This window comes from Papaver somniferum, chromosome 8, assembly GCF_003573695.1.
Source record: "Papaver somniferum cultivar HN1 chromosome 8, ASM357369v1, whole genome shotgun sequence".
NCBI lineage: Eukaryota > Viridiplantae > Streptophyta > Magnoliopsida > Ranunculales > Papaveraceae > Papaver > Papaver somniferum.
Window position 1 is genome coordinate 41,045,781 of NC_039365.1, and position 72,089 is coordinate 41,117,869.

The 72,089-nt window shown below is 36.2% G+C and overlaps 3 protein-coding genes across 3 annotated transcripts; 2 read left to right on the forward strand and 1 right to left on the reverse strand.

Annotated features, from left to right (window-relative positions):
- The first annotated feature begins 21,108 nt into the window (after positions 1–21,108).
- On the forward strand, positions 21,109–21,797 carry LOC113305460. The gene is made up of 2 exons (XM_026554496.1): positions 21,109–21,463; positions 21,520–21,797. Exons 1-2 carry the CDS (start codon positions 21,109–21,111, stop codon positions 21,795–21,797), a joined length of 633 nt encoding a protein of 210 aa, XP_026410281.1.
- A 1,394-nt stretch (positions 21,798–23,191) lies between these two features.
- LOC113305461 (probable LRR receptor-like serine/threonine-protein kinase At1g34110) lies at positions 23,192–26,334 on the reverse strand. Its single transcript, XM_026554497.1, has 6 exons — positions 26,255–26,334; positions 24,899–25,017; positions 24,316–24,786; positions 23,970–24,129; positions 23,566–23,863; positions 23,192–23,440 (listed from the first exon to the last, which is right to left on the reverse strand). The coding sequence occupies exons 1-6, from the start codon at positions 26,332–26,334 to the stop codon at positions 23,192–23,194; spliced, it is 1,377 nt and encodes a 458-aa protein (XP_026410282.1).
- Positions 26,335–33,495: 7,161 nt separating this feature from the next.
- LOC113306725 (receptor-like protein kinase 2) lies at positions 33,496–36,764 on the forward strand. The gene is made up of 2 exons (XM_026555640.1): positions 33,496–36,005; positions 36,142–36,764. The coding sequence occupies exons 1-2, from the start codon at positions 33,578–33,580 to the stop codon at positions 36,438–36,440; spliced, it is 2,727 nt and encodes a 908-aa protein (XP_026411425.1). The 5' UTR covers positions 33,496–33,577; the 3' UTR covers positions 36,441–36,764.
- The last annotated feature ends 35,325 nt before the right edge of the window (positions 36,765–72,089 follow it).

The following is a 72,089-nucleotide window of genomic DNA, read 5'->3' on the forward strand; positions in this document are numbered from 1 at the left end:
ATACCATGCCGGCCTTCCCTATGCGGCTACCAAAACGAAGGCGTGCGATGATCAACGGCCACCCTTCCATCTTGGATGCAAATCCTAGCCGTCCAAGGTCGCCAAACAACGCATGGTAACCTTTGGCCCAAAACCCTAGTTTTGGCCACGCCAAACCGCTTCAAGGCATGCCCTTCCACATGTGCCAATGGCATGCCAATCACCTTGCCGCGCGATACCATGCCGACCTTCCCTATGCGTCTAACAAAACGAAGGCCTGCAACAATCGACGACCACTTTTTCATCTAAGATGCAGATCTTAGCCGTCCAAGTTTACCAGCTAACGTATGGCAACCTTTGGCCCTAGTTTGGTCGCGCCTAAAAAAAGCCAAAACCTAACTTTTGGCCGCGCCTAAACTGGGCACATTAAAGCCATACTTATCATAATTTCATGCAACTTGCTACCAAACGAAAGGTTGCAATAATCAACGGCTACCTTCCTCTTAAGATGCAAAATCTCGACCGTTGAAGGTCACCACCGAGCCGGCAAGTATCCCAAGCTCAACTTGCTAGACAACAACAACATGCTACATGTTTTCCACGAAAATTATCGATACATCAACACATGTCACAAACTGGGGGATGTTCATTGGGTATTGGTTTGGCGGTTTACAACGTGAGGCGTACACTACGCTCTTTATAAGAAAGTGTCATAAGGATGAGGCGGTTAGTAAATACAGGGAGTAATGGTGAAACAATTTCTTTTATGGAACATCAATTCCAAGCGTTACCGGTTACCACCTCCTCCCATTTACTCACCCGTTTTCCATTTCTTAATGAGACCAGAGTACGTTTCACTTCGACTTGTATAAATAGGCATTACCTATTTCCACCGAAAACCAAGTTCAGGTCAAGAGCATACAACACTCAGAAAATATTTGCTAGCTTTCCATATGTTAGCTTCCCACTTTCTGATACAAGTCGTAAAACAACTACTCTTCCTGAATCAACTATTCTGGTCTCAACACTCTCTTCGCTTCCCTCCCCAAAACCAATCCTTCTCCTTCACTTTGTGACCGAAGCAAGTCTGGAATGACCATTTCTTGGTTTAGGCCGGATTTGTACATATTGATATCTTGAATCTAAAATACTCCCTTGCAGTACATTGTTTAGGGTTTAAACTCATTTCTCACCCACACACCCGAAATTACCAAAATCAGCAGAAACCGTTTTCACGCTCAAACAAAAGGAGACATCTAGTATTGTGCAAAACTAATCCCCACACCTTACGTATGATACTAGTTTGCGTGCTAGAGTCGTTTCTCCTTTAACCTTTGGTTTTCTTCTTCTAAAACCAGGTTAACGACTTAAAGACTTCATTGGGATTGTGAAGCCAGACCGATACTACTTTTATCGTAGTTGTGTGATCTGATCTTGCATCTTCTATCGTACGAGTACAATCAGAATGATTGGATTGAGATTGATATCTCCGATAGGCAAGATATAAAAAGTAATTACAAACATCTTCGTCTCATTGTTTGTGATTCCAAAACATCTTATTTCGTTACCTTACGATTAAGATTGTTGTGAGGTGATTGATTTATCTAGGCTGTTCTTGGGAATATAAGATCGTATTATCAATTGGTTCATGTTCACCTTGATTATTATCAAAAGACGGAACAAAAACTTTAGGGTTTATCTGTGGGAGACAAATTGATCCTTTGATAGACTTGTCTGTGTGAGACAGATTTGTTTATTGTTAAAGCCTGCGATTTTGGGTCGTAGCAATTCTTAGTTGTGGGTGAGATCAACTAAGGAATAAAGTGCACAATGTCCTGCTGGGATCAGAGGCGTAGGGAATACAACTGTACCTTGGATCAGTGGGAGACTGATTGGGGGTTCAACTACAGTCCAGTCCGAAGTTATCTTGGAGTAGGCTAGTGTTTGTAGCGGCTTAATACAGTGTGTGTTCAATCTGGACTAAGTCCCGGGGTTTTTCTGCATTTGCGGTTTCTGATTTAAAGATTTAATGGGGGTTGTAGTAGTAGTGGTAAGGATGGTTCGAACTCTAAGACTTGTGAAGGTGAAGGTTTTTCAGATTTATAAAAATTATATACAAAAATATTGACAAATTGGTAGAGAGTTACTGGGACTAAGGACTTGGCAAATTCTCATGCATGTGGTACATTTTATTTATCCTTAACAATTATCACTCAAAACATAAAATGTAAGGACTCTTATTTTGCCAATATAGATTCTCAGAATATTAGTTATAAATCATAAGCATGGGACATCAAACATTTAAGCAAGCATGCCGCATCAAATAAAATGATAACTAATTAATCAAAATCATTTTTTCAATTTTAAATCAATGCAAAAGTCATAAAAAGAATAAATTAAATTTACCAGAATGATGAAAATCGCCTCCTCCGTTGTCCCAATGTTGGGTTTAGCTCATCATGGTGAAATACCTCTCAAAATATTTTATTAAGCTCAATTGGTGTTTACAATAAAGCGAAGAAGAGAAAATGGTGTGAAACTGTAATCTGCGACGCACAAAAAGCGTCCAAAATAAACGATAAAATCTAACTGCTGTTGTCGCTAAGGTTCTAAGACCCACACCTAGGACCAACGAGCCACTGTCGTTGTCACTGTTGAAGAACGACTGTTTCTGAGAGTCTGTTCTTCGTGTTCTTCATCTTCATCAGCAGCATAAAACAACAGCAGGAAGCTTGCTTTTCATAGTGATTTCTTGCTCCTCAGTTCTCCTCAAGCCCCCAAACTCTCGACAACCTCTCTGTAGCACATTAGGAACATATTTATACGTAATTGAACCATTGAATCTCCTCCATTAACTCAAAATAATCTTCATTTACTCGGCCATTGAAGAAAAATATTTCGGAATATTTTCTTCCCTGAATTATCTCTATATGCGTCTGGAGCTGTAAATGGTGAGTAGATTTTCTTTGTTTATCTCAAACACACTTCAGAATATAGCCAAGCCCCATCCAAACACGAGCAGCACACTTCCAACTCATCAAAACCCCGTGAAATATTTTCCATGCACGCGTCTGCTCTGATTTCATCTGATGGATTTTCCAGCCAAATTTGATCGCATCCAACACCCATATCCTTCCTGTCTAGCCTAGCAGAAGATACCCAATGAGTTTCAGCCATTGAATCGTCCTGAAACTCCTTCAAAAATCGATTGGCAAATATGCCAGTAAATAACCAAATTTTCCCGCCAATTTTGGAATTTGAATTTGGGAAGAAAACTGGCCTCCCCCTAATCCAGTTCTGGTGTCCCTTTAGCAATTGGGGCTGAAATAGTAATTTTTGGGTGGAAATAGTAATTTTTCTTGGTTCCTCCGGGACATTTCTGTGACGTTTCCAGTGCATTTCTGGGGTTCCTTTAATACTTTATCTTGGGGGTGTAAAACACCACTTTTTGAGCCCATTTCGCCGCAAGGGCTTATTTCTCTAAAATTTCCTACAAGAACACAAAATAACACAATAAGTACTTAATCGAGTCTAACAATACAGAATGTTGAGAACAAAATAGACACATAAATGCGTCTATCAGTTTCCTCGTTAACAAAATTTCTGGTGTCTGTGTTATTTCAATTTTCGTATTATATTGTTTTATCTTTATAATTGAAATAATACAGGTTGTGCGTTATATCATCAATTAGAGTAATCCAACCTATGGTTGTTGATTATGATTGATTGATCCTTGGATATTGGTCTTTGGTACCATCCAAGTTATTCCTTGTATTTGATTAGAATTCGCAGTTCTTGCTTGAGTAAATCAAATCAAGAAGAGAGATATAAACTCGTTGATATATTTTTAATTGATTGAGTCTTGTTGATTCTCTTAAAAGTATATTCGAGTTTGTCCATACAGATTGCTAAGCGAAATATTGGGTGGTGTTGTTAGACCCCCGCTTTTTCAATTGGTATCAGAGCAGGCAAACACGTTAAAGACCTTATAAGTCTGTGTTTGTAGTGATCTGATTATGGACGAGTCTATCTCTAATAACGTACCAGTTCAGAAATTACCAGATGATTCTAAAAGCTTGGATTCACCTGAGAGAACTATCACATCTAAGTCAATATCTAAAAATTCGCTTGATGTAAAAACTGTTGATTGAGAAACTCTCCTAGAAGAACAGTTGGATGGACTTTCTGATGAAGGTGATTCAGATATTGATAGAGATGTTGATGAGGAAGTCTCAGAGTATGTTAAGTTTTTGGATTCGTGGAAGATGAAGAAGATTACAACTTCTCATGTCTCACTTCTTCTGACTCCTCTCTGTCTAGAAAACAAAAAATTGAGAAGATGTTACGTAGGTGTTTATTTTTCGAATCGTTCTAACGAATCGATCCTCAAGGATTCTGAGGAAAACCTACGTATGAATTCACTTGAATGTGATAATCTTTATCAAAAGTACTTTTTTTTGGAAGAGAAACTTGCAGAATCTGAAGCAAGGTTTAACTCTCAACAAATTAGTTTTGATGATAGAGAAAGTGCTTGTCTCGCTCGAGAAAAACGCCTTGAGGCTGATTTAGCTGCTGCTCTTGATAAAATCAAGATGTTGGAAGATGACTTGAAAAAGTTCAATACTAGTTCAAGTAAATTAACCACTATGCTAGGAGAAAGTAAAAATCATCGTGATACACGAGGATTAGGCTATAAGGGAATAGATGCTCCAAGTATTAGCAAAGAGGTAAAATTTGTCAAGGCTAGTGATTCTTCTCAACAAAAGGTTTCCACTGATGGAAAAAGTGAAATACCTTTACCAGCAATTAAGGTTCGAAAGAGAAAATAATATCAACCTCCAAGTCAGCACATACGGATCGAGGTAAGAACATTCCTTATGTTTGCCACTATTGCGGAAATAAATGTCACCTAGAAAGGAGATGTCATTTTCGTATAAAGAATAAGAAACTTCATGATGTTCTTGTTTGGGCATCACAAGAAGTTGTGAAACCAATATCATATGCTAAGGCTAATCCCCTTAACATTAAAGGTTGTAACTTTCCAACCTTTAGGCAAAGGAATCGTTGTTGTGATAAACCTAGATTTGCCTATAAACGTTATACGAAGTCTTTTAACAATCGTAATGGTTATCAAAAGGATAACTTCATAAAGACGAAGAAAATATTCGATGCTCCCAATTGGAGAAAGACTAACTTGCAAAAGAATAGTCACTCTAATTCTCTTCCGTGAAATCTTGAAGAGAGTAATGGGAAGAAGGTTCCGGTTATTCCTAAACGCACTCAGAAGTGGGTACCAAAGAAATCTAATGATGCTTTGAGTGTGAAAAGGAATGATCTTCCAGAAAATTCCATGACTATGGAGAAGGCAGTATCCATGATGTTGGAGCTTAACAAGTTTTTTGGAAAAATGGAATTGAATGTGAAAGGCTCTAAAAGTGATCCCTTTCATGATAATCCAAAGGTCAATTGTGGTGAACAATACATTGTTCACCCCAACACAACTTGATTGTGTTGTAAGTGCATCCTCACCAAGGAATGCCCTGATATGTATACGGTAAGGGAAGCACGAAAATTGGGGGGCACAGATTATATTCGGTAAGGCTGTAGAATTAAATTGGATTCATCTAAAAAGGTATGTCTATAAACTTGAGCAAGATTTGTGCTTTTATTTGTTTAGAGAACTTATAATGATTCACGTACCTTTCTTATCGTTCCTTTCTACCTAACTTGATCTGTGTTTAAGGTTCTTAAACGTTAGGTTTGAAAATATTAGTTAGGGATGTTTGGACTTCATGGTACACCTAACAGGTATGCATAACATATTTTAAAATCAAAATCCAGGGGTTTAAGTTCGCGGACTTGAAAATTCGTTTGCAACCCCGTATGCATACTTAACGTTGATATTCGGTAAACTTTTTATGGCCGTAACTTCTTCGTCCGAACTCGGAATGACCTCATTATTTTTGCATTCTCTTCGTCTTTGAATTATCTTCAAAATGGATATGAGAATTATTGTACTTGGATGTAAGATTGTTATTTGTCCTGCCTCTTGTTTTTGAGTGTTTTGCTCAGTTTCACTTGTTCCACTTCTCTTGGACTTGGCACTTGTATTCTTGGAGTACTACTCTTCTAAGCTTATTGTAGCTTTTACAAGAATATTGTTGGTGAATCACAAAGAAGGAAGTTCAAGAACAGGCAGTAGTATGCATTACTATGGGACTCTTGAATGTTCACAACATCTTATGTGAACTGTAGTGCATGGTCGTTAATGACTTTGTATGTTCTTCTTTGTTAAGAAAATCTGTTTATACGCCTTTGATAGCTATTCTTGGTGTAAATCCGGGCAAAAAATATTGATTCTACCCTCAAAGGACAAATCATCTTATATGTGCATTACGAGTTTGTCCTGATGCCTAGGAAACTTCTTATGAGAATTTATTCTTCTTTTGAGAAGGATTACTAGAGTTTGGAATGGCCATTATTGTGATCAGACATAGCTATGTCCAACGTTTTCATCTTCATGTTTTTAGATTTATTGGTTTAAATTCTAAATTTATTTTGAAGATGATCTTTGCAGTATTAATCCTTATGGTTTCATATATTGCAATTCTTATGGGATATGTGTGTTTGCGTCCGTGAACTATGATTGTCCCATACCTTGTCAAAAGTAAAGTCATTCGTGGTCGGTATTCACGTACTGGTAAAAGAATGAATGGACTTTTGACAAATACAAAAGTTAAGCCTATATTGTCAATTTATTTGATGGAAGATAGGTTAAAATCTTTTGTTTTCAAGGATTATGTCTATTAAATATCGTTATGCAAATAATGATGGGAAGATAGAATGAATCCTTGAGTATTCCGTAGTATTGATCATCCCTGATCCATATTTTATGTATTATTGTGAGGCTCCGTAATGTATCTTATGTTGAGCACTACACAACCAAGTTGATTTATTATCTTAGTTGGTGTTCCGTGAGATATGTTATGTCGAGCATATTGAACTAAATTAATCATCTTATTTGGTTATTTAGTTATTGCTCCGTAAGTGTTCTTATGTTGAGCAAAACAAATGAAAATTAAATTGATTACTTTTGTAATTAGTTTGGTTGTGTATTCCAATTAGATTAATTATAGGATCTCTTGTAATTAATCTAGATGAGTATTTTCGTGTCTCCATAAGTTCTCTTGTGTTGAGCACAATCAATTAAATTGATCACTTTTTGTGTTTAATTTGATTGCGTATTCCGATTAAATTAATCATGGGTTTACTTGTGATTAATTTGATTGAGTTTTTGGATATAGGAAATCATTCTCATGGTTTTTGGTGTCCAATAAAAATCCTTCTTTTGTTTCGAAATTAAGGTCGCTCTTGTTGTTCTTTCGAGAATGACATCAAATGGGGGAGATTTCTTTTGAACTTGTGCTTAATGGTCATATCTTGAGGGGTGTGCGGCAGTGGAATTTTAGAGGAGTTATCTTGTATCTTTAAACTCCTTGATGAATGTATTTAGCTTCGGCTTTATGATTGCATCTAAATTAATTGGTATGTATTTTTTATTTTAGTCATGAAATGTCTCTTTCGGAAATTTCATTATGATCCCGTTCTTGTACCTTTGCCAATTTTATTCACAAAAAGGGGGGGCATTAATATGTATTTCACACTACAAATACATATGGTTTTCGGATCATTGTGTAAGGGGTAGCGGTTTCCATGTGAGATGGAGTATTGACTAAGGGGGAGTGATACATATCATAGTATTATTATTGAAGTTGTGATACAATTGAACTTTAACGTTGTGTAATAATACTATGACACTGTATAACAATGATCGAGACCGATGCTTTCTCATTGTTATAGCTACGGATCTTCAACAACGTTGATGCTAAACTTACAACCTTTGGGATCACTAAAAGTGGAATAAGAGCTACTAAAAGTTTCTTTATCTTTTTTGTATTCCATATACATTGATAGTTTTATCACTAAAATTGACAAAGGGGGAGATTGTTAGAGCATTGCTCGGTCGAACTCGCATGCATTGCTATCTCAAGCATGTTTTTCAATGTTAGTGATCAAAACTATTTTCTAAGTCTTGATTTCTATTCTATTATATCTAAGTCTCGGACTATGATAGAAAGTGTAGTTGAGATCAAGGACTTCATGGAAATTCATCATATAAGTAGAAGAACTACTCAAGGAAGCGATGGAACTTCTCGACAAAAAGGTATGTGAAGACTTGAACTTATCTGTCACTCAAAAGTCTATCTACTCTATCTCCTACTCTTTGAGACAAGAAGTCGTATGCTATATATATAGACTTGGATTATACATATTTGGTATTTCGATCCGAGTATACCTCGCCTATTATATCTCGAAATATGTGTTGGTAAGCTTTTCGCTTCGATCAAGTTTATCTTTACCTAGTATGTTTCAATCATCTTGAAAATTGCTTTGACGAGAAATGGTGTAACAACTATATAAAGTCCTCTAAGAATGTTTCAATGATTGGAATGTGAGTTCAGATTACATAACCAATGATGGACATAAGTATTGTTATGGAAACACATATGTGCATAAGGCCTATTCCTTGAACTAAAGTTTGCGAACTTTGTTGATCAAGAGAATCCGGAAGAATGGCTTGTTGCCAAGTCGGCGAACTCAGTCCGCGAACTGCCGAACTTTTCATCCCGAGAAATTCTGCTGGAGTTGACAAACTAGTTGAGTGAATACCAGTCCGTGAACCCAGTCCGCGAACTGGCGGAAGGTCTTTTACCGATATTTTCTGCTGGAGTTTGTAAACTCTGCCCGGTTGCTTAAGTCCGCGAACCTAGTGTGCGAACTTAAGAAGGTTATATATCTAAAGATGATTTCTAAACTTAAACTTAAAAAGACTAAGGAATGCAGTTTGCAAACCGTGGCTATAAAAGTTCATGAACCGATTCAAGTGAATCAAATCATCTTTGCTTTAATTGTGTCTTGTGTAGTACATGAGATTTCCTTGCAATTGAATAACTCTCTAACTAGTTCATTTGAAGTCACTTGAACTAGTTATGGTGAAGAAGAACGTGGTTGATATGAAATGCTCATATGGCTAACCAATTGGTTAACTATTGTTGAACCAACAAGTGCATACGTTTGGGTACGGTTAACAAACCTAGAAACGTGCATTGTCAAGTGTGTATAACAAGCTAAGTTTTTGATCTAACGGTTGATAAATATTAGCTTGAATGTAAATCAGGTTTTCATCTAACGGTTGATATTGATTGCTTTGTTACCAAGGCAAAACCCTGATTTGAAAGACTATATAAAGGAGACGTCTAGTATTGTGCAAAACTAATCCCCACACCTTACGTGTGATACTAGTTTGCGTGCTAGAGTAGTTTCTCCTTTAACCTTTGGTTTTCTTCTTCTAAAACCAGGTTAACGACTTAAAGACTTCATTGGGATTGTGACGCCAGACCGATACTACTTTTATCGTAGTTGTGTGATCTGATCTTGCATCTTCTATCGTACGAGTACAATCAGATTGATTGGCTTGAGATTGATATCTCCGATAGGCAAGATATAAAAAGTAATCACAAACATCTTCGTCTCATTGTTTGTGATTCCACAACATCTTGTTTCGCTACCATACGATTAAGATTGTTGTGAGGTGATTGATTTATCTAGGCTGTTCTTCGGGAATATAAAACCGGATTATCAATTTGTTCCTGTTCACCTTGATTATTATCAAAAGACGGAACAAAACCTTTAGGGTTTATCTGTGGCAGATAGATTAATCCTTTGATAGACTTTTCTGTGCGAGACACATTTTTTTATTGTTAAAGCCTGCGATTTTGGGTCGTAGCAACTCTTAGTTGTGGGTGAGATCAGCTAAAGGAATCAAGTGCGCAGTATCCTGCTGGGATCAGAGGCGTAGGGAATACAACTGTACCTTGGATCAGTGGGAGACTGATTGGGGGTTCAACTACAGTCCAGTCCGAAGTTAGCTTGGAGTAGGATAGTGTCTATAGCGGCTTAATACAGTGTGTGTTCAATCTGGACTAAGTCCAGGGGTTTTTCTGCATTTGCGGTTTCCTCGTTAACAAAATTTCTGGTGTCTGTGTTATTTCAATTTCGTATTATATTGTTTTATCTTTATAATTGAAATAATACAGGTTGTGCGTTAGATCATCAATTAGAGTAATCCAACCTATGGTTGTTTATTATCATTGATTGATCCTTGGATATTGGTCTTTGGTACCATCCAAGTTATTCCTTGTATTTTATTAGAATTCGCAGTTCTTGCTTGAGTAAATCAAATCAAGAAGAGAGATATAAACTCGTTGATATATTTTTAATTGATTGAGTCTTGTTGATTCTCTTAAAAGTATATTCGAGATTGTCCATACAGATTGCTAAGCGAAATATTGATTGGTGTTGTTAGACCCCCGGTTTTTCATATGTCTTGGTTCGTCTTAGATCGGTTTAGCTCAGTTTAATATTGTTTTGGTTTAGAATCCTAAATATTATCCTTAGAAAATGGGGAGCTACAATATCTTACCTATCAGAGATACATTTTGAGTAAATCTTAGAGAAGATAAAACTCAGTACGATAGAACAAGTAAGATCAGAATATACAACTACAAAAAATTGATGGATCTGGCTTCATGAATCCCAAATGAAGTCTTTAAATCGTTAACCTAATAATGATTTTGGAAAACCTAGGTTAAAGGAGAATCGACTCTAGTTTGCAACTAGTACACAGGAAAGTGTCGGGATTAGTTTTTCTAGTTGCTAGAGTTCTCCCTTATATATCCTTCCAAATCAGGGTTGCTTACAATCAAAGCTAATATAGCTTAGTAATAAGCATTCAATATTCACCGTTAGTTGAACTCCTGATTTAAGATTCAAGCTAAGTCTTCTTAGAAATTAAGCAATCAATCTCCATCATTAGATGGTCTTAGCTTGTTACACACAAATAAAATATACTTATATTTATATATGGATTGCCGTACCTAAACGTGTATATTGGGTTGGCTCAACAACACTTAACCGAAGTTAGACATATGAACACTTTTGACTTAACCATATTCATCTAACAATTCTAGATCAAATATGATGATCAATCAATCATGATAGATAATTAAATGAATCTAATTGTGTTTCAAGTAGATTTGTTCAATTGTTCATTATCTCATAGAAATATTCATGAACAAATTGGAGCAAAATCGAATTGATTTGTAATTTTACAGAGTACTTATACAAGAATCAATTCATGAACATTAAGACACGGTTTGCAAAGTTAATTTGCATTCCTTAAATCATAAATGTTTTAGTGCATGAGTATGATAATCATACATAACCGATTCTAGAGCTTAACCACTGTGTTCGCAAACTGGGTACGAGAACAACAGCTTCGGACCTTGGCCTAGTCAAGCCGTTCGCAAACTCGGTTCGCGAACAACCGTTATGGACCCACCTCAGGTAAATCCGTTCGCATACAAGGTACGCAAACAAGAGTTCCGGACTTGAATCATCACAATACATTTCGCATACTGGATATGCATACCGTGTTGTATCCAGACATAGGTAATCGTTCTTAACTCTCATTTCAATCATTGAAACATCCTTAGAAGACGACAATGGTAATCTCACACATACCATTAGCTTCAAGTAATTTTCAAGCGATCGAATAATCAATACGAAACTTTTTGAGCTAACATCAAATGACTGTCTCACACAAATCATATAAGATGTTTAAGTTAATTTTCACATGATCATCTTTGACTTGATATTTAGTTTCCAACAAATAAATTGTTTCCAACTAAATTCGTCAAGAATATGATGAACATAGCTAAAGGAAAAAGCTTCCAACACATATTTCTAGAAATAGATAAGCGAGATAAACTACGCTCAAAATATCAAATGTGTATAATGTAAAAGTCTATAAACCTATACGACTTAGTCTCATTAGAAGATAAAATAAAATATACTTCTGAATGATAGATAAATTTAGTCTCCACATACCTTTTGTTGATGAAGTTCCTCCAATATCCTCAGTGGATATTCTTCTTCAATTGGTGAACGCCGTGAAGTCTAAAGCTCAACTACACATTCTATCATAATCCGAGACATAGCTATAAGTAGACTAGAAATCAAGTATATAGTTTTGATCAACTAAACTTGACAAACAAGATTGAGATAACAACGCTTGCGAGTGCGACCGAGCAACGCTCTAACACAAGAATCGGTCAAACAACCTCTTATGATCGGTCATACCAATTACCAGAATCAGTCACACCAATAACAATGATTGATCATACCATCTCATGGTGATTACCTAGGATCGGTTACACCAATTAATAGAACCAGTCATACCAAATCATAAGTCTAGGTATTGTGATCGGTTATACGAAGATACATAACCTGAGTTAATATTGGTTCTACCAACTCACACATATTGGTCATCCAAAGAGTATGCAATGAATATCCGGACCAATATACCTATTGATTTTTCTTTCAATTCATGAAACAAGTTCACGAACTTACTTCCTTTAAACGAATGTAAAATATTATTTTCTAGGATGAAATCTTCACCATACACCCGTACACATATATAATCGTAAAAACATATACAAGATTATGCCAATGTCATATATACGAAGTTCAAAAGATAAGTGTTATACTTTGTAATATAATTCCTTAATACTATGACCATACTATTATGATCATGTCTATCCATCAGAGTATTATTTATATACAAGCTACGCATGTTATGTTCTCAATATAGCACGACTTGAAAGATGCATTAGGAATTGAAACAAGTTCAAGTCAATATTACTAACCTCAAGCGGAAGGATGTTGTCGTCATTGTAGTCGTTACTTCTTCTCATTCTTCAGGTTTTCGGAGTAATACTTGTATGTCACAGCATCCCTAGACTTTCTAGTCTAACCTAAACGAAGTTGACTCTAGTATTTAATCAAGCGACTCTAGATGAGTTTTGATACTAAAATATGACAATCAAACTTGACATACCAACGCTTGGTGATTTCAACCGAGCTATGCTATATCAAGATCTGTCTTTAACTGCATCAGATGAGATTTACTAGTAGCATTGTAGTTATGTTCAATGTTGTCCACACTTCATGAGAGAAAGTGCGATAAAGCACATGAGAATGACATACCTCTGTTAAAACAGAAAATAAATATGAAATAATAAGTTGAGTCGCTTGACCTTGATTCATCCAATAGTTATATGCATGATTCTCGAAAAAATCCAAAGCATCACCATATTTATGTAAATTATCATAAGTAGTAGCAGATAATAATATGACTGCAGCAGCATATCTCCGGATATACTTAACTGGACATTAGAAACTACCATCAACAAAACCTAAAAAGATTGTAGTTGCTTACTAATAATGGAACTAATTTGAGATTTTCATAAAGCATAATTTATTGAAGATGGCCGTTATGTTTTATGTGACAGGTGTAAGGACCCTCAAGCTCGTCAATGTTATTAGACTAGTCAAGAGACGAATTAGCCGCTAGTAACTCGAATAGGATAACACGAACGTTAAACAATAGGAATTAATCTAACAACGATTTAGATATGAAACTAGTATCATCAGTTAGAGCTCGAAAAGTTGTGCGAATTGGACTACTCGAACGTGTCAATCGGATATTGGACAAAGAAGAAAACATCTCGACAATGTGAAGGGTAAAATCGTCATTTCTCGGAAAATCGTTATTGATGCAACACAGACACGTTGTGGCTGCCCTTATCCATCCGAGTGGGTGTCCTAGTATTTCTCTTTGGACTTATCCCTAGTCGACCGAGAGGATGACCCTCATTCTCTTCTCTTTTTCTTTTTCACTCTTCTTTCTTCTTCTCTTTCCTTCTTCTTTATTTCTCTGCGACTGTTAAATCTGAGTGTTAGATATTAGGGTTCTGAGATCGAAATAAGTCGAGACTGATCATGAATTAAGTGATGATGGTGGTGCTGTTGCTATTTGAGATTAGGAAGAAGTTGAATCGAGAAATCAGTGAGTTAGGGTTTTCTGAATTGAATTATCTTCTGAGTTTGTGTAGATTGAGGATGATATTGAGTTGTAACAACTGAATATTAAGAGGGTTGTTGATGAATCGATGAGAGAAAACAGTTCTGGTGAAGAATCTTAAGAAAGGTAATTTAAATTGGTTTAACTAGGGTTTCATCTATTCGAATATGTGTAGGTAAAACTGTGTAGGGATTAATAAATCTTAGATGGGTCTGGTTAGTTTGAAGTTGAATTAATTATATGAGGTTGATATCTCAGTTTAATTGATAAATTGAGAATTACAGATTAGGGTTATTCTTCCCCAAATGGAATTAGAAATTTATGATGGTATTTGGTGATTCAATGGATAATAAAAGTTAGGTATGACGAATTTGAGATGAGGTTGCATATTTTGGTGTTGTTGAATGAATCCGGGTCAGTTCATCCATTAGAACTCAGTTGATGATGGATAGTAAGCAAGTAGATTTATTATGGTTAGGATATTAAGAATTGTTTGGTGGATGGTTGAAATTGCAACTGCAGTTCGGAGATGATGGTGTTGGGTATGCGTTTGAGTTAAGAGAATGGATTGCACATGCTGAAATTGTAGATGGTGTTCTTGAACTGGGGGAGGTGCAGATGTTTTGTTAGGTGCAGATGAAGAGTGTGTTGGAGTTTTGATAATACATGGGATTGATTAGGTTGTGGCTGAGATGATGTTGGTGGTCGGGGTTTGATAAAATACAGGATTCTGAAGATGCCAATGAGACTGAGATATATTGATACATATTGGATGGATGTGCATTTGAGCTATGCTCAACTGAAATTGGTGGTTCTAGTGCAAGTGCACATAAATGGAACTGTTGATGTTGGTATTCACAGTTGCAGGGGATGCTGGAGTTTGTTTGTGCAAGTGAAATGAAAATGGAGTTGGGATATTGGAGTTGCAAGTGGTAAGGAAAGTGAAACGACAGAACTTGCCGAGAAGAGATGAGATAAGTCGCAGTTGAATTGTGCAGGTCTTGTGATTAGTGGTTATGGAATCTTTTAGAGGTTGAACTGAATGGGGTGGTTGGTTGTTTGGAAAGACTGAGTCATAGTTAATTGAAGCTGGAAACTGTTGCGTTATGTGACTGAGTTATAGGAATGAAGGTTAGATGAATGTGTTGAGTTGAACCTCTCTAGTGAAGGCTTAAAGCTGCTATTGCAGGTAGGGTTAAATATAGTTGTATTGAATTATCGAGTTCTATTTGAATGAATGAAATGTTTAGTAAATGTGTAAACTTATGTTCTTAAGTATTAGACTTGTTAGTCATCCAAGTCAGCTTAGCTGACTAAATCTGTTTGGCTGACTCAGTGTACCTTGACCGATTTGACTCAGTTGACTTGACCTTTGACTGTTTTCGACGTTAGTTGACCCCGTTGACCGTTAGGTTGACTGTTAATTGACCCTAGTGGACCAGTCCCTAGTGTAATGGGCTTATTTAGTGGATTTGGACCGTTATGTTTTGGTTCCGTCTATAAAGTTGAAGATATTCATAAGACTTATCTAATGGACTGTAGAATTAATCCAATTGAATTAGTAAACCTTGGAAATGTTAAATATTGATAATAAAAAGGTGTAGAACTATAAATGGGCTTAGAATCATTAGATAGACTTGTATGATCCTTGTGTGAGCCATTTTGGCTAGATTCTTAGAGTTCTTGTGTGATTAATAGTTAGTCTGTATTAACAACGATCGATTCAAAGGATGAACCAGTGGATCGTGGATCTCGAGGTAGGCGTGGCTTGTCATCAAAAGAGGTGGGAATACTTTAACTCTTTTGTAACCATTGTTGTTGATTCTTTTATAAAATTCTTTGTTTAACAAACTCATGCATTATCTGATTGTACTTTCCATGCTTTGTTTAGTTTGCATTACGATTGTTTTGTTGATTCCTTGAATCTTTCCATGTATTGTAAAGGACTTGTAATGTTTGTCATTCATGATTGTCTTTGGGAAATGAGAATTTCCAACTACGGTATATTGGATACGCTCCTTCATTATTTTACTTTTGTGCTTTATTCGGTGTGGAATTGGCATCAATATTATGGGTGTGTACATTCACCCACAGACTATCTAGGTGGTAATGACCATCAGTATTACGGTGTGTAAATGTCATCACAGAAAGTTATCAGGTGTGTAAATGTCACCGCCGAAACTAAAGAAGGAGTTTAGGTCTATATACATGATTGTTTATTTCAGTGGTTTGGTTGTCTTTTAATGTTTGGGAAAACATGTATTGTTTTCCAAATCATGTCAATGATTACTTAAAAGTTAAATGTTATTCCTACGGGGCACCCCTTTTAGGGATGATGTGCTCACCCATTCTCACTTTCAGTTTCAGAGACATATCAGAGTTGCGCAGCGGAAGCTTCGAGGAGTTGACTTCGTTAATTAGTTAACTTCTGCTATACTTATTTTGTTTGCAAACCAAATGATTATTGTATATGTATCATTTGAGAGGAGTTCTTGTATATATTTCAGAGAGGGGCTAGTTTTTGGATTAAGTTTTGTAGCAGATTTCTTGATTGAATGTTTAAGTAAATGATTAAGATTCTCAGTGCCTCTTTATTTAGTTAATCTCTTGGATTAGTCGGCTGTTAGATTTGGGGGCGCTACAGCGGGTTTGAATGCAAGGTTTGAAAAATGACAATTATTTCCAAGAAAATGGCCGTTAAAACGGCCACGTCTATGTAGCGCATCCGCGAGGGTCGCCGATATCACATTTATATATCACCGATAAATAGAAAATAAGGACGTTATTTAGACCCGTTATATTCGTTTTCACACATGTTATAATTGTTTTTATAAAACTGAATTTTACATTTTTTACTTCTAAATACTCCCTCCGTACCTATTAGCGGAATTTTGAATTTTGCTTATACCATTAGGAACAGAGTTCAAAGCCTCATCGGATTGCTTTTATAAGTCCAAAAGGAAAATTAAAGGTCAATTATTTTCTTGCTATTCCTTCTTTTAGGTTAACGGTAAAGGTGGAGTACATATTTTATTGTTATCATCAGATTAACTTACAAATTTCTCTTCTTCAAGAGTATTAATTAAAATAGCTTTAAATTGTTTGTGGAAATGTTCATAGTCTCGAGGATGCAGTTTGTTTATTTTTGAGGATTAATTTAGGTTAATTTAAGAATCCCTCCCAACTGTCGGATCCAAACAATTTTTAATTTATTTATTAAGAATCCCCAATTTCTGACCTATCAACCCAAAATTTTGATTTATACGTAAAACAATTTTTATTTATTTATTAAGAATCCCCAATTTTTGACCTATCAACCCAAAATTTTGATTTATACATAACCACATGTTTGTTAATCTAAATCTTTCTCTACTTCTTATGTTGTTGTATCTTCTGACACTCAATCACCAGCTTTTGAGGATGCAATCTTATACATAGGTACAGTTGGTGCTCTCCAATATGCCATTATAACTAGACCAGACATAAATTTTGCTGTAAATAGAGCATGTCAACATATGCAGGATCCAACTGAGGCAAATTGGTCAGTTGTGAAGCGCACACTCAGATATTTACAAGGAACTGTCTCATTTGTGTTACATTTCTAAAGGTCCACATCTTTACAACGGCAAGCCTTTTCTGATGCAGATTGGGCTGGTGATCCAATTGACAGACAATCCACTAGTGGTACGGCTATTTTTATGGGTCCAAATTTCATCTCCTGGTACTATAGAAAGCAAAAGACTATCTCAAAATCAAGTACAAAAGCAGAGTATAGAGCTTTAGCAGATGCTACTTCAGAATTGGTGTGGGTAGAGTCGCTTTTGTCAGCAATACAATTTTTATCTCCTAAAACTCACATTTTTTAGTGTGATAACATGGGTGCAACGTACTTGACTGCAAATCCAATCATTCATAACAGGATGAAGCACATTGATATTTCTTTTCACTTTGTCGGGGAGCTAGTTGTTGCTAAATGCTTGGAGGTACGGTTTCTTTACTCAAGAACAAATTGCTAATATGCTTACAAAGGGCCTATCAAATAACAGATCCCATGATGTACGCATCAAGCTCAATGTCTCTGAACCTCCGTAGACCCTTCACTTGCGGGTGGTGGTGGTGGTGTGTTAGAGAGTGGTTGTTATCTGTCAGTTATTCTGAGTGTCAACTATTATTGTTGATACAGTTCTGTGTGTGTCAACTATTGTTATTGATGTAGTATGTCATGTATTCTTTGTGTCATATGTGATGTAAGTGCTTATGTCATTAAGCGTGCCACACAAGCATGTAGTAACCGACACCTGGTAGTTGGAGTGTATGGAAACGGTAACCAAACAGTTATCTGTAAATACAGGTTTATATACATGCATTTTGAGTCTTTGTCTGTAAGAAAGATTTGAGAAGAAGAATTAATGAAATCGAAACCTTGAGAGATTGTCCAACGACATCGATCATATCTTTGAACAAGTTCAATCCCAAAACTTGCTTCCAAAATAAATGCCAAGATTTAAATTTTACATACAAGCACATTGTTGTATTTCATAAACCAAAAGCAATAACAAGTGGAGTGTCTGATAGATGAGAATGACTTGCACTGAGAAAAATAGACCGTCCTAGATGACTTCTGTTCACTAGTTTCTGAGAAGTTTCCATCTACCACAGTTTGCGCGAGGATGCGTCTCTTGTAAGAAAGCACTCACCAGTCTCAACTGCCACTAGGACTCTATTAAACAGATCTCTTCTCATTATTCTCTAATTATTACAAGTGAAGATACCGAGTTCTTGAAGGCACAACAAAAGATCAAAAATTTAGTGAGAGTTTCATCTATCAAAGATAGCATATCTGAGAAAATTCTTCTTGATATTCTTAACCTTCATTCTCCCTCTCCTATTCCAACTGTTCGTTTGAAACTACAAACCTATTGGCATTCACTATATTTATTTACAATCTACTATTACGAATCATCGCCTGGATTTTCACTTTTGTATAAGCAGCTTGTTCGCACATACTCTATCCATTGTTGCGTCTACCTTGTTCTCTTCTTCATCTTCTATCTATTGTCTACCTTTGTTATTACCTTCACCATCGCATCTCTTTACATGTCCAAACCATTGTCTTGCATTTCTATTGTTCCACTTTTCTTCTTGTATTAAAACGTCTTTTAGTCACCATTTTGTACCCCTTACCAGTCATGTTACTAAACTTCTTAGGTCACTTGGCTGTTTGGTATAATTGTTTCAGTGATCAGTACAACACCGAATATTAATTATGTCATGGATCCTTCATAGGTATAGTCTTTTTTTACCATCCGAGTCTTCGTTTACTTTCTTCGTGGGTATTTCATAGCATTATGTAACTTTGCCAATGTGGTTTCCGTTCTTGAACCAAATGGGTACGGTTCGACATCCATAAAGAAGTGTAAACAACTCTTGCAGAAGAAAAAAGTTAGGAGGAATTTACTTGTATCTCTTCTAGTGATCTACTTGGGTGTTGTTTACGAAATTGTTTTTTTGACTGTCTGGCAAGCTTTTCTGTTGCATTATTGTTATGAACTATGATATGAACATCATAGTTAGGGTTTTGATCAATGCAGTAAATTTCTTGGTGGGGGTGTCGAATCTGTCGATAATCAGTGGACGGAAAGTCAATGCTTTGACTGTTTTATGTGGGAACAACGTTAAAAAGCCTTTTTTATATATCAGTCGGTGTTAAACCGTTATTGAGAAGGAAGCCCTAGAAAACAAAAAGAACAAAAAAGGTCGCTCAATTTCGCCCATAATTTTGTGAAGGTCTTTGTAGCTTGGCAAATTCAGTTTTCCAACCAATTTATCTCTATATCAATTTCACCCTTTTCTTCCCAGGTCTCTCCTTTTTTCTTGAATGGAGGAACCGACAGCATCATCAGAATGGATTACTTTTGAGCCTGATGGTGAGTATATGCTTGATTGTGTGTTATCGTCACCTCCAAAAACCACTCTAATCAGTACAAATATTAATAAGGATGTTGATAGTCATGATAATGATCCATTAGTTTTAGTTCTTTATCAACCAATGTCAGAACTTGACACTTACACTTTCTTATATTGCCACCCCGGAGAAAAACAATGGAGAACTCAATGTTTTTCGGAAGAAATTAGTGGGCACATGTGCGAAATTGAGTTCCTTCATTGTTTTAAGGGTAAGTTATATGCTTTGGGTATCAATGGGGATTGCCTTGAGATTGAAAAACAACATCAAGTTGGAGCAAGTGATAATTGTGTGTCCCTTTCTATGAAGTCGTTCGAGGTAATCGACCGCACTTATGATCCATTGCATGGAGCTGCAAGGGACAGTTGTAAGTGCCAAAGGTATTTTGTGGAAGGTCATGATGACCTGTTCATGATAGATGTGAATTTCCATGCTAGAGGATCTGAGACCTTAATAACCTCAATTTGTGTAACCAGGTTGGATTTCATTTTACTGGAGTGGAAGTTAGTGAATAGTCTAGGTGATGATGTTCTGTTTGTTGGTAGGAAAAACAGAATTTGTTGCTCAGCTGCCAGGTTGGGACTTGCAAGAGGATGTGTATATTACACCCTTCCTGTTCACCAACTCGATGAATTCTACCTTCCGATGGGATCCCAAATGTCTCTCGCAGATCTGGGGTTGTACAAGTTTGAAGTTGAAGATATTGGGGACTATGACATTTCTCCGTGTCTAAGGCTGCAGGAAGCAGTGTTCGTGCCTGATTGGATCATGATGCCTGATGGACAGAGAAGAAAGGAATGTAAGTTTGATATTAGCGGGGATGACCAAGATTACATCTTAAAGGTAGGAGAAAACAAAATTAGTGTAACTAGTTATACTGATTTAGAGAGTGAAAGCGCCAAACAGTTTGTAAGACTCAATGCGCTAGAATTAGAAGAAGAAACTCCTTGGGGTATTCTGAATGAGGACATGGTTATGTTGATTGCAAGCTATCTGCACTCGTTGGATTATGTTCATTTTTCGTTCAGTTTGTAAAGCCAATCGACAGATTATGCCTGTAGTAAAGCCTACTTTGAACTCTACCCAGATCTTAGAAACCACAAATTTATCCCCATGACTAATGTTCTCTAGCGGTAACAATTCCCCCGTCTACAACTTAGTAAACCCGGTGCATGATAACGAGAACTACCTCATGAACTTCTCAGAATTGTTATTAGGTGCCATAATACGGTATCAAAAAGGGGGTTGGCTACTAATTTCAAGAGATCATGAGTTATTCTTTTACAACCCCTTCACAAGAGAGGCCATCAAAGTTCCAGATTTTCCAGGGTATTATAACATGTCTAACATTTCTTTCTCCTCTATACCAACTCCGCCATCGAGGGAAATGTGTTTAGTGATGGCAATGAATTCTCTATGCACTGCATTAGAAGGGGGGAACATGATTGGAGCTCTTATGACTTTGATGAGGAAAAGTACTCGCCATTGCGTAACACTCCAATTTCATTTCATGGGAACTTATATTCTGTAGGTTATGATGGAGCTTTAGGCAATTTTAATTTAGCGAATGGTAATTTCGGTTGGGAAGTTCTTGAGAAACCCCATCAACAATTTAATGACTCATTTCCAAATTTCTTGGCGGAGTGCGGAGGAGATCTTTTGTTAGTGAAACTAGGAGGTCTCGAAACTGCGCTTGGATTGAACCCAATTGGTCAAAGTCTACTCCTCAAGAGCTTGATTGGTTCAAGCCTCCGTCACTGGCGTGAAATTAAGTTCTCTAACATTTCTGCTTCGTCTCGAACAGTTTAATTTCTGGAAAGTATTTGTAATTTCTTCAAATTGAGATACTGTGTAACGTCTCTCAAGGCTTTCCTTTTTAATTTCCTGTTTAACAATGCTATATAATCTAGTTTTGAGACTCATTCATTGCCATCATGCATGTTTGTGCTTGAGCTGCTAGTATCATCTTACTTAAGATAATTCTACTTTGTCTAGTGGTTATTGAAAGTTATTAAAGAGTCAAAAACTGAGATTTAAGTGTCTATCGCGCCAAAGCTGCTGGATGTAAAATCAAATATATTTGAGTTGACGGAATTTCAAATCAACAGTTTCAGAAGTAATGTGCCATGAATACCCTAGATAATACTATCCTAATTTCCCTTTTTTAGGGGAAATTTTTTTGATCTAGCAGAACCCAGGCCAGCCATTTGGCAATATACGACGTCACCAAACTTTTTAGTTAACGGAACTATGTTTCCGTATTTTGTTGCCGTATTTTAAAATTTTAAAAAGGAGTATTTTTAGGAAGAATAGAATATCTTGCAGTACGTTTGGGAGGTGTTAAATATTTGCCTAACTGCTATGTGTTTGCTTTGTTTAATTTGCTGCTAAATATTTGGTATCCGCACACGAGAAGAACTTTGCAAAAATGATGGTAGAACAGTTAGGGTACTGACCACTTTGAGAGCTGAGTTAGAATTTTGCTTTGTTTAACCTAGAACGGTAAGGGTACTGACAACTTTGGGAGGTGAGTTACGAAGAGATTTCTTGCTTTTACAGGACACAAACCCAGGGACAACCTTACATTTAGAAATAGAACTGTAAAATAGAGGTCAAAATTTAGATAGCATTATGTTTCATGAGTGCAGTAACATGGTTTTAACATATTGTGATTATGTACATGTATTGCTCAGATCTTTTTAGCACTTCTGTTGGAGCAACCTTGTACTGGTTGACAACCGCATCTCCAGAATATGAGCTACAGATTACTTGGTTAGTAACCTTGTAAGTTGCAGCCTTATCTAGCCGATTTCCTTATCCAGTCGCAGTATTATTGTGGTGAATCAAGCTTAATAGTGGACGGTTTTCAGTTGCTTGGGAGTTTTACGTTTGGCTTACAGTATTTCAATAAAATTTCATTCTGAAACTTAATGCAGACAACAGTTGTTAATTAGTAATAGTCTTCTTTATGCAATGTTGTCATCATCTTCTCGTACAATTTTCTTATTCATCTTAAAAAGAGTTTTGCTTAAGAATAAATATCATTCCTGCATTTTGGAAACAGTTATCAAAATTCCACACCAAAAACAATTAATAGGATAACGTCTTAACATTCGAAACAATAACCAATATACGAATTTATTTGTACTCCAGTACTTGGTACATGACTTGAGTATGTGTTTTCGTTGCTAACCCGATACTATTTAACTAGTCAAGAGAATCATCATTGCGGTTGCTACGTCGAAAACAACACTTATAACCACGGCAAGTGAGAGTTTACTATTCAGGGAAGTATCACTATCAACGACTAAAATAGCCGTAATTGCAATAGCTACACCGAGATCAATACATATAACCGCAATCAGAATAACCAGAGTGACTGAAGTTTTCTTGCTCCACGTATTGATGGTAGGTGGAGTAGAACTACTAGCATCGATGACAGTCATGAGACCCTTATTTCCAGAGAAATCAACTACAACAAATAACGAAAATGACGGGAGATTTCCCGAGAGATGATTATTTGAAAGCAATAGCCGTGTCAGGCTTCCCATTGAGGTGAGAAATTCTGGGACGTTACCTGAAATTTGTTGTTGGAGATATCTAGAACCTCTAATGCTCGTAATCCACCAAGGGTTTCAGGAATTGTTCCTTCAAAACAGTTTCTGCTAAGATCAAGTGAAATCTGCAAATTTGATGGCATCTTTGGAATCCTTGAGCTTAGACAGTTTTTTCCCAGTTGGAGTTCTATTAGAAACTCCAAGTTACTGATCGAATCAGGTATTGAACCATTGAGCTCATTATCTTGTAGATTAACGCTCACGAGTCCCCTTAAGTTTGAAATCCCTGATGGGATTGAACCAGAAAGAATATTCTGACTGATGTTTAACACTAACAAGTTCCGCAATTGTGAAATCCGGTTAGGAATTTCCCCGGATACTTGGTTGGATTGAAGTTTCATAACCTGAAGCTGACAACGGTTACCCAGCTCCTTTGGAAAGGTCTAACAATGCTAGTTCCACACAGTTTCCCAACTCCTTTGGAATTTCACCACTCAAGCTATTACTACCGAGCTCGAGATAAGTCAGTCGCTCAAGTTTCCCGATGCTTGCAGATGGAATGCTTCCATTAAGAGAACTGCTGCCTAATCTCAATCAAAGCAAAGATGAAGAAATGTTTTCTGGAATAGGCCCTACAAGTGAATTGGTGGTAGGATCAACATACTCCAACTTAGGAGGGGAAAGGAGATCAATGGGTATGGTTCCCACCAATTTATTGAAACTGAGATCCAAACCTAGCACGAACTGAGAAATTCCAGAAGGAATCATACCGTTAAAGCTATTCTGGTTTGCAGCAAGACGAGTCAGGGTTTTGATATTGGATAGGCTCTTAGGGATTTCACCACTTAAGTTATTAGAAGAAAGGAGTAGAGTATTTAATTTGGAGAGATCTCCAATTGAATTTGAAAGAACCCCAGAAATATTATTAACACTAAGATCAATCAAAGTTAGGTTCTGAAAATTAAAGAGCTCATCAGGAATAGGACCAACGAAATGATTCCTTGACAGCTGCAGTTTCTCTAAAACCTTGAAATTGCCAATCAAACCATCTAAATTTACAGTCAAATAATTCATGGATAAATCCAAAGATACCAAACTAGAAAACCCCGTAAAATTAGGCAAAACCCCAGATAATTTGTTCTGACTAAAGTTCAACTTCTTTAATCCATTAAGTTTCCCACAATCTGATATAAACACATCTGGGATTGAAGATAATGAGTTTCCTGAGACATCAAGACCCTCTAATCAATCAATTTGGCATAATTCAGCGAGAAAATCAGAACTAGAAAGACTTAAACTTGATAGAGAAATATGAGTTAGAGAGCTATTGACACCATCAGTACTGCAACCGACTCCCATCCATAAACAAGGATTTGGTTCTGTGGTACTTCTTATTATTAAATGAATTTGATAACTTAATCATGGTATCTCTTTGATTACTAGAAAGTTGAGAAAAAGCAACGGAGATGAAACTGAAAAAGAAGAACAACGAAAAATAAACAGAGGAAATACCCTGATGAACATAACTTTTGGTGCTCATTTTAGGAATCTAAAGCTGGTTTTGTGTTTTTGGTTCTTTACGAGGAGGAGTAGATATGTATGGCAGTTGGTAGATTTTTTTTCTTTATGGAGGGAAAGTAATTTAGACTTTAACGAAGACTTTCACTGACTAAAGCTAGCTATCATAGTGATTATACAGACCATATTATACGGCATAGGAGAAAACTGTGTTTATAGACATGAGTGAAGGCAAAAGTAGTCAGTCAGTCGTACAGTGTAGTGCACAGATTGAATTTGGAGATTGAGTCACGATTGAGCCACTCAATAAGCTTACGGGAAATTTGTGAAAGTGACAGTACGCATAAATAGAGCTAGGTGACTATGGTATTGCTCTTTACGATCTCAAAATATAAAATTAATAAGTTTGCTTTTTAATATAAAATTAAAATAAAAATAAACAATAACAACGAATAACTAACTAAACTCGTACAAAAATTTTTGGTTCGTAACCTATCAATCAAAAACTTATTAAATAATTCACGAAATTGGTCAATTAATCCAATAACGACAATTTTTAGGTGAAAAAGACATGTAAAATTTGATATTGTTTAAATGAACGAGAATGTAAAAAATTGTCAGGATGTAAACAGTTTGGTCCTACCCATTTTCAAATACTTTTTCTTATTTTTAATTCATATCAGGATGCATCCAGTTTCATCTCGCTATTTTTTAAGTTTAAGTCAGGATGAATCCAGTTTAATTCTTGCTATTTTTTTGGTGTCCATTTCGCCCATACTAATTTTTGCTCGTACATTAGAACCATGTTTTAAAAATATTTGGCCAAATGACCCATTTTCCGTTATTAATTTTATAAAATTAATAAAATATATTAATATAAAATTAAGAAATATATATGTATATATATATATATACATTATTAAAAAAAACAAGATTATGATCTCAAACTCTCAATTTACGGCATCCTAATGACAATCATGTTCTTCATTACGTATCATGATAAAAATAAAAATATGATAAACAGACTAGGCTGCAAGATATGTTAACCAAAAGATTAAATAGAAAATATAGGAACTTGGGATAATAGGGAAGAGCAAAATTACTTCCATTTCGCAGCTTTGCTGAAAAACGTGCATCATTTATCTACATTTTTGACGCATCAACGGCCGTGTATGTGTTGTCAATTTAGACCACGTATTGGACACTCCTGCCAGTGTCCTCGTTTTGAACACGGTATCCAAGTCAAGATCACCTGCTATATCATTTGCCATTGGGATTTGCTAAAACAAGTCGCAAGTAGCCCGATTGAAAATCTGGCTTGATTGATGTATATCCAAATTAATTGGGGCATACTAATAAGACAAAAGCTAGATCATTTTGAAGTAAAAGAAACCACCCCTTAACCCTGTATTTTCTAAATGGCTAATATACTCTTGTTTAATTATTCTGATTAGGTTAATTAATTGAATTTAGATTAAAACTTATGAGTAGATTAAAACTTATGAATTTAAGTTATGAAATTTTGTTTTTGATTGAACTCATGTGGGAAGATTTTTGATGAAAAAAATTGTTTTGAAAAAAGTTTTTGCAACGGAAATGAAAGCATACTACCCAAACACTTCTCCAAAGGGGATTGCAAAGCTGATGTATGAAATCATATTCAAAATTATAGAAGAAATCAACACTTTCAGTTCTGAAACCATGAAAAGTCGGCAAGGTCGACGAATGAAGAAGAGGTCGATTGTACTTTGGCCGGCAAGGTCGTCGAAAGAAGAAGATGCCGACTATACTTCAGTCGGCAAGGTCGTCGAATGAAGAAGATGCCGAATGAAGAAGATGCCGACTATACTTCACTAGTCAGCATCTTATTGATTTCTTACCTTGGTTAACTTATGGTCGGCAAGGTCGACAAAAAAATACCCCGCCGACAATAGGATTTTTGCAATACCGAGAAAGGTGTTACAAATACATGATTAGTCGGCAAGGTACTAAATTCATAACCTGCCGGCTAAACTATAGTCGGCAAGGTATGAGGATGAATACCTTGCCGACCCTGTAAATGCTAATTTCAGAGATGAAAAGTCGGCATGATATTCAACCTAGGAAGCTGCCGACTAATATTAGTCGGCAAGGTCGACAAAAATTACCATGCCGACTTTTAGCAAAAATGTTGAATTCATAAAGGATTTGAGATTGGGTATGATTTTGTACCCAATCTCAAATCGCGTAAGAATTTGTACTCGGTTTGAGATTGGGTTCAAAATCATACCCAATCTCAAATCCCGTAGCCAATTATTTTTTTTTTTGGTTTTGATTTGGATTTTTGATTTTTTTTTTAGTTTTGTTCTGATTTTCGATTTCATCACAGATGAACCTCATGGGGTGAATTGGTTTTGAAAATTTTCAAAACCAAGTTTCAGTCGGCATGGTTTTTTAGTATGGGCAACTTGTTCTTTTAACACCTTTTAGACACCCCTTAGCACACTAGTTTGGATAGGAATAAAATGGATATACCCCAATCTTGCCAGGATTGAAAAGCCAAAAATTTTGGACCAATTCTTTTTCTCAGAAATAAGATTCCTCGCTCCCTATTACATAAAGGCGGAATTTTAGATTTTACATATCCGATTAGATAGCGCCAACTTCAACTAAGAAGTTTACTGGGTCGTTTTCACCTGACTCAGCGTTTGGATTTGAGTCTACCCCTGATCCAGACCGGTTTTTCATGGTCTGGATCTTTATCTCGGATTGATTCTATGTTTATGTCCAAAAATCTGTTTACTCTATTATTACCAAAATTTGATAACATCTTTTGAAATTCACTCAAGAATTTTCTAATAGAGTATGCGGAGATAAATTTGAACATAATATGATATTTGTTAAAAATACCATTAGAATCATAAACCCTGTAATATTTCAAAAGATCACTTGCTTCATTAAAACAGTTGTGAGGTGTATGAAGCAATCCATTGTTAATAGAATTATTAACTGAAAAATCATTCCTTGTAAGGTTACAAGGTTTCCAAAATCGCATCCTAGGTAGCGATACATTGACAGTCTTAGATCTGAAAATGTACATATATATATTTTGATATGATATCCAAAATATATTTAAGATTCCAGATTTTTCAAGAACACAATAGCCATGGTTCATATAATAAAAAATTCTGAGAGGAATCTTATACATTTTCGAGATGCAACATGTCTCATAGAGCATTGTGTCATTGTTACTAAACATGTTAGTATCCAGGGCAATGATATACAATCCTATGATATCCAACTGATTATGTAAGTCCCTCAAGACATACATAGACATAATTCCAATTCCTAATACATTTAGGAATAAGAATATTATGTACTTCATTCGTGTCTTCCACCACGAGTTTTTGAAGTAGTCAAATCCTGCCATTACGTTAACTGAATCAACCATTGGATTCAATTTCTTATAGGTTGGATCGCACCAAACATAGATTGTTAGATCTTTTCGTGTTTGTCCGTTTTGATACCAATTGAAAAGACGAGGGGTACCCAAGTATACCTCAATCTAAAACTTTTCCACCTATAAGTCCTTTCTCCGAAAGTGATTGTCTATGAACTGAGTCGAGACAATACAACGAATCAGTTCACACTTTATGTGATCGTCTATGGATACGAGATCTAGACAATACGGCAACAAGATAAATTTCTTGATTGACTATGTATACAAGATCGAGACAATACAACAACGAAGTATGATTACTTGATAATAGGTTCGGACTTAACCAAACACAATAGGATTGCTATCAAGTAATTAGGAATTAACGTTTGTGTATTTTACTTCTAATTATAATAAAGACAATTATAATTGCGAAAATAGAAAAGTAAAAGACATATCAAGATTTGCTTAACGAGGAAACCACAAATGCAGAAAAACCCCGGGACCTTGTCCAGAATTGAATACTCTCATGATTAAGCCGCTATACAAAATCTAAACCAACTTCGTATAGTTGAGACCAAGCAACTAAACCTATAGTTCACCTAGTTCCGTTTGTATCCCTACGCCTCCAACTTGCAATAAGTCACGCACTTGGAACAATTCCTTTGGTTCGTATTCCAAACAGTAAAGGAACAACAAATATGTTCGGTAACAACTCTTTTCAAACAATGTGATATGAGTTTGACAAAGGCTCTTCCTTTTATCCCAATAATCTCCTTTGTCAGGCTCTTAGATAAATCTATTAACAACTACCAAAGTAATTGTCTAGATTATGCAATCAATACTCTTAATTACAAAGAAACATATTGATACCGATCTACTCAACTAATCAATCAAGGTTATCACAAAGATAAACCGATTATAGTTGGATCCCCAGCCGATTAAGTTTTGTGCACACCAAAGATTATGAACTCAAATAAAAAATCTTTTTTGTCTTCAAATCTTAGTAGATCTTCAATAAACACCTGCACACAATCAACTTGAATCTCTTGTGATCAATCACACACAGAACGGAGTCTGTTGACAAAGGATTATCGCAAGACGTATTTAGATCTACAAACAGTCTAAAGATCCCCATCAAAACTCCGATCTAGTTTGAGTGAATCTTATATCAGAAAAGAAGATTCTCAAGCATAAACAAACTAGGTGCAATCAAAGTTCAACAACCGTTAGTCAATCAAATCAATCGAAAACTAATAATAAACTGCAATTATCTAGTTTCCCACCAACGATACTCGTAGAGCTTCCCAATCCCAAAGAAGTCTTTAAAACGAGCGGTCGTAAGAGATTTCGCCTACTTAGTGTCCTTTCCTCTCCGAATAGACGGCTCCACCAGTAACAACACAACTAGGCAGTTTTTCTGACTCTGAGGATTATATTGCTCGAAATGCAAACTTCAATATTTATAGACTAAGGAAGTTTGGACATCAAGGAATTTCCAAAACCGAAAATATTCTCAAGATATGCAGTATATTTCCAAATTCGGTTTTCATAATTCTTGGAAATGATCTGTCCAAATATTGACCGAAATCTCAGTAGAAAATCTCCAATTAGTAAATGCACATTACCAATTTTTATTTTCTAAAGATATGCATTTTAATTGCTGGAAATTAAAAGCATATAAAACTAAAAACTTTAATTAAAAGATTCTCAATTTATTCCGATCTGGGATTCTCCTTTAATTATCAAGGAATATCTTTGAATAATAAAAGATAAGAATTATTGCACATGTTCAAAGTATGTCGACATTTTTACTTTGTAAATCCTTTTTCATATTTACAATCTTGGAACCGATTTTACACACTTCCAAACGAGTTTAGAATTGGTTCATCTGACTTCCAAGAATTATGTGATTGATTATCCTATCAAATCACCATTAACGGGTTTCACGGTTCTACCAAAAACACAAGGCTTCGGTTCTACCTCCATGTGGGTACTAGGATCGGTCACACTAGCTTTCCAAAATTGGTTGATTAGGTACTAGGATCGGTTACCACATAATTATGGTATTTAACTTGTAATCGGTTGCACAAGTCATAGGATCAATTACCAATTACTAAGACTTGTTGTACCTCTTATAAGGATCGATTCCACATACTTGTGATCGGTTTCACCTCTTACTAGGATCGGTTCCCCAATGTCTAGAGTTGGTCATACCAATTACAATATATCGATCATACCATCTCAGGTGATTACTTAAGATCGGTTTCACTAAGAAAAGTCATACCAATACAAAAGACAGGCATTATGAATAGCTTTACCAAGATACATAAGCGGTTATACTAAACACACATATTGGTAATCCAAATATTTGCAATGCATAACAATACCAATAAGCCTAGCGATTTACCTTTTGATTCATAAAACAAGTTTATGAATTGTACTTCCTTTAAACAAATGTAAAACATTGTTTCCTAGGACGAAATCTTCACCCATACCCATACACATAATCACAATAGAATTCAAACAATTATATCGATGCCTTATGTACGAAGTTCAAAAGATAGACGTTATACTTCGTATTATAATTCCTTAATATTATGTCTAACTAGAGTATAATCATTCACAGCTTCGCAGTTATGTTTTCAATATGCACGACTTGAAAGATACGTTAGGAATGAAACAGTTCAAGTCAAATATTACTAACCTCAAGAGGAAGGATGATGTCGTCGTTATATCTCTTTACTTCTTCACATTCTTCAAGTCTTCAAGTAATACTGGTATGTCTCATATCCTAGTAACTTTCTAGCTAACCTATACGAAGTTGACTCTAATAAATAATCAAGTGACTCTTTAAATGAGTTTTGATTCACTAAAATATGAAAACCAAACTTGACATACCAACGGTTGATGGGTTCAACCGAGCAATGCTCTAACATCAATGAATACCATGTGTCGGTCCCGCATTTGTTCCCGGTATCTTTCCATAAGCTGTCTGACCAGGAAAATTTCCTCCATTGTCGATCTTCCGGGCATAAAGCTGAACTGCAATGATCTATCCCCATCACGATGAAATTTTCGAAGATTACCCGGGTCTGTCATCCAAGTCTATATACTCGTTGAATACATCAGTATAGCACGCGCGGCCCAGAACATCTAAGGGCACCACATACCTGTTATTCCCTCAAACTTTCGTGGCCTAAACGACCATAGTCCCTCTAAGAAGCTGGCCGCGGAGGGAATCCTGCGCACAGCTAATTAGCAGGCTGAGGTCTTGTTCGTTAACGGAACTAACCAGACAAATCACTCCACCAACTAAGAACGACCATGCACCACCATCCATAGAATCAAGAAAGATATCTCAGTATGTCAATCCTTACTATGTCTGGACCTGGTAAGTTTCCCCGTGTTGAGTCAAATTAAGCCGCAGGCTCCACTCCTGGTGGCTCCCATGCGTCAATTCCTTTAAGTTTCAGCCTTGCGACCATACTCCCTCCGGAACCCAAAAACTTTGATTTCTCATAAGGTGCCGGCGGAGTCCTAAAAGCAACATCCGCCGATCCCTGGTCGGCATCATTTATGGTTGAGACTATGACGGTATCTGATCGTCTTCGACCCCCAACTTCCGTTCTTGATTAATGAAAACATCCTTGGCAAATGCTTTCGCAGTTGTTCGTCTTTCATAGATCCAATAATTTCATCTCTGACTATGAAATACGAATGCCCCCGACTGTCCTTGTTAATCATTACTCTGATCCCGAAGGCCAACACAATATGACCGAAATCCTATGATGTTATCCCATGCTAATGTATCCAGAGCTTGGGCTTGCTTTGAGCACTTTAATTTCTTCAAAGTAACAGCACCAGAGGCACGACCCGGCCAATTAAGGATAGGAACGCTTCGCTGATAGAAGTGACGAGACGACCGGTGCACACCTAAAAAGCGGACCGGACAACCCAACCCAAAGTCCAACTACGAGCTTTTTAACTGCAACAACTTAAATATACGCTATTGAAGATGGAATTACCGCGGCTGCTGGCACCAGACTTGCCCTCCAATGATCCTCGTTAAGGAATTTTGGTTGTACTCATTCCAATTATCAGACTCGAAAAGTCCGATATTGTTATTTATTATCATTACCTCCCCTTGTTAGGATTGGGTAATTTAACGTGTTCGTCTTTCTCTTACTCCATCGTGATGGAAGTTTTTAACGTGTTAGAATGGCCTAAATCTAACGTGTCTTCCAAAGTTTTGCTTAGTGACCTCGATAGGCATATTGGCCGTTCCCAAAAACAGACAGATGACATTTACGATTAGGCAAATGGGGGGAGTGCCACAATCATATCGTGAGAACTGGGTTGCTGCTCTTTTTACAGCTGGTAACATACAGTATCTTGTTTTTACCTCGGTCATCACGAAAATAATGGGACCCTTGGTTTCTCCGTGGAGTTGAACACACGTATGAAACTTTGACTGACTTGTGTAATGATCAAATTTATTGGTGACAAGAAAATAACCCAAGAAGACTGAATTGGCACTGCTCTGATTACCACCTTCCCCTTCTCCACGGACTACGCGGTTTGCCTCTCCAATCCTTCACAAACTTTCATTCGCAAGAAACAACGAAGAATCTTATCTTTGGATGACAAAAAAAGTCAGGTTACAAGTCCAAGCGGGACTCACTCAGACAAATCTGCCGAATACAATCAAACACTCTTATTGGCTACATATGGGGTAGATTGTCCTATCATCATGATCATAAATTCATACTTTCCTGATCCACAGAAACATACACACCAATTCTATCAGGTGCCATGTAAAATGGTCTGTACTATTCGTAACCTGCTTTTGAAGTCGAAGTTTGAAAACTCTAGTCTGATTTTTCTGAAGTCGGGAAACATTAAATAGGGTGGGGTCAAAATAGTTGGTTAGTCAGTCAATGAGTCAAAGTCCTTGTTATGGTAAAGTCTACATCACTTTCCCTCCCAAAAAATTTTCCACAAACAAACAGAATCCTCAGGAAAAAAGGATACAAATTCTCTTGTTTATCTTCACAAACCAAAACACAAACATATGATAAGCTTTACAAATCACTGAAATGAGCACCACAAGGTATGTTCATCATGGCTCTCTTTGCTTTTCTGTGTTCTTCTTCTTCAATTTCATATCTCTTGTTTTCTCTCAACTTTCTAATAATCAAAGAGGTATCATGATTAGGTTGTCACATTCGGTTAATAGTAACGGTACAGTTTGGAATACAACAGACCCGAATCCATGTTTATGGGAGAGAGTTGTTTGTAGAAGTAATAATATTAATAGCTCCGTTATTCGTATTTCTCTTTCAAATTTAGGTCTTTCTAGTTCTGATTTTCTCACTGAATTATGTCAAATTGATTCATTAGAGTATCTTGATGTCTCAGTAAACTCTTTATCTTCAATCCCAGATGGGTTTTTCTTAGATTGTGGAAAGCTTAATGGATTAAAGACGCTGGATTTTAGTCAGAATAAATTGTCTGGGGTTTTGCCAAATTTTAGTGGGTTTTCTAGTTTGGAAATTTTGCAGCTTTCAAAGAATCAATTTGAGGGTTCTATTCCTGATGAGCTCTTCAGTTTTCAAAACCTAACTTGGGTTGATCTTAGTAATAATAGGATTTCTGGGGTTCTTTCAAATTCAATTGGAAGTCTCTCTAAATTGGGTACTCTTCTCCTTTCTTCCAATCGTTTGAATGGTGAAATCCCTAAGAACCTTTCCAACATCATAACCTTAACCCGTCTTGCTGCAAACCAGAACAACTTCTCTGGCACAATTCCTCCGGGAATCTCTCAGTATGTGAAGAATTTGGATCTCAGTTTCAATCATTTAGTCGGACCCATACCCATCGATCTCCTTTCCCCTCTTAACTTGGAGATTGTTGATCTATCTTCTAATTCACTAGCAGGGCCTATTCCAGAAAATATTTCTACAAGTCTGTTTCGGTTGCGGTTGGGCAACAATTCTCTTAATGGAAGCATTCCATCTGCAAGCATCGGGAAACTTCAGCAATTGACTTATCTCGATCTCGGTAATAATAGCTTAAGTGGTGAAATTCCAAAGGAGTTGGGGAACTGTGTGAAATTAGCATTGTTAGACCTGTCTCAGAACAGCTTATCTGGTTCATTGCCAAAGGAGTTGGGTAACCTTCGTCAGCTTGAAGTTATGAAACTTCAGTCCAACAATGTTTCTGGTGAAATTCCTAACCAGATTTCACAATTACAGAACTTGTCAGTGTTAAACATCAGCCAGAATATTCTTTCTGGTTCTATTCCTTCAGCGATTTCAAACTTAAAAGAACTCGTGAGTGTCAATCTACAACATAATAAGCTCAATGGTTCGATACCGGACTCGTTCAGTAACTTGATTTCTCTCATAGAACTCCAACTGGGAGAAAACTGTCTAAGTGGAAATATTCCAAAGATGCCACCAAATTTGCAGATTGCCCTGAATATTAGTAGAAACTATTTTGAAGGAAGAATCCCTGAAACCCTTGGTGGATTAAGCGCATTAGAGGTTCTGGATATCTCCAACAACAAATTTTCAGGTAGCGTCCCGGGATTTCTCACCACAATGGAAAGTCTGACGCGGTTATTGCTTTCAAATAATAATCTCTCAGGAAATCTCCCATCATTCAGGTCATTTGTTGTAGTTGATTTCTCTGGAAATGAGGGTCTCACCAATTCAACTACCACTAATACTTCTACTTCATCTACCAATAATACCTCACTGAATAAGAAAATTCCAGTCCCTATGGTTATTCTAATAACAGTTATCAGTGTTGTTCTCGGTGCTGCAGTCGCTCTAACAATTGTGTTATTTGTTACAAGAAAGTATTACCGTGTTAATGATGTGAACACATATTCTGGAGAACAAATTTCACCTCCTCAGGTTATCGATGGTCATTTATTAACTGCAAATAGAATCCATAGATCTAATATTGATTTCACTGCAGCAATGGTGCCTGTTAGTAATACAGCGAATGTTATAATTAAGAACAGATTTTCGACCTATTACAAAGCTGTTATGCCATGTGGGAGAGATTATTATGTGAAGAAGCTGAATTGGGATGATAACATACTCCACCTTGGAAGCCGCGAGAAGTTTGCTAAAGAACTAGAGATCCTGGGGAGGTTGAACAATTCCAATGTCATGGTTCCATTGGCGTATGGATTGACTGCTGATAGTGCTTACCTCTTTTACGAGTACGCCCAAAAGGGAACTCTCTTTGAGGTTCTTCATGGGAACTTGGGAAAGGTTTTGGACTGGACAAGTCGTTATAGTATAGCTGTTGGAATAGCTCAAGGTCTGGTTTTTCTTCATGGGTGCAGTAGTGGTTCGATTCTCCTTCTCGACCTTTCATCGAAAAGCATTTTCCTGAAGTCCTTAAAGGAACCTCAGATTGGTGACATTGAGCTTGTTGAGTTGATCGACCCGTCAAAAAATACTGGAAGCCTTTCGACAGTTGCTGGTTCTGTTGGCTACATTCCTCCAGGTAAAGTAGTACAAAACCTCATTTCTTGTGCTTATTTGATGATTCAGACATTGCTGCATGCATGAACATCTCTACCAGTTAAATTACGTCTCAGTTCTCATGACTAATTTTGAGTTCATTTGTTCTTTTTTTGCAGAATATGCTTACACAATGAGATTGACGGTGCCAGGGAATGTCTACAGTTTTGGGGTTATACTGTTGGAATTGCTCACAGGAAAACCAGCAGTCAATGATGGGATTGAGTTAGCCAAATGGGCATTGAGTAATACAACAGATCGTGATCAAATTCTTGATCCTACTGTCAGCAAAACATCAAGTTGGGCTCGAAGTCAGATGCTATCAGTTCTTAAAATTGCTTTAGGCTGTGTGAATATCTCCCCAGGAGCAAGGCCAAACATGAAGAACGCGCTAAATATGCTTGTCAATGCAATGTAACAGATTCTGCCAGTACCAATCTTGTCTGAGCAAAATAAAACATCAAGGTCATCCCGGCCCATTGGTGTCCAATTCTTTATGCCCAAGTAGTAGTAGTTTATACAACTAGTATATATTGATACAACTTGCACAGGGAATGCAAAATACCTGTCCTACATTGTAATATAGGTTGCTCAAGTGAGCTATTTTGTAGTTGTGTGTATCTTTTATCTATCATCTAGGAACATATGCTTATAATGATCTCCGCGGGTGTTGTATTATGGTGAAACTCTGTATATATAAATTTATAGTAATCAAGTATCAACATATGGTCTTTGGGAAGAAGCTGTTATATATGCACATTAACTAGTAGTAGTTTGATTTTTCTGGTTCTCAGGCAGTCGATCGGACCCAAATGTCCGCAGTATTGAGATTATATTGATTAGGCAACAAGTCCGAAGCATTGAAGAGTGAGGAACTGAGGATACCAAATGGAAGAACTATGACACCTTTATAAAATTCTAACAGCAACAACTCAAATAAAGCACGTCCGAGAAAACTTAAGAAGCATAAACAATGATTAATCAGATATTAAACTACGAAAACAGATAACTTAAGGCATGGGTTTTGGTCCTCTTCCATACTCTGTTCGACTACTTACCCGTCAAGTCCACGTTTTTTGGCGTACACTAAATATAAAATTGACATGTCAATAGCATTCATACCTTAAGCAAGTTCACCATTTGTGCAGTATCACGAGCTGCAACATCCCTTGCCCAATCATGAAAGGTGACTCCCTTTATCAGTGACGGACCTAGAATTTTTTCGGTGAAGGGTCAAACACTAGTATTTAAACTTGAGAGGTCAAACACTACAATATCTAATTAATTAGTACATGGAAAACAAAATTGGATGGGGTCTGCTGACCCACTTGATCCCAGTGCGTCCGCCACTGCCCTTTGTTGCGGCTGAGGTTGAGTAAGATTCCACTGCAGCTTCTTTTGGACAGGCAAAAGGCTTTCCGAGAAAGTGGTCAAGAAGGACCTGTATAAATTGTCAATGGTTTTTATTGTATTTTTTTGGTAGGAAAATGTACTTGTACACACCCCCACCGTAGAAGAAATCAATCCCTTATTACCGAAAGCAAATTGTTTAGAGAAACATTGCCTCGCAATAATAAAAGAACCACTTTTTAGGGATCATAGTTTTTTTTGGGGATCATGATCTTATTAGGACAACCTCCCTATATTTATAAGGGGTGTTCTAAAATTGGGTAAATACACATTTACTCTTTATTTTAATTTAAATTAAAACTAACCTAATAACTATACAAATCTAATCATATATATCTAATCTAAATGAATCTATTAATCAAAAACAAAAACAGGGGGAATTGAAATTCTTTAGTTTTGAAAAAAAAAATATTCTCTTCTTCTTCTCTCTTTCCTTGACGTTCCTCGTTCGATTGAAAAATGAGTATTAACCATCAAATGAGTTGAAAATGGAAGTTGCAGAGAGAAGTTCGACTAGGAATTATGTGAAAAACTTTGTCGAACTAACCGAACCTAATGGAAATTATGAACATGAAGAACAGTTTGGCTATTTCGCAAAAAACATTTCCCAACCGAACCCTAATAGTTCGGTTTAGTAGCAAAAAACATTTCCCAACCGAACCCTAATAGTTCGGTTAGTAGCAAAAAACATTTCTCAACCGAACCTAATAGTTCGGTTAGTTGCTAAAAACAATTCCCAACCGAACCTAGTTGTTCGGTTAGTTGCAAAAAACATTTCCCAACCGAACCTTAGTTCGGTTATTTCGCAAAATTTTCGTAAACGAACCTAACAGTTCGGTTAGTTGCAAAAAACATTTCCCAATAGAACTGATCAGTTCGGTTACGTCACAAAAAATGTTTCTTAACCGAACTTTAAGTTCGGTTTGATCGTAAAAAGTTTTAAATATTTTTGTAACCGAACTATTTAATGGTCACACCAAATATATAGTTCGGTTTGATCGCAAGGAAAATTTTCAATTTTTTTGTAACCGAACTTCTTACTGGTAACTAACCATTACTAATCATACTAATCATCACTAATCATAGTAATCACTAATCATTAAGTTCATTTTTGGTCATAAATTTGGGTAAACGAACTTAATCGCAAAAAAATTTAAATTTCTCGCAAAGAAAATTTTCCATTTTTTTGTAATAGAACTTCTTAATGGTAACTAATCATTACTAATCATACTAATCACTAATAATTATTAATCATACTAATCATTAACTAATAACTAACTAAGCATTAAACTAACACATTTAATTAAGGAGGGTAAGTTTGGTATTAAGAAAAACATTTAGATAAGGGGTGACTTAGGATTACTTATAATGTCTTGCCTAAAATAGTATCATGGTCCCCCACAAAAAAACCATGGTCCCAAAAAAATGGTTCTAATAAAAAGCCTCGAGATACATGGCCCAACCCATGAAATGTCCGTGTACACCATACACCAAGTCGTGTATCTACTCGATATTATTTTTGCTAATTTTTCTTTAGGAAATTAATTCCAAAAATAATTTTCTTGAGTGTTTTATTTATAAGAGAATTCCTTTTTCGTTTTTGATTTGTTTTACAAGAAATTTTTTTTTGACGGAAACCTAAATCTAACTCGATTTACAAGTAATCTTCTCATATAAATTCTACTCGAAAATCTGTTTGAAAAACACACAAGAGGCGACTCCGCGAACTAATGTGTTAAGGACAACTTGTTGAACCTGTGATTCTGCCCTCGTCAAGTTGTTTTCGATAGAGTTGTTTTGACTCGGTTCTTTACATATTAATTTGATACATCAAACGTGCTTATAATTGTTGCAAGATTCCAACAATTTCTCTTTCAGGGTTGCACAAGCGCTCATCTACAAGTTGATATATGGCAAAGAGACGTGGACATGTTTTTGATCGATTAAGGTGTAAATGAATAAAGTACAGATCCTCTTGAATTAACGACTTCCAGTGCTTGCACGCACTTACATTGCATGAGTGATTTCACCGAAATTCGGCTAAGTATCTCGTACGTTATGACGCTATCATCCATAACAAGACTACTAATAACATGGTCTGCAACATTATTAACATCGTTACTATTATTACCTCAACACAGAATCCTCTTGTTTCTTATCCAAATGATTTTGTTTTTTAACTTTCTTTTACAAAGGCCGTTGTTGATTATCCTGCTCCGTCTCCGTCTTACCTTCCCGCACTGTATAGCATATCGTGACTAGTTTAAAAGAAATAAAACCCTAGAAAGAGTTCAATTGTATGTTGGAGATAAAAAAAAAAACTAACAAGTACTATAATCTAGAAAACAACAAGAAAAATTCTCAGAACATATATTCGGTTAATTTGTTCACATGAACAAAAAACAGGGTTCAAATACATACCTCGCTAGGTCTTGATGCACGCTTCATCCTTCATTAACTTCAAAATTTGGATAGAAGAAGTATAAAACGCAAGAAAAGACAAGTTATGCATATATACAATTAATGTTCAGACGCCCGGATCCGACCATATAGTCAGACCGGTAAACTACTCCTTAATGCTGCGAAGCCTGCAATGGTTTTTATTGTATTTTTTTGGAAGGAAACTGTATGTGTACAGACCCAACCTAAGAAGAAACCAACCCCTTAGTACCGCAAGTGGTAGGCCAGGGAATGTATAAGAAACAAGAGCAAAGGATAAGGAGAGACAGAAAGGCCTACATGTTATACCTGCAAGTGCACAGGGTCTGTTGTAGTGAGTGTGCAAGGCAGGGTCATTTCCACAGGGACTAGGGTGTGTAAGTTGAAGTTTTATAGGATATTCTATCTAAGCTAAGTGATGACAGTGAGTAAGAAGCAAAGGTGGTGACAGTGATAGTGAGTGACAAAGAGTGATAGTGGCAAAGAAACCAAGGCAGTAACACAGGCATTGATAAAGAAATAAAGGCAGTGAAGTATAGAAGGGACTAGGATTTTGAATCCACCCTTTTCCTAAGCTAAGTCCTCCAACTATGTTCTTGTCCCTTGTTAGTTATAAGTCAGCTTCTAGGCTCTCTGAATAACTAGATGACAGTTGCGGTTCAAAGCCGGCTGTTCATCTAAGGGTTGGTCTAGAAAGATTACTAAGAACACTAAGATGAATCTAATCCTAGTAGTAGTTGGGGCTCTCACACTGCAACTACCCGCAGAGAAGCTTTCTTAGTATTTTAACAACCTAAAAGGATATTCAATCCTAGACAGTTCAAGCACAACAAGATCAGAGCATGGATGGGACAAATACAATTGAAATTTATAAAATAATTTAAACTAAGAACTAACCCTTGAGGCACTGGCTATTCCAGTCCTCTTGGGTGAAGCACTGGCTAGCCAAGGCATATCTTCAACACAACACCCACAACCCATATTTATACCCAAATTAATCAATTTGGGTTTACAGAGAAAATCCCCAAATCCCCAAATTACACAGTTGAAATCAGGGTTCGACTTTACCTAATTTGACGTGACAAATCACTCAAGAAGGTCGACCCATTTCTTCTCTGACTCTCCTGCTCCTCTCCATGCCTTCCAATTGCGTTTCTAACTCAACCTATTCTATTGATTTCTTACCTAGGGTTTCAGAGAGAAATCAGGGAAGAAATCGAGAGAACAGATGGCTAGAAGTTTAGGGGAATGATGAGTTTCGGTGAGGGATAGCCATGATGGCTTTTGGTGGTTGATTTTGGTGGTTGAGGCAGTGGAGTTGGCGGAGTTGGTGGTGAAGGTGAGGCTGTTGCAGACGGAGTGGAGAAGATGGAGGTGGAGTCGATGGAATTAGGGATAGGGGTGTGTTTGGTTCTGCGGGTATAGGTGTTAGGTGTTTGGGTGTTGATAGGTTGCATCAAGTCTCGATGATTCGCGAAGCTGAGCCATGGGATGCGGAAATGATAGATTGATCTAACGACTACAAGTAAAGAGGCTGGTATCGACCGTCGGATGCCTGATACAACGAAACTGACGGCTCAAGATGGAGTTAGGTGTTGTAGTGTTAGACAGGAGCTTTAGACTTTGATGTACTGGCGATGATGCGACCATTGGATTCAGATGTGATCCAATCTGACGGCTGACGAAGGAGACGGGTATGGATATTGTAAATGGGTTTGGGTAAGGGTTTTGGGCCTTGGGTATGCCAAACCCATATCTTCTTTAAGAACAATTCTTCCTTGTTAAGCCCATTTCTAGCCTTTTGGTCTTGTGCACAACATTCCTCGCGGCTTCCTTGCGTGATTCCTATCGGCTTCCACCACTTTTCTTCTCTTTTCGCTCCGTAATTCCATCCAAACTTTATTTAGAACCTAAAAATACAAAATTAATTAATAAAAATATTTATTCTTGAAAACAATGAAAATACAGAATATGGGATAAAATGTAGAATTAATGCACAAAAGATGAGTTAAATGCCAAGAAAAATATATAGAAATATACACTTTTTAGCACTCATCAAATACCCCCAAACCTGAATTTTACTTGTCCTCAAGTAAAACAAAACTAAGGAAATCCTACTTATACCACTGCCGCTGGTCTCTCGAATGCATTTAGCGTATGCACTAAGCCTTTTAAACCACTAAGTGTCCCTAGTGGACGAGTTGAAGTCTCGTGAAGGTTTGCTTAGAACGTACCTACAAAGTTCTAGGACAAAATATAAGCTCAGATTCCATCAAATGTGACATGTGCAAGACAGTAGAAGCTCACAGCAAAATGGAGATGTCAATCTAGCTATCAAAAGCACAATCCTAGCACTGATAACAACTAAAGACACGTGATAAGAGTGTAAAGTGTATCTACACATGTGTAAAGAAATATCGGATGTTATGACTACTAATCACCAAGAGATAGTTTCTCAGGCTAAGAACCGAGGTCGAAATCTAGCTAGCTGTCCGGACTTTACGAGAATTGTGAATGAGTTGGAGGTATTTCACAATTACTCGCGTTGTACATCAATGGCATACACCCTTCCTTGCTTATAACACAAAAACACAAAACATGACTCTTTACATGACTCTTATTTACATTGACTACTCTCTTTTATTTTTGGAACAAGAGAAGATGGAATTGATAAATACTTGATTTTTTTTTTTTTAACATGGTAACACTTTTGATACATATACAAAAGGAAACAAAAATACATGACTCTTAGCAAGAGGTAGCCCTTTTTGATGCACCCAGTTAAATTCGATGGTTGTCTTTCTTAATGTAACCTCCACCTTCTATCCCAACCAACCAAGGAACAAGCTAGTCAAGTTTCGTTTAGTATTCTAAAGTGATTGGCAACTAAAACTTCCGATAGAACACCTCAAGGATGAGACTATACATGTATTGGTAGATCGTGCGCGTGCAAGTTTCTTATCACTATGTGAATTGTGCTAGAATCAGGGTGCCTAAATATCTAGACTAAGAATCCTTATGTTTACATACATGCACAAGAGTCAACATTTCAAGGTAAATGAGCTCCATTTTTATGTTTTTTTCAATTTTATATTTTTTTTTTCATTTTTTTTTTTTCAAAAAGGAAGGAGTTCTATTTTCGATTATAGCATGTTATCGGGATATCTACTCTATACCCCCAAACCTAAACTAAACATTCTCCTCAATGTTTCAAAAGATGAACAAAATTACACTACAACATACAAGACGATCATGCTGAGTAGAGAAAAAGGAAAGAGAATACCCGATTTGACGAAAGAACCGAACTCCGTTATTCAAGGCAAAAATCCAACATATTTCAGCCGAGATCATATTGGATTAGCAAAATATGTACAAAAGAAGCATAGGATTTAAAAAATTTATCTACTGGAGTATATACAAGAAAATTCTACCGTACATTTGATTTTGTGGGAATCATTTGGTTTTTATGGGAAACTTTTGGTTTTTAGGGAATCATTTGGTTTTTAATGGGTTTTGAAAAGAAAAATTTGGTTTTAAAATCGGAAGCAAGCCCACATTGGTGGAAGGATGCACAGCCCACTAGAAATTTCAAAACAGCCCACAACTGCTGTGCAAAATGAAGCCTAGCTGAGTGTGAAGTGAAGCCCAACGAATCAGTTTGAACTGAGCCCAGCAAAAGGTTTTGAATAAAAGAGCCCAACCGTTTGGGGCAAAGCTTGGTCTGAAGCCCAGATGGGTTGTTTTTGGAGCCCAAATTTGTTTTAAAAATTTTGATTCTTAGGCCCACTGTTGGTGAGTAAATCTCACCGTTGGTTTTTTGGAATTTTGAAAGTTTGGCCCACTCGAAGTTTGGTTCAGGACCACAGTTCAGAAACAAGCCCAGAGTTCAGAAACAGTTGGGTTTTTGGGCTAGCAGTTAACTGGAATGCGAGGCCCAGCTGGGTTTTAAAACTTTAAAACGTTTTTCAAATTTTTGGTCTGGGTCTAAGCTCACAATGTAGGGGTTTAAAGTTCAGTTGATTCTAAGCCCACGAATGGTTGGAGCCCACAGTTTAAACAAATTTCAGTTTGAGGCCCAAAATGTAACTAAGTCCACAGTCCAATTCACAAGCCCATAATCACTTTTAGAATTTACACATCCCAAAAAGAAGTGCAACTGGGTTTGAAAATGGTTGTCAACTTTTGTTTGGGTCAAGCCCACATTTCAGGCTTACTCTTGTAGCACAGCCCAGCTGTTCTGTTTTAGTTGCACAGCCCAGTTGGGCTTGGTTCACAGCAACAACAACTTCAACAAGAGCACCAGAGGCTCATCAGCAACAACAACAAGAAGAAGAAGCAGCAGCAGTAGGAGGCAGCAAGACAGCAGCAGCAGCAGCAACACAGAAAACAGCAGCAGCACCAGAGGCTGGCTGTAGCAGCACCTGTTGGCTCAAAAGAGAAGATCAGTCTCTTTGAAGCAAATGGGTGAGGCCAAGAATCAATGAGGAAAAAGTGCAAGCAGCACAGCAAGAAAATAACAAGTATGCTCAGGCAACAAGTTTCAGACAAGGCAATGCTATAGGTGCTAGGCCACAGGGCAATGCTGCAGATGAAGCAAGGCTTCAGAGCATCATGCTTACAGGGCATGGCAAAGCTACAGGCAATGAGCAAAGCTGAAGAGCAAGGATGCAAACACAGATGCAAATGCAAGATGCAGATATGGAGAAGATGCAGGCATGCAATGATATGCAAGTGACAGATGCAAGTTATGATGACAATATGCAAACTAGAGATGATGCAGGTATGCAGATATGGATGCAATGGATGCAATTCTTACAGCTAAGATGCAGATGCTAAATGATGCAGATATGTATGCAGGAGATGCAGAACTACAGTTACAGCTAAATCTAAGTTACACTAAGAGTTACACTAAGTTACAGATGCAGTTATACTAATATAGCTAAGTTATACTAAAACTATTACACTAATATAGTTATACTAAGTTACAACAACAAAACACTAAGTTACAGCTACAACAGGCTAAGTTACACTAAGACATGTACACTATTTATTTTTTTTCTTTTCAACTACACAGCACCAGTCCCCGGCAACGGCGCAAAAAACTTGGTAGGCCAGGGAATGTATAAGAAACAAGAGCAAAGGATAAGGAGAGACAGAAAGGCCTACATGTTATACCTGCAAGTGCACAGGGTCTGTTGTAGTGAGTGTGCAAGGCAGGGTCATTTCCACAGGGACTAGGGTGTGTAAGTTGAAGTTTTATAGGCTATTCTAGCTAAGCTAAGTGATGACAGTGAGTAAGAAGCAAAGGTGGTGACAGTGACAGTGAGTGACAAAGAGTGATAGTGGCAAAGAAACCAAGGCAGTAACACAGGCAGTGATAAAGAAACAAAGGCAGTGAAGTATAGAAGGGACTAGGATCTTGAATCCACCCTTTTCCTAAGCTAAGTCCTCCAACTATGTTCTTGTCCCTTGTTAGTTATCAGTCAGCTTCTAGGCTCTCTGAATAACTAGATGACAGTTGCGGTTCAAAACCGGTTGTTCATCTAAGGGTTGGTCTAGAAAGATTACTAAGAACACTAAGATGAATCTAATCCTAGTAGTAGTTGGGGCTCTCACACTGCAACTACCCGCAGAGAAGCTTGCTTAGTGTTTTAACAACCTAAAAGGATATTCAATCCTAGACAGTTCAAGCACAACAAGATCAGAGCATGGATGGGACAAATACAATTGAAATTTACAAAATAATTTAAACTAAGAACTAACCCTTGAGGCACCGGCTATTCCAGTCCTCTTGGGTGAAGCACTGGCTAGCCCATGCATATCTTCAACACAACACCCACAACCCATATTTATACCCAAATTAATCAATTAGGGTTTACAGAGAAAATCCCCAAATCCCCAAATTACACAATTGAAATTAGGGTTCGACTTTACCTAATTTGACGTGACAAATCACTCAAGAAGGTCGACCCATTTCTTCTCTGACTCTCCTTCTCCTCTCCATGCCTTCCAATTGCGTTTCTAACTCGACCTATTCTATTGATTTCTTACCTAGGGTTTCAGAGAGAAATCAGGGAAGAAATCGAGAAAATAGATGGCTAGAAGTTTAGGGGAATGATGGGTTTCGGTGAGGGATAGCCATGATGGCTTTTGGTGGTTGATTGTGGTGGTTGAGTCAGTGGAGTTGGCGGAGTTGGTGGTGAAGGTGAGGCTGTTGCAAACGGAGTGGAGAAGATGGAGGTGGAGTCGATGGAATTAGGGATAGGGGTGTGTTTGGTTCTGCGGGTATAGGTGTTAGGTGTCTGGGTGTTGAGCGGTTGCATCAAGTCTCGATGATTCGCGAAGCTGAGCCGTGGGATGCGGAAATGATAGATTGATCTAACGGCTACAAGTAAAGAGGCTGGTATCGACCGTCGGATGCCTGATACAATGAAACTGACGGCTCAAGATGGAATTAGGTGTTGTAGTGTTAGACAGGAGCTTCAGACTTTGATGTACTGGCGATGCTGCGGCCATTGGATTCAGATGTGATCCAATCTGACGGCTGAAGAAGGAGACGGGTATGGATATTGGAAATGGGTTTGGGTAAGGGTTTTGGGCCTTGGGTATGCCAAGCCCATATATTCTTTAAGAACAATTCTTCCTTGTTAAGCCCATTTCTAGCCTTTTGGTCTTGTGCACAACATTCCTCGCGGCTTCCTTGCGTGATTCCTATCGGCTTCCACCACTTTTCTGCTCTTTTCGCTCCGTAATTCCATCCAAACTTTATTTAGAACCTAAAAATACAAAATTAATTAATAAAAATATTTATTCTTGAAAACAATGAAAATACAGAGTATGGGATAAAATGTAGAATTAATGCACAAAAGATGAGTTAAATGCCAAGAAAAATATATAGAAATATGCACTTTTTAGCACTCATCAGCAAGCAAACTGTTTAGAGAAACACTTCCTCGCAATAATAAAAAGCTTCGAGATACATGTCCCAACCCATGAAATTTGCGTGTACACCATACACCAAGTCGTGTGTCTACTCGATATTATTTTTGCTAATTTTTCTTAAGGAAATTAATTCCAAAAATAATTTTCTTAAGTGTTTTATTTATAGGAGAATTCCTTTTTTAGTTTTTGATTTGTTTTACAAGAAACTTGGTTTATGCGGAAACCTAGATCTAACTTGATTTACAAGTAATCTTCTCCTATAAATACTACTCGAAAATCTGTTTTAAAAACACACAAGAGGCGACTCCGCAAACTAATGTGTTAAGGATAACTTGTTGAACCTATGATTCTGCCCTCGTCAAGTTCTTTTCGGTAGAGTCGTGTTGATTCAGTTCTTTACATATTAATTTGATACATCTAATGTGATGTTAACGTGCTGTAAATTGTTGCAAGATTCCAACAATTTCTCTTTCAGAATTGCATAAGCGCTCATCTACAAGTCTATACATAGCAAATAGACATGGACGTGTTTTTGATCGATTAAGGTGTAAATGAATAAAGTACGGATCTTCTTGAATGAACGACTTCCAGTGCTTGCATACGTACTTACATTGCATGAGTGATTCCACAAGAAGTCGGCTAAGTATCTCGTACGTTATGACGCTATCATCCATAACAAGACAACTACTAACAAGGTATGCGAGATAATTAACATCATTACTATTATTACCTATACACTGAATCCTCTTGTTTCTTACCCATATGATTTCGTTTTTTTAATTTTCTTTTACAAAGGTCGTTGTTGATTATCCTGCTCTGTCTCCGTCTTACCTTCCCGCACTGTATGGCATATCATGACCAGTTAAAAGAAATAAAATCCTAGAAAGAGTTCAATTGTGTTTTGGAGAAGAAAAAAAACTAACAAGTACAATAATCTAGAAAACAACAAGAAAAATTCTCAATTGAACTTGTATTCGGTTAATTTGTTCAGATGAAAGGAAAAAAAAACATGGTTCAAATACATAGCTCACTAGGTCTTGCTACACGCTTCATCCTTCATTTACTTCAGAATTTGGGTTGAAGAAGTATAAAATGCAGGAAAAGACAAGTTATGTATATAGAACAATGTTCATATGCCCGGATACAACCATAAACTACTCCTTAATGATGCGAAGTTTGCAATGATTTTTATTGTACGTATATACCCTCCACCCGAGAAGAAACCGATCCCTTAGTATCGAAAGCAAACTGTTTAGGGAAACACTGCCTGGCAATAACAAAAAGCCTTGAGATACATGGTCCAGCCCATGAAATGTGCGTGTACACCATACACCAAGTCGTGTATCTACTCGATATTATTTTTGCTAATTTTTCATTAGGAAATTAATTCCAAAAAAATTTCCTAAGTGTTTTATTTATATGAGAATTCCTTTTTCGTTTTTGATTTTTTTTATAAGAAACTTGTTTTATACGGAAACTTAAATCTAACTTGATTTACAAGTAATCTTCTCCTATAATTACTACTCGAAAGTATGTTTTAAAAATATACAAGAGACGACTCCGTGAACTAATGTGTTAAGGACAACTTGTTGGAACTGTGCTTCTTCCCTCGTCAAGTTGTTTTCGGTAGAGTTGTGTTGACTTAGTTCTTTACATATTAATTTGATACAAATAACGTTTTGTTAATTGTTGCAAGCTTCCAATAATTTCTCTTTCAGAGTTGCACAAGCGCTCATCCACATGTTGATATGTGGCAAAGAGACATACACGTAGTTTTGATCGATTAAGGTGTAAATGAATAAAGTACGGATCTTCTTGAATTAAAGACTTCCAGTGCTTGCATACGCACTTACATTGCATGAGTGATTTTACAGGAAGTCGGCTAAGTATCTCATACATTATGTCGCTATCATCCATAACAAGACTACTACTAACATGGTCCGTAGCATAATTAACATTATTACAATTATTACCCCTACACATAATCCTCTTGTTTCTTACCCAGATGATTTTGTTTTTTTAACTTTCTTTTACAAAGGTCGTTGTTGATTATCCTACTCTGTCTCCGTCTTACCTTCGCGTACTGTATGTCATATCATGACCAGTTAAAAGAAATAAATCCCTAGAAAGAGTTCAAGTGTGTTTTGGAGATAAAAAACACTAATAAAAACAATAAGAAAAATACTCAATTGAACATCTATTTGGTTAATTTGTTCAGATAAAAGATAGAAAAAAAATATAGGGTTCAAATACATACCTTACTAGATCTTGATGCAAGCTTCATCCTTTATTAACTTCAAAATTTGGGTAGAAGAAATATAAAACGCGGGAAAAGATAAATTATGTATATACATCAATATTCAGATGCCCATATTCGACCATATAGTTAGACCGGCAAACTACTCCTTAATGCTGCGAAGCCTGCTATGGTTTTTATTGCATATTTTTTAAAGGAAACTGTGTGTGTACACACCCCACCGGAGAAGAAACCAATCCTTTAGTACCGAAAGAAAACTATTTAGGGAAACACTTCCTCACAATAATAAAAAGCCTCGAGATACATGGCCCAACCCATGAAATGTGCGTGTACACCATACACCAAGTCATTTGTCTACTCAATATTATTTTTTTTACTAATTTTTCTTTAGGAAATTAATTCCAAAAATAATTTTCTTAAGTGTTTTATTTATAGGAGAATTCATTTTTCGTTTTTGATTTGTTTTACAAGAAACTTGTTTTATACGGAAACCAAAATCTGACTTGATATACAAGTAATCTTTTCCTATAAATATTTCTCGAAAATATGTTTTAAAAACAAACAAGAGGCGATTCCGCGAACTAATGTGTTAAAGACTAACATGTTGAACCTGTGATTCTGCCATCGTCAAGTTGTTTTCGGTAGAGTTGTATTGATTCAGTTCTTTACATATTAATTTGGCATATCTAACGTGCTGATAATTGTTGCAAGATTCCAACAATTTCTTTTTCAGAGATGCACAAGCGCTCATCTACATGTTGATATATGGTAAAGAGACATAGACGTATTTTTGATCGATTAAGGTTTAAATGAATAAAGTACGGATCTTCTTGAATTAACGACTTCCAGTGCTTGTATACGCACTTACATTGCATGAGTGATTTCACCGGAAGTCGGTTAAGTATCCAGTATGTTATGATGATATCATCCATAAAAGGACTACTACTAACAGGGTTTGCAGCATAATTAACATCATTACTATTATTACCTCTACACAGAATCCTCTTGTTTCTTACCCATACGATTTTGTTTTTTAACTTAATTTTACAAAGGTCGTTGTTGATTATCCTGCTTTGTCTCCGTCTTACCTTCGCGCACTGTATGACATATCGTGACCAGTTGAAAGAAATAAATCCCTAGAAAGAGTTCAACTGTGTTTTGGAGATAAAAAACACTAATAAGTACTATAATCTAGAAAACAACAAGAAAAATTCTCAATTGAACATGTATTCGGTTAATTTGTTCAGATGAAAGAAAAAAAAAAGGGTTCAAATACATACCTCACTAGGTCTTGATACACGCTTCATCCTTCATTGACTTCGAAATTTGGTAGAAGAAGTATAAAACGCATGAAAAGTCAAGTTATGTATATACAACAATGCTTAGATGCCCGAATCCGACCATATAGTCAGACCGGTAAACTACTCTAATATTGCGAAGCGTGCAATGGTTTTTATTGTATTTATTTTGGAAGGAAATTGTACGTGTACACACCCCACCGGAGAAGAAACCAATCCCTTAGTACGGAAAGCAAACTGTTTAGGGAAACACTGCCTCGCAATAATAAAAAGCCCCGAGATACATGGCCCAACCAATGAAATGTGCATGTACACCAAGTCGCATGTCTACTCGATATTATTTTTGCTAATTTTCTTTAGGAAATTAATTCCAAATATAATTTTCTTAAGTGTTTTATTTATAGGAGAATTTCTTTTTCGTTTTTGATTTTTTTTACAGGAAACTTGTTTTATACGGAAACCTAAATCTAACTTGATTTTCAAGTAATCTTCTCCTATAAATACTATTCGAAAATTTGTTTTATAAACACACAAGAAGCGACTTCGCGAACTAATGTGTTAAGGACAACTTGTTGAACCTGTGATTCTTCCCTCGTCAAGTTGTTTTCGGTAGAGTTATGTGATTCAGTTCTTTACATATTAATTTGATGCATCTAACGTGTTGTTAATTGTTGCAAGATTCCAACAATTTCTCTTTCAGAGTTGCACAAGCGCTCATCTACAAGTCTATATACGGGAAAGAGACATGGACGTGTTTTTGATCGATTAAGGTGTAAATGAATAAAGTACGGATCTTCTTGAATTGACGACTTCCAGTGCTTGCATACGCACCTACATCGCATGAGTGATTTCACCGGAAGTCGGCTAAGTATCTCGTACGTTATGACGCTATCATCCATAACAAGAATACTACTAACATGGTCTGCAGCATAATTAACATCATTACTATTATTTCCTCTACGCAGAATCCTCTTGTTTCTTACCCAAATGATTTCGTTTTTTAACTTTCTTTTACAAATGTCGTTGTTGATTATCCTGATCCGTCTCCGTCTTACCTTCCCGCACTGTATGGCATATCGTGACCAGTTAAAAGAAATAAAACCCCAGAAAGAGTGCAATTGTGTTTTGGAGATGAAAAAACTAATAAGTACTATAATCTAGAAAACAACAAGAAAATTTCTCAATTTAACATGTATTCGGTGAATTTGTTCAGATGAATGGAAAAAAAAAAGAAACATGGTTAGAATACGTACCTCACTAGGTCTTGATGCACGCTTCATCCTTCATTAACTTAAAAATTTGGGTAGAAGAAGTATATAAAATGCAGGAAAAGACAAGTTATGTACATATCCAGCAATGTTCAGATGCCTGGATCCGACCATATAGTCAGACCGGTAAACTACTCCTTAATGCTGCGAAGCCTGCAATGGTTTTTATTGTATTTTTTCGGGAGGAAACTGTACGTATACACACCCCATCGGAGAAGAAACCAATCCCTTAATACTGAAAGCAAACTGTTTAGGGACACATTGCCTCGCAATAATAAAAAGCCTCGAAATGCGTACCCGTAAGTAATAACTTGTTTGAAGTTGACCAAAAGAAAAGGTTAGACCGATCAATTCACCAAATAAGCTCTGAAGTCTCATCGAACACGACTTATGACAAATATTAATACGTTGACAGGCTAGTTTCCAACCCTTGCTAAAGGCTTACTCCGCCCGAGATGTGGTTTACTTAAAAATGTTCAAGACTTGCACGTCAATATAAAGAGTGTCTGTTCACTAGGGAAATGTATGACCTGCTCCATCACTATGACTATGCCAAAATTACCTCACTTGGATATACAAAGGTCATCTCTACGGGGTTATCAAATTTTACGGGGTTCCGATTACATAGAAAAAAGACTTTTCCAAAATTCACTAGATTGGTAATCCGTGGGTGAAATTTAATAACCCTTGTAGCCACCTTGATGGATATCAAACCCTTAGTTTTTAAGATAAAGTCGACCGGTCGAATTCAAGTATTCCAAGATTGGAAAAAGCATGGGCCCACAGTACAATGGTTTTCAAGTTAGGGTGAGCCACACTTTTTTCGAAGGGATGTACAAAGGTTTCTTGGAAGATAGTTTAGAATGCAAACTAAAACATCATAATTGTGTTGAACGTTTTTCCAAACTGCTCTTAATCTCATGGTTAATTTTGGTTTTAAATCTGATTGTCCCTTTCTAACCATCGATTTTGTAGGTAAAATTAAACGCAATTTGGAATGATACTCTATGCAACTTGAAATGAGGTATCGCCAAAACCAACAGACATGCATTTACTCTCTTGCTGGATTGAATGGTGGGCCGAATACACACTGGTGTGTCATGTATCTATTCGAGATTGTTATAGGTATACTAAATGCATCACCATTAAGAAACAATCCTTTTTGATAGTTACAGCCGACTTGCCACTTCCGACCTCAAAACAGAAATGCAAAGCTTACTTTCAAATTCAAACATATAATAAGAGCCTAATAACTCAATAAGGCCATTACTGCAGCTTTAGATTAGATTAGATTTCCTGGATAGAAAAAATGAATTCATCTGGACTACACTGAGATAGAATGTGATGGCACAGCTACATCAATTTTCTTCTTTCAATTTGGTGACCTTATTTATGTTGGATAGTTATCAACAACCAAACTGACTACTTTTAACAAAGCTAATAAGGAGTCTTCAATGCCAACCTAGAATATAATACTCTAATGCTCTGCCATTATGTACAACTTTATCTAAATTTACTCATAACGTGTCTTCATTTTGTTGTCTTTGTGACGATATTCATGTGGAAAAATTTGTACACTTGTCTCTGAATTGCCGATTTTGTTATGCAGTTTGGTTTGGCCTTGGATTGAATCACATGCATGCATGTACCAACAATATCTCAATTCAGAATTGGCTTGGGCTTAGGGATTGGGTCTGTGACTGCACCGTGGACATCTATCAACCAAGATCTATTCATTTTGGTGAAAATCGTTTTGAATTATTCTTAAGAAAATTAAAATCAAATTTGATGCTCTATAATTAAGTGTTTTGATTTGGGGCGTTTGACTTGGTGGGGAAATTATTATTTATTTATTTATTGCTGAGAAAATACCCTAACTATATTAATATAAAAGAAAATTACAAAATTCAACAAGGGTTCCCTCTTGAAAAGATTTTCAAAAAATAAGGAAAAGAGACTCGGACATCTTTTAAAAAAAAAAATTGGGTTTAAATCCCAAAGGTTATATTAAAGTTTAAACCTCAAAGAGGTTTACTACCTACAAGCCCAAGTAGCTAGGAAAAGAAAGTGAAAAATCCCCCAACCCTGATGCTGACGAGTTTCGAACTCAGGTCACTGGTATCATCACCCAAAAACTTTACCATTGTACCACAATAACATCCTTAATCAGTACTTCCTAACCCGACGTGCAAGCCGGTCTGCTAGCTTGTTTACAGGACACTTAATATATACAACCTTAAAGTTATTACTACTTAAAAGAAAAGACCTGCAGTCCACCAAAATATCTTTGCATCTCCATTCAACACTTTCATTGACAAAATCTACCACTTGAAGACAGTCAATGATGAACATAAATTTGGACAAATTAATCTCCTTCACCCAAGAGATAGCCCAAAAAAGTGCAGTCGCCTTAGCATCAACTGCATCAGAAACCATCCCAAAGTTCGAACGAGATTGAACTATTGTTCCTGTATTATTACATAAAATCATACCAACACCCATGTTAAAATCCCTGAAAGAACGTCAATGAACAAACAGTGATCCACAAGATTAATAGGAATTTTAACTTCCTTATTAGTCTTCATAACCATCAACGGAGGAGCAATATAAGTGTTTATCATTCTTTTTGAATCTAGGATGATTTTATCCAGATTAATAGAAACTTTACTGAAAACCACATCATATCTTAGTTTCCAAATACACCACATAACGACTGCACCCATATTTGGCCAGTTTATGACAAAAGGAGACTGCCCTAATCTGTCATCAAACCAACCGAGGAAAATATCTTCAATCCAATCCATATTAGAATTACTTAAATGTTGAAGCGACAAACCAAACCAAACATGGTGCAGCAACAGGACATTGGAAGAACAGGTGTAAAACTGTTTCAAGATCATTATTGCACAGAGGACAAGAGTCATTTATAGCATGATTATAATTCTTAAGTAAAGTATTGACTGGAAGCATTTGCGTAAAAATCTTCCACATAAAAAATTTAATTTTAGGCAAACAGTTCAGTGACCAAACCTTTTTCCCAAATAAAGCTTTTTCCCCAAAACTATGTTCATTCCTATAAACTATATAAGTAGATTTAATAGTGTAATTACCATCCTTAGTATGTTCCCACATAATTTTATCTTTAAGATGAAGATTAAACTTATTCAAAATTGATAGCTTTCCCTGAGGCCTTTGCAAAAACATTGATAATTTTCATCATATTCCCAGCACATACTAAACATGCTTTTGAAAATAATATACAGTCATCAGTGAAGAACAAATGCGATATAGAAGGACTATCTTATCTTAGTTTAAAACCTTAAATCAAATTTTTAGCTTCACCTTTCAAAAGAAGTTGGGATAACACTTCCATGCAGATTATAAAAATGTAGGGTGATAGGCAATCTCCTGCCTAATACCCCTAGAAGGAAAAAACATCTCGTCAAGCGAACCATTAACCAGAACAGGGTAAGAGACAGTACTAATACATTGATAAATAATTTGGCACCAATCATCTGAAAAGTCTAATTTTTTAAACACCGAAATTATAAAGGACCACTCCAGTCTATCAAAATCTTTAGAAAGATCAAGTTTTATAGCCATAAAACCATTTTTTACTGTTTTCTTTTTCCTTTTAAAAAGTGTAAAATTTCATGACAACAAAATAGAGAATCCAATAAAGGTTTAAAACGATTTGTTAAGATTTTTGGAATGATTTTATAAACAGTGTTAGACAAACTAATAGGTCTAAAGACATGAGGAGAAGAATGATTATTTACCTTAGGAATTAGAGCTATAAATGAGTGGTTCAGTTGCTTAAGAAGAAATTTAGTTCGAAAGAAGTTCTGAACATGAGTAATTACTTCTTTCGAAATGTCCTGCCAATTATCCTTACAAAAACCAGCGGGAAATTCATCAGACCCGGTGATTTCCACAAGGACATGTCCTTAACAGTAGCATGAATTTCTTACCAAATAATTTTTGTGATTTACATAACACTGTGACGGAATATTTTTTCATTAATTTCTGTCATAAATCTAAATGTTTTCCAATTAATTTTTTTCATAAATTGCAACTTTATTTCTTCACTAATTGATGTTTTGGTTTAACTCTATTTTTTGCCTGTAAAAGAAAACAATAAAAAGAAAAAATAAAGTTCTTGCAATTCATTCCGGAAGCGGCTACTATCCTGTCTTGTTTTCACCTTTTTTTTGTTTTGTTGCGCGCTTTACATGATTATTTCCATTCCTAATCCTTACTGTTGAATTCTAAAATTGGGTAGCTTGTATTGTGCTTATCGAACAGTTCTATCCTGGACACATCTTTGTTGTGGCGGGTATAGCATCACTCATTCTCGAGGAGTACCCGAGGACAATTGTGTTAAGGACAATTTGAGGAGTACCCGAAGACTATTGTGTTAAGAACAATTTGCTAAACAGGTGGCTCTGCACTCGTGTGTCAAATTGTGTGTTCAATTCAATCGAGTATTTTTCCAATATTGCTAGATTTATCTAACGTTTGTTGTTCCAATGTTGCTAGTTCCAACACTTCAGATATCTTCACCTTCGTAGGCAGCATCATTTGATAATCTTACTGATATAAAGAAAATAGCTCTTTTTGATAGGAGATCCCCTAAATTGTTGCCCTAATTTAAATTACCAAGCTTTATTATAGGATTCTATTATGAGGGCTCCAAAATTTTAGTTTTTAGGGCTCACAAGATGATAAAATAGAGAGTCATAAAATAGTAATGAACAAAACCCCTTAAACTATTAATTTTGTTAATGGTAATATTCTCCATTAGTTAGCGCTAATAATTAGATTAACTAAATTAAGTATGATTAGTGATTAAGTTACATTAATTTATAGTTAGGGTTTGCAAATCAAAATCATTTTTTTTTAATTTAACATACGGTTGGGACTCCAAACCGTAAAAAAAAAGCCCAGGTTATAATACGGTTAGGAGTTTATACATTTTCCCAACCGTAGGAAAACCCAGTTTCAAATACGGTTGGAAGTTCATATTTTCTTATCTGTATAATTGATTTACAGTTGGGAAAACCAATATTTCCCAACATTATGTAACTATTTCAAAATTCCTAATTTGATCAAAAACAACAAAAAATGGTGGGTTTTCGATTATTAACTAATTAAAGTAATTACTTGCGAGAATTGATGTTTGATCATCGTTGAAGAACAACAACAAAAAGAAAAAAAAAAGGAAGAAGAAGAGACGATGGTGAAAAAAAGAGAATAAGAGGCAATATTAATTAGGTTTAGGTTTAGTTTTTGGCTTAAGGGTAATAAAGTAGTAATAAATATAATTAAGGAATATTTTTGTACTTTCGTTATGGGTGAAATAACCCCTTATCCACATTTGGGGCACTTGAATCTATAGGAGCCCTCAAAACCAAAAGCTTTGAGCCCCTATAATAGGCATCTTATTATATCATGTAATTTTAACAAAAATAAAGGGTAGAAACATATATCAAAAGACACTAAAATAAAGGGTAGAAACGTATATTAAGAAACACTGGATTAAAAACGCCACTAAAAATGTGCATACTTATAAAATGCCATTATTATAAAAATATATCAAAAAATTTAAAAAAAACTTAACATCTTTCGAAATATACACCAAATTTTTATAAAAATTTGGAAAGCTCTTTGAGTCATCTACGTAACGAGTGGAAACAAAAATAATAAAGTTTTATTTTACGCAAAAAAAATCATTGCTTCCAAATTTAATATTGTTGAATAAGTCAAATTCAAGCATGCACATCGTACATGTGTTCTCGCTAGTAAAAGTAATGAAAAGAGAGTTTTATGTTGCTGCCAGGATGGATCGGAGATTATATAATGGATGTGTAGCGACATATTATGTACCATATCTTGATAATATGAAAGCAATTAAAGGATTGAAATCAAGAAGACAATCAAGAAGAAATAAATCACCAGAAGTCAAGAGTTAAGTGGTTGAAAGAAGGTGCTTCTAATTCAAGTTTCTTTCATATAAATATGAAACTAAGACAATCTCAGAATGCAATAGTTGAACTGGAAGATGAAAATGGAAATATAGTAGTTGATCAACAGAAGATTGTTGATATTCTTATCAACCATTTTGAAGAGAAATCTAAATTTCAAGAGGTAAGATACAATCAAGAATTTTTTCAAGACATTCCTCATTTGGTGAGTGAAGAAGAAAATATGTTTTTAGATGCCATTCCATCTGATGAAGAAGTGAAAAAAGCAGTATTTGACCTTGATCCAGATAGTGCCCCTGGTCTAGATGGCTTTGCAGGATGGTTTTATAGATATGCTTGGGAAATTATGGGAAATGATTTAACAAAATATATTCAGTATTGTTGGAGAGGTGGATTCATTCCACAAGGTTTCAATGCAAATTTTTTATTACTCCTTCCAAAAGTCAAGAATGTAACAAAAAAAACTAAACAGTTTAGACCAATTGGTTTAATGAACTTCAGTTTTAAAGTGATTAAAAAGATCATATCCTCAAGATTTGGAAGTTTAATACAAAAAATAGTATTTCCCCAACAAGGTGCTTTCATTAAAGGTAGAAACATACAAGAACAAATTGTTCTTGCTTCTGAATTGGTGAATGAAATTGAAACTAAAACTAAAAGAAGAGGTGGTAACTTGGACATAAAGCTAGATATTTCTCAAGCTTATGATTCACTCAGTTGGGAGTTCTTATTTCAAGTAATGAGAAATTTTGGCTTTTCTGAAAAAGGAATCACTTGGCTTCATACTTTGATGAAATCTGCAAGAATATCAGTGTTGTTGAATGGTGGTCCTGTGGGGTATTTTCAAGTAGGGAGGGGTCTCAGACAAGGGGACCCCTTGTCACCACTAGTTTTTGTAATAGTTGAAGACCTCTTAAGCTGAGCAATTTCAAGAATGATTCAGTCAAGACACCTCCAACCTATGATATCAAGAAATGGTATATAACCATCCCTTTTTTTTTGCAGATGATATATTTTTGTTCTGCAATGGTGACAAGAGAAATGTTAAGAAGCTAGCAGTTCTACTAAAAGACTATCAAGAAGCTTCAGGCCAAAATTTCAATCTTGTAAAAAGCAAATGTTTCATTGGTGGAACTAGTGATCTGAGGAAGCAACAAATTGCTGATGAATGCAGAATGCCTCTTTCTATTTTTCCAGAAAAATACTTAGGTGTTATGCTAACACCAGGTAGAATCAAATCTCAACATGATTGGAATTGTGTAGAACAAATACAAGCAAGTTTAGCTGGATGGATGGGTAAGCTCTTATCTTTTCAAGAAAGATTGATACTTGTAAAACATGTTCTCTGTAGCATTCCCATTTACAGTATTGATGGTTTTTCAAATGATGTTGTAGTTGTGGTAAAAACTGGGTTCTTTTCAGACTTGTGAAGGAAATATTTTTTGGACTTAATAAAAAATTAAAGATAAAACAAATTAAATTCAAAGGTGATGTAAATATTATGGAAATACCAGGGGTTAGGATTTCACCATTCACCAAAATTCATGTGATTCAATAATAATTATTATCATACAATTCTAGACGTTATAATTCAAATCAAAAACAATTGTGATTCTAATCATTGCCTAAATCAGATTTTCAAAACATCCATTGTTAATCGCAAGCATGAAATATCAAAAGCAATAAACCAAGCATATTTCATCAAGAGAAAACACAATTAATTAATAAAAATCATTTATTCAATTTTCATTCGGTGCAATTAATCATAAAAGGATTGCATAAATAAATTTAAATGAATTTTACCACATAACTTTTGGAAGAATGGCTTCCTCCATCACCCATGGGATTGGGTTTAGCTCCTCATCCCAAAAACACACTCACAAGATGTATTCATGGCTAAAATAGGTGTTTTTATTGATGTATATAAGATGAAACAGGAATTAGCAACGCTGTAGAAGTGTTACAGCGTCACTGTTACAAAGGGGTAAGTGTTTTTGAGACTGCTGTAAACGATAAGCCTTTACTGCTGTATAAGAACGATACTTGTTCTGCTTTTAAGACCGTCGAAGAACGACGGACTCTGCGAGTTTGTTCTTCTTCTTCCTCCTCGAGCAGCAGCAGCAGCAACAACAATACCTCCTGTAACTTCTTCTTCTCGTCTCTCGTGAACTCCCAACTCTCTCCTAAGGGTTTCTAAAACTTTCTAACCCTCTTTATGACTTGGACCAACTCTTATATAGTCCTCTAATCCCGAAAAATCTCTACTGAATCCGCGACTTTTTTTTTTTTATTCTCTGCGTTGTTGAGAGAATATCTCTCTTGTGATCTCCCTGTACGCGTTTGTTAGATATAAACTTGCCACCAAACTCTTATCAATACTTGAACAGGACCAAGTACAACAATCACTAGCGTGAAACTCTCCCAAATATTCCTCACAAAATCTTCAAACTCAACAGAAGCGTACGTGTCCTGTTTGGACTTTGATCACTTCTCCCAGCCATTCCAGCCCAATTGGTTGGGTCCAATCGATTGTAACAGATCTGTTGAGTCTTGTAGAGTCCATACGTACCAAATACATCCATTAAATCTCCTAAAATCACGTATAAATTCGATCTCCAAATCTGCTCCTTGCTGCATGCATTTTCCCGCCAAAACTTGTATTTGAATTATGAAGATGACCTCCCCTTATCCAGTTTCGGTCTCCCTTTAGCAGATGCCTGGAAATGGATCACCCCTTATCCAAAGTGAGAGTCCGTATAGTAGTTTTCTCCCACGGACGCAAAAACCATTTTTTTAGCCAATTTCGCCGCAAAAGCTTATTTCTCCAAGAATACCTACAGGGACATAAAAAGGCATAATAAATATAAAATCGATCACTAATAATATATACAATTAAGATTATATAAGACACAAAAATGTGCCTATCAAATACCCCCAAACTTATTATTTGCTAGTCCTCGAGCAAACCAAATAGAAAATAAAATCCTAACTCACTGTCGCAGGCATCGTCGATTGCATTTAGCGTATGCAATAAGCCTTTAAACCCCTAGGTGTCCTTAGTGGCCGAGTTAAAGTCTCGGGAGGGCTTACCAGAGATATACCCACAAAACCTTTACTCCTAATTGGTCACAAGTATCCAAAGAGCTATGAGGACATACATATTCTCAACCTATCTCCAAGTAACTAGAATGCCAGAGAAATTAAAGGTGTCAGCTCTAAAGCTAACTGAAGAAAAGGGGAGACACATCCACACGACTGCTAGATAAAGAGATATACGCTATACAGCTAGATAAACATTGTAAGATGCGTCCGCTGCTTTACAGCTGGATAAGATTAGGAGAGAGATAAAAATGAGAGGGACATCTTCTATACAGCTGGACTAATTACGTGTGATGAGTTAAACCAGTGCTAGAAAGATCTTGTGCCAGATTGAAAGCAGACTAACAAAGCAACCAAAATGCATCTTTCTTCGACTCTCTCACAGTGCCCAGTAGAAACAACGCCTTCTTCGGTCTTCAACTGTTGATGATAAACTCTCGAACCTCATAGAACCTTGACAATTAACTCTTCTCTTCGATTTCTTGCTTGACTTATAAATTTCTTCTTCCCTATGGCCTTATTGAACAAAAAGAACGTAATGATGTTTCATTATTATTATTTTTTTCATTTTTTTTTCATTTTTTTTTTTCATTCTTTTTTTTTTCATGGCTAAAATAAAAAAAATTACAAGACAAAAATTTACATGGCCATGAGAGAAGGACTTTCAAAACTTGGATCTTTGCAACTTGTGATGTCTCTGTATCATGGATTCTAACAACTTATATCATTTGCTCTTATAACTTCAACTTTGATTTTTGAATTATTCTCTTCTATTGTTGCTTCTAAACCTAAAACGTCTTCACTTTCTTCATAGATTTTGATGTCGCTCCGCTTGTTGATGATGATAAGTTTCTACTGAGAGAGAGTCGCAATCCAGTAACTAAGACTACATTGTGAGGTTGCTTTGTCTTTCTGGCATTTCCTGACCTACTTGCCTTTCCATCATGTATGGTTAGGTCCATCACGGTTACCCTCTAAAAAGAACAAGTTCTCTCCTTAATTTCAAGGATCTCAATGTCTTTTTCTCTAATGTCTCAATAAGTTGTTATCTGTAGCATTCCAATTTCTATCTTTTCGGCGAGAAACAATATGTAAACTTAGCTAACCGGATACCATGTGACGCTAGAAGTTTCAAAAGTGCAACTAAAAAGTTTCTCCCATACCCCCAAACTTAAATCTAACATTGTCCTCAATGTTCTAAAGATGAAAAAAAGCATGAACAAGGAGAAACTGTTACCATTTGAAGCAAAAGAGATAAGGAAAGATATTACCGTGTCGCATGAATATTGGGTTACCTCCCAAGAAGTGCTAAGTTTAAAGTCTTCAGCCAGACTAAGCAAGGATTAGTCAACTCGAACCGTATAACAGTAGCCGCAATAACTGTGGGTCTTTAAAACCAAAAAGAGCTGACAAAAGGAAACTGCAGTGAACCAAGAAAATGTACAAGACTAGCATGCCCTTACCTAGTTTCTGGATAACTATCGGTAATTGCGGTTCAGGTTCTATGAAGGGGTCTAAATATACTATTTTCCTCGGATGCATTTCCTCATAGGTAGGATCCAAATTATTAGGTCCTAGAGTCTGGAAAAACTCATATAAGAACCTGGATACACAAAATAACCTAAATAATTTAGGATCCTCTAAGTCAATTAGGTATGACTTACATAATTGACCACAGTCAGAGTAGTGGTCATTCTGAAGCAAATGTGTCGATTCTAATTTCCTAAAGTACTTAGGCTTAGTCTCAGAACGTAATAAGTGACACATTGGAAATCTATACGTTCCCACAATTGGAAGAAAACTATTTGGTGGGAAAAAAAAGTCAATCTGGTTATTATAGCCTGGGCAAACCACATCAACCAGAGGATGGGTTTCTAACGACTGAACTTTTTTCAGGACATCATTAGGTTCGGGAAACATAGTATGAAGATAATCTTGTAAGATGGTTGAGGCATGGATATCAAGTCCTATGTGAGGGGACTTTCTGAGAGTTAAAGGTAAAGCACTAGGAAAGTGATAATCACCCCCAAACTTAGAGTTTTCAGTGTCTCTAGATAGACCTCTAATTATTTCTTGAATTTCCGTATCTTCAGAGTCCTTAAAATGTTCAAGAGATTCTTCTAAGTTATTATCAGGTAGTGCATCTTTACTCATCTCTACGGGTCTATCTTCTTCTTCCAAGACTATTGTTTCTAAGTCGCTAGACTCTAAAACAACATTTTCAGAATAAACCCGTTCCTCTAAACCACTATCGGCTTCGTAATCAAAAGGAAATACTACATCGTCTAAAACGGTGGTATTCCTAATCAAATCCTCGTCCTCTTGAATAGGTGAATAATCATAAAAATTATTTGGATTTGAAGTAGAAATAATATAATCACTATAAAGCTCAATTGGATTACTAGATTCCTGATCACTATGCCTACATATTTCAGATTCTTCATCACTACTATCCTCATCATCATAATAGTACGAAGATGATTGAACCTTATCTAAATAAGTAGTTTTACCAATTATAACCTCGTTATCTTGATTATGTGAAAAACTATCTTCATTCTCAAGGGTATTATTGGATACACTATATTGGCAATTCAAGTTATTTCGAGCAATACTTTCGTTCGTCTCTAACTCAAGTCTACGTGTCGACTCAGCTATCCTCTCAAGGGTCTCTTCCAAAGAAAGTTCCCTTAATGTAGGATCTAAGTTTTGAGTTAATCTATTGAGGATATCTTCTACAGATTCAGTTGTTGTTGCAGTTCTTTCGTCCATAACTACATTATTCACCTCATCTAATTTATACGTCGATTCAGCTAACTGACGTGATGACTCAGCTAAATTCATGAGAGTCTCTTCTAGATAAGGAATAGGAACTGAAGGATCATAATAAGGACTACTTTTCAATAGTTTGATTGTATCCTCTAGAGACGAAGAACTAGTACTATAATCTTCTTGCTCGTATGACTGATGCACGTGTGGATAGTAATTGGGCTCACCATGGTATGAACCATAACCTTGAAAAGGTTGGCGTCCCCATCCACTATTCTCACTATGGTCATAGTACTGATGATGTCCATATTCAAATTCAGGTCGATATTCATTGTATTGGCTTCTATCATACCAGTTCGACATTCTTAATTGCAAGGGAATTCTACACAATCACAAACAAGGCTGACTCGACCAAATCAAACCTATAGAATCTAGCAAATAAAAAGCATGATGGCTCCACTTAGATTGTTTCTAGACTAGCTTCTATCTCTCGAAGGGGAATTCGTTACAGTTTAAGCAAACCCCTCTGGAATCAATCCGAATCAAAGTAAGTTGAATTGAGGCGAGGGAAGCTCAGTGGAGATTTGATACCCAAGGCCTCACCTCTATCACAAGGCGGCGCAGTCACGCATTCAACTCACAGAAACCATTATGAACTTCGAGATTGCTTAAAAGGTAACCAATATCCTTCGAAAATTTTTCCTAACAAGCACGATACCCTATAGGTCTCTTTCTAATCAGATTTTAAAGCTTGGGTTCGCGTTAGGTTTCGTTTTCCTAAGGCGGGCAAGAAGGGAGCGGTGACGAAATCCGAACCCTTATCTTGTATTGGCCAGGCCTTGCCCTTTACTAGGAATTTAAAAACAGTCCGGTTCGTCCTCAAACAATTATCACCTTAAGGAATACAGTAACTCGCTTACAGGAGATTCGCGAGTGTTTCGATTGGACTTACCTCCCGTACCAGACGGGGGATGAACCGTTGTAGTCGACTCGGGCCACGACTCCTATGTCATGTACGAACCCGAGGGGGCGAGATGATATTGTAATCGTCGTCCTTCCCTGCAAACAGTTTGTATTTAAGGATCCCTTCCATAGGGTATAAAAATAAAAATAAAAATGTCCAAAGTTTAAAGTCCACAGTCCACAAAAATAAAGTGCAAAAGAAAAAGTAAATTACAAAATATTTCCTAATACAATTCTGAAAAAAAAATAATAATAAAACTATATCCTGAAACAAAAATTGTCTTCTTTTTATTCTCTTTTAGCTTTAAGCTTTGTTCCAAGTCCTTAGTATCCAACTTCAAACCTGCAAATCAAAGACACACCCAAAGAAACGTAAAGAGGAACAAATAAAAATAATAAAAAAAAATCTAAAAAAAAAATGCTACCTAAACACAAATCCGCGTCGGCGGCGCCAAAAATTTGATGGTTTTTCAAATGATGTTGTAGTTGTGGTAAAAACTGGGTTCTTTTCAGACTTGTGAAGGAAATAATTTTTAGACTTAATAAAAAATTAAAGATAAAACAAATTAAATTCAAAGGTAATGTAAATATTATGGAAAGACCAGGGGTTAGGATTTCACCATTCACCAAAATTCATGTGATTCAATAATAATTATTATCATGTAATTCTAGACGTTATAATTCAAATCAAAAACAATTGTGATTCTAATCATTGCCTAAATCAGATTTTCAAAACATCCATTGTTAATCGCAAGCATGAAATATCAAAAGCAATAAACCAAGCATATTTCATCAAGAGAAAACACAATTAATTAATAAAAATCATTTATTCAATTTTCATTCGGTGCAATTAATCATAAAAGGATTGCATAAATAAATTTAAATGAATTTTACCACATAACTTTTGGAAGAATGGCTTCCTCCATCACCCCTGGGATTGGGTTTAGCTCCTCATCCCAAAAACACACTCACAAGATGTATTCATGGCTAAAATAAGTGTTTTTATTGATGTATATAAGATGAAACATGAATTAGCAACGCTGTAGAAGTGTTACAGCGTCACTGTTACGAAGGGGTAAGTGTTTTTTAGACTGCTGTAAACGATAAGCCTTTACTGCTGTATAAGAACGATACTTGTTCTGCTTTTAAGACTGTCGAAGAACGACGGACTCTGCGAGTCTGTTCTTCGTCTTCTTCTTCCTCCTCGAGCAGCAGCAGCAGCAACAATACCTCCTGTAACTTCTTCTTCTCGTCTCTCGTGAACTCCCAACTCTCTCCTAAGGGTTTCTAAAACTTTCTAACCCTCTTTATGACTTGAACCAACTCTTATATAGTCCTCTAATCCCGAAAAATCTCTACTGAATCCGCGACTTTTTTTTTTCTTCTCTGCGTTGTTGAGAGAATATCTCTCTTGTGATCTCCCTGTACGCGTTTGTTAGCTATAAACTTGCCACCAAACTCTTATCAAGACTTGAACAGGACCAAGTACAACAATCACTAGCGTGAAACTCTCCCAAATATTCCTCACAAAATCTTCAAACTCAACAGAAGCGTATGTGTCCTGTTTGGACTTTGATCACTTCTCCCAGCCATTCCAGCCCAATTGGTTGGGTCCAATCGATTGTAACAGACCTGTTGAGTCTTGTAGAGTCCATACGTACCAAATACAGCCATTGAATCTCCTAAAATCACGTAGAAATTCGATCTCCAAATCTGCTCCTCGCTGCATGCATTTTCCCGCCAAAACTTGTATTTGAATTATGAAGATGACCTACCCTTATCCAGTTCCGGTCTCCCTTAGCAGATGCCTGGAAATGGCTCACCCCTTAGTAATTAGGTTACCCCTTATCCAAAGTGAGAGTCCGTATAGTAGTTTTCTCCCACGGACGCAAAAACCATTTTTTTAGCCAATTTCGCCGCAAAAGCTTATTTCTCCAAGAATACCTACAGGGACATAAAAAGCCATAATAAATATAAAATCGAGCACTAATAATATATACAATTGAGATTATATAAGACACAAAAATGTTCCTATCAAGTATCTCAGTTTATAGATGGCCACGGAGAGTTCTAAAGGAATGTGAACAAATTTATAAAAAAAAATCTATGGCCAGGAGACCGTTCAAAAAGAAAGAGTATTACACTAAAATGGGACAAGATTTGATGAAGGTGGCCTTGGTCTGAGAAGATTGGAAATTATGAATAAAGCACTTCTTGTGAAACTCGGGTGGAAAATGCTGAATAGTAAAGAAGAATGGGCTAGATATTTTCAAGAAAAATTCTTAAACAAGAATGGTGAGTGGATTGGGTAGTATAAAAAATCTTTTATACTTTCAGGATTAAAATGGATCTCTGCAGATGTAAAGAAGTTCACAAGATGGATTGTGGGTAATGGTGCAAATATATCAGTTTGGAATGACTCTTGGATAAAAGAAAAGCCTATTGTGTGAATTATACCCAGAAAATGCATGCCTTAATCATTTCCCTCATATGAAAGTTGAAAATTTGATAATAGAAGGAGAACGGGTTATGCCTGTTGAAGTATTGGAAATGGTTTCAGTTAATGAGCTACCTGTGATCAATATGGTGGAAGATAAAAGAATATTGAGTAGCATAATTACTGGTGAATTCGCTGTATCTTCTGCTGTGGAATGTATCAGAACAAAGTATCCTAAAATGAGCTGGTCTTCTCAGGTATGGAATCACTCTGTACACCCTAGTGTTTCAAGTAATGTTTGGAAAATTATTAGAAACATTTTCCCCACTGATGAAAAATTGAGAACCGGAAACTTCCAGTTAGCTTCCAGATGTTGTTTTTGTAAAAAAGAGGAGGAATCCCTAGAGCATATTCCGTGGAAATGCAATAATAGTGAGATAATATGGAACTGGTTAGGAAGGATGTTTAGTTTCAAAAACCCAAGATCTTTTAAGGAAGTTTTTAGCTCTGCAAAACATAAAAGCCCTGCTCTGCTGTAGGTGAAATCTGGAGAAATGCAGCTTTTATAACTATTAAAGAATTGTGGTTTCAAAGAAATAGAAGTGTGTATGAAGATGAAGTCTTCGATGCTAGCAACATAAAGGAAAGAATCTTGAAGTTCACTGCAGAATGTGAAGTAAGAATGAAGAAATTTATGTGGAATACAGCTTATGATCTGCAAATCTTAAAATGCTTTGGTCTCAAATGCAGAAAGGTCAAAGCTTGTATTGTTCAGGAAATTTACTTCAAGCTTCCACATCAAAATCAAATACTCTTGTGTAGTGATGGAGCTTCAAGGGGGAATCCAGGTTGCTCAGGTTATGGGGTTATAACTAGAAATGATAAGGGAGAAGTTATAATAGCCATTAAAGGAGGTCTGAGAGTTGCAACAAATTTCTTTGCAGAAATCATGGCCATCTTATGTGCAGGTGAGTGGGCAATCCAAAATGGTTTCAGAAATCTTCTTTTCAGCTCTGATTCAAAAGCAGCAATTGCAGCTTTCAAAAATGCAAAGGTTCCTTGGTTTGCAATTTCTAGATGGGAGAAAATATGCAACATTGTTCGCAAATTGGACTTTAACCGTAATTACAGGGAAATGAACTTTTCTGCTAATGAATTAGCAAAAAGGGGAACAAATCTACAGGAAGGAGACAACAAACTTACACTAGTCAACCTCCATTCCTTGTAAAATATTGAAAATGACGAGAAAAAGTATTATAGGAGAATTTAGTTTTTAGTCCTTCAGTTTTCTCTTGTTTTTGCTTTTTTAATATTTTTGTTTGTATCCTTTGATACTTTTGGTTATCAATAAAATTATTATTTAGCAAAAAAAAAAGAAATCAAGAAGACATATGGAACAGGAGCGGATGAAGGATTTAAGAGAGGGGATGCAACCAAAAAAGTATACAAGACACCATAAAAAGACTAGGAAAGAAAAGTCATTGGGCCATTGTGTATTGTGTATATTGAGGCTCCAAAGCTACACAGTACACACCACCTTCACAAAATTTATTTATACTGTATTTTATTGCAAACTTAAAATTAAATAGACATGGAAAATTACACAAGGCATAAAGGACATCAGAACAACGGTTTAAAAGTGCATAGATGTTTGCCACGGTGGACGACCAACAACACCCATACAGGAGAGCTAAAAATTTGGTTTACACTGAATAAATGTTAAGAATATCAATAGCATCCATGCCTGAAGCAGGTTCACAGTTTGTGCAGTACTGAGAGTTGCAACATCCCTTCCCACAAGCATGTAAGCTGACTCACTTCATAGCGGCTGAGGTTGAGTACGATGACACTGCAGCTTCTTTTGAACAGGCAAAAGGCTTTCTGAGAAGGTGGTTAAGATAGACCTGTCTAAATCATAATGGTCTCGACAAGAGGAGGATATACTGAATTCCCCATTCTTCTTGAAAGTCTTTTGGTTCCTATCATAAATATGACCTGTAAATTTCCTATGCCCTCTATCTGATTCAATGAGTATTTGGTCTGTTCCTGCAATATCATGGAAATCAAGACTCCACCCTATAGGCCAATGAAGTGGTAATGTTATCGACTCTTCAGTCCAACCTTCATCGATATTAGTGGAGGTCGTTGCAGCACCGTCAGTAAAATTATGTGTAGGAGAATTAGTGGCACCAATAGCTGTTATATTCTCCTTATTGTCATGGTCATCAGAAAATATCCATAACTTCACAGTGGAACGATTCACTCTACATTTTAAAGTTAAACACCCTTTTATTTCCACCAAGTCAGACTAACAAAGGCACACATCTGTACCGGTTCATAAGCTGGTCTAAAATGAGCTTCGGTACATGGATTGTTCTAAATTTCTCAGATCCAACATCAAATGCCACAATGAACTCAGGACCACCAGCCAGCTTATTATGCCTAAGATTGCACCAATATATAGAACCATTTGCATAAACATGATCAAAACCGCGAATATTGTAAGGTGGGACTACATCGATTCCTCGCCATTTGCTGTCGCCTACTGTCAAGACCTCACAAGTAACATCAGACAAAGTTTTGATTTTTCTCCAAATACAGACTACTTTGTGTTCCTTGGTAGCAGGACTGTACCCAAAACTATACATCGGACCCTCTGAAGATTTATTGTTAGATTTAATCCACCTTGTTGTTTCATGGGTGCTAACATTGTGTATGCAAACAGCCAAGGCTTTCATGTTGATGAAACAAATCAAACCATTAACGGGTTTCAGAATTTTATCATACGAGAATGAATTCGTCATCCGCGTAGTTTGAGTAATGGCTAATTCCCCATTTTTGCCTTCGACCAACTCTGCAGACCAGAAATACTTCTGTTTATCAACTTTTTTTCTTGCAAGCCTTTGAAACATGGGGGGGTTTCTTTCTCTTTCAGAGTTCGTGCACAGGCGCACATCTATAAATCTATATATGGCAAAAAGACGTGGCCGTGTTTTTGATTGATTAAGGTGTAAATCAATAAAGTATGGATCATCTTGAATTAACACTTCCAGTGCTTACATACGCACTTACACTGCATAAGTGATTTCACCGGGAGTCGGCTAAGTATCTGATACATTAGGACGCTATCATCCATGACAAGATTCTTACTAACAGGGTCTGCAGAAAAATTCACATCATTATTATTACCTCTGCGCTTCTTCCTTTTGTTCCTTACCCAGGTAATTTCACTTTTCAAGCTGTTTCTTTTAGAAAGGCCATTGTTAATTATCATGCTCCTCCTCCGTCTTACCTTCCCGCACTGTACCGTTATGGCAAATCATGACCAATTAAAATCAGTCAAAAGAACTAAAATTAAATTGGGTATTTGAAGATAAAAGCTCTAGGTTACCAAAGGGCCAAAAACATATATTGCAGTTTCAAAAAAGATTAAAAAAAAAAATCAATTGAACATGAAATTGTTCATAAAATTTATACCGATGAGATGCCCAAACAAAACAGAATAACTACGGCTTAAAATTCATACCTGATTAGACCTTGACGCACCCATCATCCTTCGCTAACTTCAATTTGAGAAAACATAAGCGATTTTCTGAACCTAATTAAACGAGGAAAGCGCCAGTTATATGTTGATAGTCTCCGACACTCATAAAATCCTAATACCAACTTTACCCAATTGATTGAAGATCAACAGACTAAATCCTTTAACTTAACTTGGGAGTCGGCCACCGATTAAGCAGACCACTTGACCCTTACATTCACCGAATAAAAACCCTAGACCAACTATATATATATTCGTAGAGACAGAGTACTTTTGTTTCCTTGTTTCATCCCCCATCTAAACATCTTATTACACTAGAAACCTCATATATATAAGTTAATTATTTGTACCCGTCATTCTGTTAACTAAGCCGTTAATTCTCACATGCGGTCACGTGAGTGAACTGTAGGGTATATGGGGATCGACTCTTGACTGGTTAAAGGTCATTTGGTCCGGTGTAAGTGAAAATTTTGGTTGATTGATTTCTATTGGTCACTCAGTTCCAAATTAGTTGAGTCATTTGTAGATTGCACAATTATTAAGGCAAGGAGAAAATGGGAGTATGTCTAAGTATTTTTTACAAATATGTTCTTATGGATAATAATTTGTAAAACTTAGTAATGATTTTTCTCTTAAACTATACCACGGTTTTTCGTAAACTTTATACCGTTAAAAAGCATTTTAAAACATCTACGTAACGAATATAAACATGACTATCAAATTAAACATATTTCTTATAGTAACAATAATCAATTAAAATGATAGTTTTAGAAATATCACCTTGATTAGTGAAATAGCTCATCTATTTGTGGGACAAAATTTAAAACCAATTGGCTCAACTAATTTGGGACGAAGGGAGTATTTGATAAAATTGTGTGGATATTAGAGCTTCTCAAATGATGGTTGTGTGTCTTTCTTACGTGGTAACACAAACTAGACGTCCTCCTTCCTACTTGGCGTTAAATCCTCCGAAAAGTTAGGAATCTTTTTTTTCAATCTCCAACCATACTCCTCTTTGAGTACTCTTCATTGCTTGATATTAAGATTTTATTGGATTTTCTTTCCTTATAAATCCGTAATGTAAAATTGATTCAAAGAGGGTAAAAGGAAAAGGATAAAAATTAAAACAAATGATCGAAAAAGTGTTGGCATTACCGAGAACTATTGCAGATTTGACGATTTTGTTTGAAGATCATGAAAAGATGATTATACTCAAGATGTAAATAGTTCGTCAGAATTTATGCATCAAAAATTTATTCATTATGCTTATGTTGAATATAGTTTTGATTACGATCTAATTCCTACTGAAATTTATTGTAAATACAATCACGTATCATTTTGAATTTACCTATAGGCTACAAACTAAGAAAGTTCAAGAGTCTGTTTCTGTAGTTTTATTTTTGGTTGTAGTTTGTGGTTCTAAGAATTATCATGGATATATATATATATATATAATATATATTATATATATATTATATATATATATATATATATATATATCCCTTTAATCAAGTAAATCCTAAACCTCCATTATTATCTTTTACAAATTATGAGGCATGTAATAGAATATCATCAAAATGTTAGTTACATGATTAAATTTCATCTGGTGATAATTAGTTCTTAATATGTATTGATCAAAGGGCTTGATCAAACATAATTGATT

Coding starts and splice junctions, on each gene's coding strand:
- LOC113305460 (XM_026554496.1), top strand. CDS start 21,109: ATGTTCTCTAGCGGTAACAATTCCCCCGTCTACAACTTAGTAAACCCG. Junction 21,464..21,519: donor TATGACTTTGATGAGGAAAA/GTACTCGCCATT, acceptor TATATTCTGTAG/GTTATGATGGAGCTTTAGGC.
- LOC113305461 (XM_026554497.1), bottom strand. CDS start 26,334: ATGGCAAATGATATAGCAGGTGATCTTGACTTGGATACCGTGTTCAAA. Junction 24,787..24,898: donor ATCCTTGTTTATGGATGGGA/GTCGGTTGCAGT, acceptor TTGATTGATTAG/AGGGTCTTGATGTCTCAGGA. Junction 23,864..23,969: donor GACCTTTCCAAAGGAGCTGG/GTAACCGTTGTC, acceptor GTTAAACATCAG/TCAGAATATTCTTTCTGGTT.
- LOC113306725 (XM_026555640.1), top strand. CDS start 33,578: ATGAGCACCACAAGGTATGTTCATCATGGCTCTCTTTGCTTTTCTGTG. Junction 36,006..36,141: donor TGTTGGCTACATTCCTCCAG/GTAAAGTAGTAC, acceptor CTTTTTTTGCAG/AATATGCTTACACAATGAGA.